The following is a 72,089-nucleotide window of genomic DNA, read 5'->3' as shown; positions in this document are numbered from 1 at the left end:
TGTTAGACTGGTGACAGGTATTAAAACCCGTTTGTTTTACTGACATCTAAGTCTTGATTAACTATGTTGGTAGAACGCTCCGCTGGAAACGTAGACGTCCCTGGTTCGATACCATGAGTAAGCGAATTGTTTCAGTCCGGCACCAGTCACCAAGCTGCATTTCGTGATTTGTGTTTATGCATAGCCGCCTTTAATCCCTTTGTCCAGGGGTTATTGTCGCGAATTACGAGGTGACGAACAAGGAATAATTGAGGAAACTGAAACGTTGAATGGGACGAACTTGTGCCCAAAACAAAAATAAAACAGAAGATAACAACATACCGTCGCGGGCGTCGAGGTCGGCGTAAAAGCAGGATCGAAGGCTGGGGCGAGACTGACTCCAGCGTGCCACGCGGAGCCCTTTTGCACACGCTTGTACTTCTAGAACAATCGGCGTAGAAGGTTCGGCGAGTAGAACATTCTAACCTCAAATCAGCAACACGGTTCTCGAATGTAGCAGAACATCACATTAGAGTCAACAAAAATGCGTACCCACGGCTAGGGATTAAACCCTGGCTTTCAGCGTGGAAGGCAAGCACGATAACCGTGATGCCACGAGTGTTGTTTTTTTTTCTTTATTCAGTGCATAAAATCAGACTACCCAGATCTTGAGGCAGATACTGAATTAAAATTCCTTCACACACAACAGGTCATGCAACAGGTCCGCCCAGTCTGGCGTATTGTCGGCTACTTCAAAAAGACCCTTCGCATGGCAAACAAGCTCCGTGAAATATTGCGGCGCTGACTTTGGTTTCGCCGCTGCGTGCCTTACATCCATACGAGATTTGCATAAAGAGAACAAACCAAGCACTCTAATCATATCAAGTGGAACACTTTCATTTTTCTCAAAAGGGAGAAAACGAATATAACATGTTGTTATTCTATGTATTTTTTATAGTACGCTTCAGGACGTCCCAGAACATAACAGCATCCTAGCAATTCATGAACACATGCTCAATTGTTTCCGGCTGTTTGCACAGTAGACAGTTAACACCCCATGGTATAAATATTCCCTCCCATCTAACCGCAATTTTACAGGCAACGTGTCACTATGCAGCCGGAAAAAGAACAATTTTGCGGCTAAGGGGATGCACAACGTTTTCAGGCGGACCAAAACATCGCCTCCAGGCGTGTCAGTGAACAAAGACCTATACAACGGAGCAGAAAAGAGGCTATAAATCAGATCCCTGTACAGCTTTTTTCTGGGGACAGTAAACAAGTACTCCTGCGAGTAACGCACCATCAATAATTCACACCCGTGCACAACTTTCTTCACAAACTTAACCATTCTAGCGGAAGGGCCACTAGCGGAAGAGACAAGAAGAGACGGTTAGTGGGGTGCGACTCTAGTCAGAAACATGACTTGTAAAAAGGGATGTTTTTAATTTCGCGGCAAAAAGAAGCCCGCAACAACTTGTCGAACCAACAGATGTGAAAGACCAAGTCCTCCTTAGAAACTTGAATAAAAAGGCTCTCTCGTCTCATTAGTTCAACAGTACTCTTCCATACAAAAACAGGAAACACTCTATGCATTTTTTGTGTACTGTTACGAGCACGATGCATTACCTCCAGTACATACCACAGCTTGGCAACAAGCAATACATTGTATGCAGTTGCTCTAGTAAAAGTAAACAAATCTCGACCGCACCATTTGGTGGCCCGTTCTCTCAGATCCTCAGCAACGCTAGCCCAATAATCTGCATTAGTTCGCATGTATTGTTGTGGGGCCCCTAGATACTTCCTGGGTGAGGTGCTCCATTTAACACCTTTAAAATACCGAGGGGTTGTATTCCAGTCGCCGTGACAGGTGCCAGTATATTTATCAATATTTACAAAGGCGCCTCTTGCATTACAAAAAAAAAGTTTTAAGACTCTAGTAACGCTTTCTTTGTTACTACTAAAACAGCAATATCATCTGCATACGCTAAAACCTTAGTTTTGACTTCCCCCATTCGAAAACCCTGAACTTCGTTCGATCAGATAATACGCAAACACAGGGGTTCTAAATAAATGGAAAACAATAGCGCCGACATGGGGCAGCCTTGCCGTACAGAAGAAAAAGCTTTAATTATAGGGGATAATGAATTATTAATAATTAATCTAGTATGTAATACTTTTAGGACATTTTAACGCCTTCGAGAATAATCTTTTCCACCTTAGCTCGTTCTGAAACCTCCCACAAAACATCATGATACACTTTATCAAATGCTTTGGCTGAATCTATTTGGAGCATTGCAACAGGGTTTCTTTCTGCAGAAGAACTTTCTAAGATTGTACTGGCTTCGTGAATATTCGTCTGAATAGATCTGCCTCTAATGCCACAGGTTTGACGTTCTCCGTCCAATCCACAAATAACACGTTGAAGGCGTTTAGCTAGGATCCTTGCAACAATTTTATGGTCAGCATTAGATAGCGAAGAGTGGTTGTTTTCGTGAGTTGGTTTGACATCTTATACAAACTTGTGCGCAGCAAGGGCGAGCACAAAAGAAGAGGACAGGACACAACTGTCCTGTTGTCTTCGTTTGTCCTCGTCCTTGCTGCCCACAAGATTGTATAAGATTAGATAGCGCTATGGTCGATACCCAGTAACTCGCTGTCGGAGACTCTCTTCATCTGATTTGGGAATAAGTACTGTGTGGGATCGAAGAAACAATGGGGGCAACTCTTTAAGGTCATACGCTTCATGTATAACTTTAAAAAGAAAATTGACAGTTCTTTTTTTTTTAATTTTTAGTAAAACTCTGCTCCAAGATTATCCGGGCCAGGCGTCTTGTATACCGCTAAACCGCCAAGATCGCTCTCTGCTTCAATCAGGGTCACTGGTTCTTCGAGCCAATCATTTTTCTCATTCGACAGCTCAGGCGCCTCCCGAAGCCACATCCGAATGTTTGTCATTGTAGTCGGCAAGCCGTGCCCTCCAAGGAGTTGCTCGTAATGTTCGACGAAAGCATGTTCGGTGGTATCTTTACTATCGGAGATAACACCCCGGTGGCACAAGGGCGGACATTTCTTTTTCTAAAGTGTATTTCCTCTAAAAGAACCATATTTTTCTTAAAAGCATATTTCCCCTAAAAGAAATTTTTCTGCTCTCGCTCTGATTATCGCACCACGATAACGGCGTAGATCGAGGTTGTCTAGTTTGGATTGTATCTTTTTTATTGCTGAATGATTAAAACCGGTGAATTCTTGTTCATTTTTTTAGAAAGTTACTCAAGTGTTGCGACATAACTTTTTCCTCATTAGTTTTTTTGCAAGTTTAGGACAGACGACCTTTCTATTGCCCGTAACTTAACATCTTCCTTGAAGCACTTTCACTTTTCTATGCAACTAGGGCCATCACCTGTGCATTCCGCTTGAAGTGCTTCCTTTACTCCCTTACAGAAAACAACGTCCATCAACAGACTGCTATTTAATTTCCATATTTCCCATTGCGACTTCGGTTCCTTTTCCTGCTGCAACCTAGCGTACCAGTGACAAGACAGTGGTCGTTAAAAAAAAGCGGTTTTACTTGATAGCCCGGTACGAGATTGCTTATCTCGGACGAAACACAAACTCTATCCGATCGCGCGTGGGACGAGTGCTGAAATTGTGTAAAACAGGTTTATTTCTCTGCGTGTTCAAGGCGGGCTACGTCCCCTAAATTATATTCGCCTATTAATTTGTTTAGTAATGCAGCACTCAGATTGTAATACCTTTCGAGAGTTACCCTATCAGTTACACTGCATATACAATTGAAGTCCCCTAGAACCACGAGTTTGCCGCACTGTAAATAGCGTTTCAAATTTTGAAAAAAAAAAAACAGAACTTTCCTGTTTATCTTATTTGGCGCATAAAGTCATACTATCGGAAATCTTGATTTTGTCGTTTTAAATCGCAAATAATAAGCCTGCCCTGAATATCTTTGATAGCTTTCGCAACACTGATGTGTCTGGACTTTTTAAGAAATAGAAAACACCAAACAGACACACTAACGGAATGGCTTACACACACCTCGCAAGAGCGAAGAAATGGTTTTAGCACTTGTTTTATATGCTGGCTATTTTTCATTTTTCTTTGTTGTAGAGCCAGGATATCTAACTATAATGTTCGTATACTAGGCGCTGCAGTTGACACTGTTTTTTACGCGTGTTTAATTCACGAACATTTAAGGTCGCAAAACGAAGGGGCTCTAGATGTACTTTCAGGGATGGACAGTATTTCAAATACAAGTATTTAAAATACGTATTTCAAATACTTTGTGTATTTTGCATTTGTATTTAATTACAAATTGGGTAATGTATTTGACGTGTGTATTTAAAAATTAAAAGGTGGGTATTTCAAATACAATTGTAATTAAATACAATTTTGTGGGCGAAAATACATCCCTCACATTTATCGTCACTGTCCAGACAGGAAGAAAGCTACGTTCTGCACCAAATACAGTCTCTCCCAATCAAGCACAAGCGTTTAGTGACTTTGTGATTACGGTGCTAGTCCAGGGCAAGATAAGACAAAAGTGACGTTCGCAGGCAGACTGGCTAGATAAGTGCCTGTCACAACTTGTCACAACCTGGAACATTCTAAATGCGCGGGTCGTCCAGATTTTCGTAACTGGTGCGAGTTGCAACAATAAAAAAATTATCTAGCTAGTGCTGCGCGTCTTGGTCGTCTCGGTTCTTTGTTTTTGCCTGGAATATTCTAAATACGCGGGTCGTCCAGATTTTCGTAACTGGTGCGAGTTGCAACAATAAAAAATTCTCTAGCTATTGCTGCGCGTCTTCGTCGTCTTGGTTCCTTGTTGGTCTATACTAAAAGGTAATCAACAAAAAAAAAAAAGCTGCTTGAAGCTCTGTAATTTTTTCACCCATTACGTGCAAGCTGATTACACTTTTTTGTGATTATATTTCTATTACGTTACTAGAGCCTCGAACACTAACTCCCGAGTGTGCGATGCAAAATTAAAATGAGATACCCAGAAAACCGTTGCAGGTGCCCTGAAGTCGCTGACGCAAATTTCGGGGAATGTATTTTGAAAAGTACTTAGAGGAGACCAAATACATTTGCTTGTATTTGTACCTTGTACTTAAATGCTTTTTTTTTGGAAATGTAATTAGATTTGTAATTAAATACATTTTTGACGAAGTATTTTTGTATTTGTATTTCGATACATATTTGCATGTATTTTGCCTATCCCTGGGTGCTTTCATAGATTTAAGCTAGTCCAAAGAAATCCTCCATTCTCATGAACAATTTGCCATTCAACACTCCCTCTGTTGAACTCGCCGGGGTTTCTTGGAGCCCTGCTGTTCCAACGGCACTGAACTTTGTTCCGTTTTATCGAGAAAGTACGGGTCGGGACGTGGGTCCAGCTTTCTTTTTCCTGCCAGGTTGCCCTCGGTCATAGGCTCGTCTTCTCCCATGGTTGCACGTGGCTGCTCCACTTAATCGCCCCCCTCCTCAGCGCGGCTTGGTGTCTCCCGCCTCCTTGTCCTTTCTGAGCCTGAGGCCTCACATCCCTCTTCGTCCTTCTTTCCGTACGCCGACATCTTTGAGAGTCCCCCCCCCCGAAACGCCGTTACTCGTCCGTCGTTGCTGGCCACCGTGCTTGACTTCGTTTTTTTTCTTTCGTTGCTCAGCGTCGACTGCGACACGGCTTCTACCACTTTCTCTGTTTGGTCGCGTCCATGAACATCTCGGACTCCTCTCGATGCTTGAGGCCTCGAGCAACAGAAGCGTACGTCGTCGCGCAGTCTTCCGTTCTGTGCCCAAAACAATGGCAGCCGGCGCATCGAGAAGTGCGACAGTCCCGCCGGATATGGCCTGTCCCCCTCCATCGCAGGCGCAAAGGGGACCTCACTGGTACAAGGACTAGAACTTTGCTGCCTTCCAGCCGCATCTCGTGGGGAATATCGTCAACCGCCGTACCCGCTTTGAGGGTCAGCTGCACAAGCGTCATGTTGGGTTCGACATTCTCGAAGCCTCGTTCGCGCAAGCATTCCCGAGTAATGCTGGATACCTTGCTGACCTTTCAAGCTCCCATTGCACCTTAAAGTTGGGAACATCATATTATCCTGACTTCATTCTTTGCTGGGTCAAACACGAGGCACCTCCCTTTTATGACAGTTAGTTTTTTTGCTGCCACCACCTTTTGCTTCGCTGCTAATGAGTGCAGTCTCAACATCCAGACATGAATCATCTGGTACGAACCTGCCGACGCCAAGTCTTTCAGAAGGTTTAACATTTCAAGTTCACTGCGGAAGCCTTCTATCTGGTAGGGTAGTTTTTTTTACATCGCAATGCAGAAACACTGCGTTCGTCGCTACGTATCCAGCAGGCAGGGGTGGAAGACGAAGAGCATATTCCAACTCAGCAGTAGATGCCTTATCACCACGGCCCGTCTGGGTCGTTATCACCGCTCCATCGGAGCTCGACATTCCGCGTCCGTAGGCTGCGGTGTCCGGAAGTGGAATGCAAGGACACGAGTGCGCTTCCTACCTGGTAAGCTGCGCGCGCGGCATTATAATCGTTATTCTTGTCCAGCGCGCTTGCAGCTATGCATTAAATGCCTTATCATCAATACCAGCAGACAACATATATTGATTTTGTTATCAACTTACAACTTTCCTTAGAAAATGAACTTTGAATATATTTGACATTACGTATTAGCAAACGAAGCCTATTGGCTCAGTTGCTAAAATCTCTATACAAGGATAATTAGCGTTCATAAAGAATTGAATAGATAAACAAAAAAAATATAACCTATAATAGGTCGAAGGTTACGAAACGCGACCCAAGTCCCTCCTGCAAAGCTGTCTGATCGCCACGATTAGTGGTGTCTTCCTTTTCCCTCGCCTCCTCTCCAACGTTTGCCCTCCCAAAGAGTGGAGGGCCTTGCGGGAGGAGCCTTCTCTGCGCTTCCTAGTTTCCAACAAACTATGGTGCTTAACATTCCTGCCACTTTGTGAAATTTAAAAGTTCTCAAAGGGCTTATTGGACCTTCGGGTGCAATAGACTAATTTATTTGTCTATTCAGTACACCTTCAAGTATTGTGAATATATTTACCTAGATCAATCTGCTACATCATCCGCCAACCTAGTTACAGTAAACCCCCCGATGCCGAAAACTTCTATAATGCGGACATTTGAGTACCGACGTGTCATTTGCCCCGTAACCACAGCTGAAACTCCACACTAAGTAGACAGGTCGATTGTATACCTTAAGTTTTTAAGGCGCATCATTCCGATGCAACGCGAAACGAAAACACAAATGGCGAATAGAAGAAAATAGGGTGAGACAAAATAAACAGGCAGCGTCATAGTTCTAACGCGCGCAGGACGGCTTGAGTCGAACTACGTGGACCTTTTCGGGTCGTGGCTGGCGGCGTCCTGAAGGTAGGGCTCCGTCGGAAAGCATCTCGCAGTTGAAGTTCTCTAGGCGCCAAAGAACAATGTAGGATCCGCAGTAGCGTTTTAATAGTTTCTCCAAAGGCCACAGCCAAACCCTTTCTCCAGGCTGCAACTCCAGGTCGTGGCGATGAAGGATGTAGAGGCCAGCGTCAACATGTTATTGATCCTTCATGCGAAGGCGGGCTAGCTGGCGTACCTCTTCTGCCCGTTGGGAGACCAGATGGACGTCCTCGGTGCCGTCGTCTGTCAGGTCGTGGGGCAGCATGGCGTCGAGCATCATTACCATTCTGCCGTGCACCAGCTGGCAAGATGTAATATCAGTGGTTTCTTGAACCGCCATGTTGTCCGCAAACGTGACATGGGGCAACACCTCATACAACGTATTGTGTTCCAGGTCCACGTATGTATGTACATAAATACCCCGTCGGCGATAGCCTTGGCCTTGTTTAGGCGCTCCGAAATCCCGTTGGTCTGCGAGTGGCATGCCGTGGTTCGGCGCCGGCCGCTGTGGCTCAGACGGAGTATTTCTTGTGTCAGTTACGCATTAACAATGAGCCTCGGTCCGTTATCAGGACTAGAGGAGCGCAGTGTCGGAGGGCGATTGACTTCCCGAAGAACTTTCTACCACCAGAGCGGTTCCAGAAGGGAGCGCTTTTGTCTTGTCGTGCGGGTTGAAATAATCAGTTAACAAGAGTATCATGCGGTTCCCCCCCGTCGACGGCGCAAAAGGTCCCAGTAGATCAATTCCAAAATGTTAGAACTGTGCATTTGGGAGGGCGATTGGCTGTAAGAGGCCTGCCGGCTTCGTCGGCGCTCTCTTTTGCGCTGGCAGTCGTGGCACGATCGTGTATAAAGGTGGACAGCCTTGGGGAGCTTGGGCCCAGTTGTACTTCTCTCGGATACTTGCGAGAGTCCTGTTGTAGCATGGTGGGCAGATGTCAGGACCTCGTTGAAGGCTTCGAAGGTCTCTTCTCGATCACCTGTATGGATTACCAGGAGCCACATCGGCTTGCTGTCCTTGAAGTGGTCTTGATAGATAACTACTTGTCGGAAGGGGAATGATGGTAGGGATGGTGTAAAGGCTCGTGTGACCGTTTCCCCTTCTCCCATCAAGTGTTCCATCAGTGTACGCAGTTCATGATTGTCCTGTTGGAGCGCTGTCATGCCATTAACGCTCACTGCGCCATCAGAGCGATCGCCGTCGTCGTCGTCTCTGGCGGATTTGATAACTCACTCGACGGTGGCTGTGGATAGGCAATCGGCGTTACTGTGTTTTTGGCCTGACTTGTAGACCACGGTGTCGTCGTACTCTTGAATTCGTAGGCTACATCGAACGAAGCGTCCCGATAAGTCTTCAGGAACGCTAACCAGCATAGAGTAGTGGTCTGTGATTACTCCAAAAGGGCTGCCGTATAATTACGCGCGGAACTCCGTGATGGCCCAGATGACGGCCAGACATTCCTTCTCGTTCGTCGAGTAATTTAGTACCACGTTCAACAACGTCCCACTAGCATATTGAATCACGCGCTCGGTACCCCCTTGCCTTTAGACCAGTAACGCGCCGAGTCGTGCAGTCCAGGCGTCCGTGTGGAATTCTATTTCGGCTGATTGTTCGAAGTGGCCAAAACACGGTGGTCACTGGAGTCGTCTTTTTAGCTCGTCGAATCCGTGTTTTTTTCCCCCATTTTAAGTTAACGGCGTCTTTATTGACCTGCGTCAGTGGCGCAGAAATATTGGCGAAATCTCGAACAAACTGCTTCTAGTTCGCCTAAAGTAAAAGGAATCTTCGGACGGCCTTCTTCTCGATAGGTGCTGAAAATGCCACTACGGCGCGAGTCTTCTCAAAGTCAGGATTAACATCTTCGTTGCTTACAACATGACCTAGAAACGTTAGTTCGCCATAGGCGAACTAATGTTTCTAGGCTACGTTGTGATCGCTCCCCCGACTGTGACGGCTCGACGGTAAGTCTGGCGTTTCTGATTGCATAAATAACGGCCCGAAGGCGTGGCAAGTGCTCGTGGAGGTTGGCCGAGAATACCGCGGCGTCGTTAAGGTAAACGAGGGAGCTCTGCCATTTTGGGCCTACAAGTGCGGTGTCCATGACACGCAGGAAACTTGCTGGCGTCGTGCACAGTCCGAAGGGCATCACCTTGAACTCGTAAGGTCCATCGGGTATGACAAAGGCAGACTTCTCTCGGTCCTGTTCGTCGACTTCAATCTGCCAGTAGCCCCTCTTAACGTCCATCGACGAGAAGTATCGGGAGTGGAGCAGCCGGTCCAGTGTGTCATAGGTGGGCGGGAGCGGGTACACGTCTGTCTTCGTCACCGCGTTAGCAACCCGTGGTCCACGCAGAGTAGAAGCCTTCCGTTCTTATTTTTGTCCAGTATGACTGTAGTGGCCCTTGGGCTACTTGAAGGCTGAATCATGTCGTCGTTGAGCGTCTCTTGTACTTGCTCATGAATAGCCTCTTTTTCTTTTGAAGAGACCCGGTATGGTGGGCGGTTCACAGGGAGCTCATCGTCGTTGGTAATGTTTCGATGTGTCGCAACTGTTTGGCGCACTTTAGGCGTCGTCGCAAGACAGTCGTTCAATTCGGTTAGTACGTCTCTGGGCTGTCGTCGTTTCGAGCACACTGAGCTGGGGGTTAACGTCAAGCTGCGGCGTCGGTGCACTGTACAGCTGAGATGGCAAGGTTTGATCGGAGATCACGACGACTTCGGTGGTGTTCCGGAGTTCCTCAACGTGGCCTACAGCGGCCCCTTTCGTCAAGTGCTCCGCATCCTTTCAGAAATTAGTCACGAGGATCACAGCGCGTCCATCCTGCAGCTTTGTTACGCTCCTTGAGACACCTTTTCCTCGTTCAAGAAGCAGTTGGACGTTGCCTTCCAGAAAAACTTCCCGCAAGCGACTGCGTCGGCTACGATGGATACAAGGACACTCGACCGCCGCGGCTGCTTTACCTGGCACGCAATGTCTCGGACGGCGCCTGGTGCAATTTTGGATTCCTCCGGAGGTAGGGCCGAATTCTACAGCCTCTACCTGGTTGCTCCCAGGTCAATCTCGGCACCGTATTCACGCAGGAACTACATGCGAAGGATGACGTATTTCGCACAATCCTCAACGAGGGCGAACTTCACTGGACAGGTCTCCGCGTGAATTTCGACGCGAGCAGTGCAGCTCCGGACCAGCGTGATAAAGTACACTCCGGCGGTGCGTGTTTGCGGGGCGTCGCAGAGCTCCTTTCAAGTTTGAAGTTTCTTTATTCCTCTTCATACATGAACAGAGGGAGGAGGGATAAAAGCAGTACAACACTGCTTGACAGTGCCCTCTCCTCCCCCAACAGCAACAAGAGAAGAGGCACTCAAAACAAAACCGCACTCAAGAAGAGTACGCAATCAGATTTCTCAAAAAAAAATTGTAAAGATTCCATGCGTTTCTTGGAACAGTTCTCAATTGTAATATTTCGCGATAAAAAATAGTTTAACATTTTGGGGTAGCTGGTATCTACCCATCTGATTTCCGTAGTTTGTTCTCCAGCGCGGGAGCGTCCAGGCGGCGGAATGGCAGGTGGCATACGAGGCGTTTTGTGAGTTAAAAGAAGAAATATAAAGAGGACTACTTCCCGGGTGCCTTATCGCTGCTTTATGTGCTAGGGGCAAGTTTATACTCATAATAATTCTGGATTGGAACGATTCCTAAATTATTGAATACAGGTGCCGTGTTGATGTCATGTGCTCCATTGCCAAAATATAAATTACTTTTTTTCTTTTTTGAAGTATATGATACGATAAATATCTGCAGAGGTTAAAACAAGAGTACAATAAAGAGTTATTAAGAAGTCGTATTATAGACTGGGGTAAGGATTACCTATGCTTACAAATTGTCGTGCTCCAACAGAAAAAAATGGAACAGAAGAGGAAAACGTCGGGGAAGCAGGCTGGAGGAAAAGGTTGCGAAAAGGGATGAAGAAGAAGGGTTCTTGTTCGGCGGTAACCCGACCAGGTGGAAGCACACCCGGCAACGTCCCGAGGGTGCTACTGTCAGGTGAAACATCAGCTTGGCGGTGTGCAACCAAAGCGTCAACATCTGGCATGAACGAGGTATTCGGCAGCGATCCGAAGTAGCCGCTGGTGGGAAAGATTACCGACTTTTGCGGTGTCCCGGAGCAGAACATCCCAGACCAGCCTCAAGGAACACCCAAGGAACATCAATGGGAACGACTTCGGCGGTGTCCCTGAGCAGAGCATCCCAGACCATCAGCAAGGAACATCACTCATCAACAACCAAGCGCTGCTGAAAACCAAACAGCACCAAGACCTTCAGCCACACAAGGACGAACTGAAATTGAGAGAATTTCTGACTTGTATATTTGTGTATAGCTAGAACGCTTCTATTTTTGTTAATTTTTTTAATATATCTATATATATGTATATATCTATATCTATATATATATATATATATATATATATACATATATATATATATATATATATATATATTGATCAAACCTCACGGTGTGACTGAATTCCTCCTTTGGCGGTTTGAAATGAAACCTATAACATCACAATTTGGCGAGCCTGCCACGATACAAACTGCAGAGTGAGGAAAATCAGTTGTAACGGTGAACAGTCCCCAACAAGTGTGAAATGGATTTTGAAAAGATAATGGCTTTAGAAAGCTCCCTCGGACTAACAAAAGAGGAAGCGTTGCATCTTCTGAAGGAGGAACGAAAGCGTGAGAGAGAGGAGAGAGTGCACGCTAGAGAAGATTTCATACTCGAACATGGGAGGGAACAGCAGAAGGCTGAGAGGGAGAGGGAGGACGCCAGACTGAAAGCGGCACATGAGATCGCTATGATAGAGCTTAAGATCAAGCTCGCGGAAACAGAACGCGTCAGTGGAGCGACACAGACGGAGGGAGCGAAGGTCAGTTAAGAGGACGAGCGTGCTTGAAGAAATTGATGCCGCCCTTTGACGAGAAACGCGATGACTTAGATGCCTACTTGCATAGATTTGAGAGGATTGCGGTAGGACAAGGATGGGCGAAGGAGGAATGGGCGACGTCCCTTAGTCTTTGTCTCGTAGGTGAAGCTTTAACTACATTCGGGAGGATGACAGCAGCTGACTTCCTAGACTATGAGAATGTTAAGATCACCTTGCTCCAACGATTCAGACTAACCGCAGACGGTTTTAGAGAAAAGTTCAGACGAAGCAAGCCGGAGGAGGCAGAAACTGGACGACAATTCTGTACCAGATTGAGTAAATATTTTGACAGGTGGCTCGAAGTGGCGCAGACAGAGAAGACGTTCGAGGCAGTGAGAAATAGGGTGATTGCCGAACAGTTCCTTAGTTGCTGTCACCCTAAGCTGGCCATTTTTCCAAAATAACGTAACGTGAACGCAGCGCAAGAAATGGCAGAGCTAGCTGACCAGTACCTGGAAGCCCAGGGAAAATGCAATTTGGGTGCTATGAAAGATGGGGGTTGTACAACAGTGAGACCAGACGGCGAGAACAGTAGGGGTACCGGACAAACCGGAGGAGCCCGAAGACCATCGTCTAGATGCTTTCTGTGCAGTAAGGTTGGGCATAAGGGCAAGTGACTGCAGAAGCGGATATAAGCAAAATCAGGCAGGAGTATAATGCTGGGAGTGCGGCAAGATGGGACACAAAGCTGGGCAGTGCGCCAATCACTCAAAAAATTGGGTTGTGTGTACGTTTATACAGCCTAGAACTTGGTCTGCCTCACAGGGGCGACGAGTCTCCCAGCTGTAGATGAGCAATTTTGCCAGTGCAGTACAACCGCTAGCCTGGGGTCTTTAACGTGCACCACGCAGTAGTGGTACACGACCGCACGCAGGTACGATGCTCATCCAGATCGAAACGGGCAGGGGTGGGGCTGGAACCCAGGACCCCTGGGTTCTGCAGCGCGAGCTTTCGCTCCACGTGCTCCGAGCTGGTGTGCGCTAGACCACTCGGCCACCACTCCCCCCACCAATCACTCACATAACAAAGCAGCGTGTGTCCTGGATAAAAGACAGAAGGCATTAAAAAGGGACAACAAAGAACAGCAGAGAGCGATAACAGATAAAATATTTGAGCATGTTACTGACGCTGACTTAGTACACAATATCGACATAATGATGCCGGTGGTCGAAGGGCGGTTACATGATATTAAGATATCAGTGCTTCGGGATAGTAAAACCAACACTGTACTAGTAAGAAAGAGACTGGTACATAGTGAGAAGTTCACAGGGACGTCCACTGGGGTTGGTTGACGGCACCATGAGGGTTATGCCTGAAGCGATAATCAACATAAATACACCTTATTACACGGGAGAAGTACGTGCCGAATGCGTAGAAGAACCGCTATATGACCTCAAACTGGGTAACATCCCAGGGCCGGTTTGCTCATCTTGCGGCTGCGGACGCGGCCGCGGCCAGGAGGGATTTTTACGTCACGTGACCAGCTCCATGGCGACAAGGAAGTACCTAGCGTCCCTGCCTAATGGCGGAGAGATCCGCATCGCTTCAAGCACAAAAGGCTAATTTCGCTCGCAGAAACTAATTGGAGGGACTTTCAACTGAATTCTAATTGACCGCCCCTTTATACTGTAGGAGCGGCAGGTAAAGTTACGGCCAGGGAGGGCAAATAGGAGCCAAAATAAAGAAAGAACCACACGAGATAAAAACGGTAGCGGTATTTTCATATACCTCCGCCGGCGCCGCGCCTCGCGCCTTCTGTTGTGGTCTAGAGGTTAAAGCGCCAGTACTTGTCGTCGCGGCGTGAAAGTTCCGGGTTCAAATCGCACTAGGAACTTTTTTCTTCTTTTTTTTTTGTATTTTGCGCGTGTCTTATTTTTGAACTGTGATCCTTTTTTGGAAATCATATACTTGCACTACTGCGCCTTACACGCTTTTGCTGTTAGTCCCACCTGTTCAATTGAAACACCGGGAAGAAGAAAAAAAAGATCAACGCAAGTTAACGCGCTAATGCAATCATTTCGTAATGTTCATTAAAAGGAAACCAAGCTAACAGCATCAGTATGGCTTTCACACAAGCGGAGCCGAAACAAGCATCCTTTCCCCAGCGTTTACAATTTTACTGTTTTCAAATAACGCTCTTGCTACGATTCCTTTCAATAACAAGAGACGCCTATTTAGGACTAATAAAAACTGCAGTTGTAGCCATTAAAAAAAAAAAACAAGCAAAAAAAAAAAAAAAAAAAAAGACTAGCAGTTGTGGATACATTGATTGAGCGAAATCCTACAGGCAAGGCAGCAGGTCAAACGTCTGAGAAAGTAGTAAAACTGAACTAAAAGAGACCATACTTTTCCTTGCATGGAATGAGATAAAAAGTATATTTATACTCTTTACATTTTGTTGTGGCAGTCGTTTTGTAATATTAACACATTACTTGTTGAATTTTAGTTAGACTAGCAGACGATCACGACCAAATGCAAAAATGAATCAGAAATCGACCATCGCAAACCCTCTCTCTAATGCAAACACCTAAAATGACTTTGGATCAAGAAATGAAATTAATTATAATTCAACAAGTAATGTGTTAATATTACAAAACGATTGCCACAACAAAATGTAAAGAGTATAAATATACTTTTTATCTCATTCCATGCAAGTAAAAGTATGATCTCTTTTAGTTCAGTTTTACTACTTTCTCAGACGTTTGACCTGCTGCCTTGCCTGTAGGATTTCGCTCAATCAATGTATCCACAGCTGCTAGTCTTTATTTTTTTTTTGCTTGTTTTTTTTTTAATTGCTACAACTGCAGTTTTTGTTAGTCTTAAATAGGCGTCTCTTGTTATTGAAAGGAATCGCAGCAAGAGCGTTATTTGAAAACAGATAAAATTGTAAACGCTGGGGAGAGGATGCTTGTTTCGGCTCCGCTTGTGTGAAAGCCATACTGATGCTGTTAGCTTGGTTTCCTTTTAATGAACATTACGAAATTATTGCATTAACGCGTTAACTTGCGTTGATCTTTTTTTTCTTCTTCCCGGTGTTTCGATTGAACAGGTGGGACTAACAGTAAAAGCGTGTAAGGCGCAGTAGTGCAAGTGGACGATTTCCAAAAAAGGATCACAGTTCAAAAGTAAGACACGCGCAAAATACAAAAAAAAAAAAAAAGTCCCAAGTGCGATTTGAACCCGGAACTTTCACGCCGCGACGACAAGTACCGGCGCTTTAACCTCTCGAGCACAACAGAAGGCGCGAGGCGCGGCGCCGGCGGAGGTATATGAAAATACCGCTACCGTTTTTATCTCGTGTGGTTTTTTCTTTATTTTGGCTCCTATTTGCCCTCCCTGGCCGTAACTTTACCTGCCGCTCCTACAGTATAAAGGGGCGGTCAATTAGAATTCAGTTGAAAGTCCCTCCAATTAGTTTCTGCGAGCGAAATTAGCCTTTTGTGCTTGAAGCGATGCGGATCTCTCCGCCATTAGGCAGGGACGCTAGGTACTTCCTTATCCCCATGGAGCTGGTCACGTGACGTAAAAATCCCTCCTGGCCGCGGCCGCGTCCGCAGCCGCAAGATGAGCAAACCGGCCCAGGGGCTAGAAAAATGGACTGCCCGGATCCAGGGTGGGGCTCAACTACGAAGAAAATACGTCACCAGGGAGATGCATTGTTTGGCGAAATGTCGTCTAATTCATTGAACAGCGTTACATCACATGCTGAGAACGACCGACTACTGCGAGAAATCGGGGAAAGAGAGGCGTTGAACGTAGAGCAGATTCATAACGAGGTGTCATTTACAGCAGGAGCAAAAAAAAAAAACGGGCAAAAGTGAAGAGAAACAATTGCCCCAGCTCAAGGCGCCAATTATAGAGCTGCTAGGAGTCACTGCTCTTCAATTTACGGGGCAGCAAAAGTCGGATGAGAGTCTGCAGAGGTGTTTTAGAAGTCTGAATAAGCGAGTGCGGAAATGGAGATCTGACGTAACCGAATACGTCGTGAAGGATGATTTGTTGTTCCGTCGAGTCGAATTCAGCGACGGGGACGTGAGACACCAACTCATTGTACCAACGGTATTTAGAAAGGCTGTAATGGAATTGGCTCACGATGGAATAATGTCGGGCCATCAGGGGGTAAACAGCACGGTCGCTAGGGTAGCGGAAGAAGTCTTTTGGCCTGGTATGCAAGGTGACCCCTATTTAAAAATCCGGCAAAAACTTCCAGTGACAAACGGTGGAAACGGGATAATTTCCACTCATTTTCACCAGAAACCAGTGTAGTTTACCAGTTTTTTTGGTGGAAATCTTGCCGGCTGCCACTTACAGTAACCAGATTTCGCTGGACCTTTTATCGGAGCCACTTACGGTTGAAATCCGGCAAAAACTGCCCGTGACATTCGGCGAAAACGGGTTAATTTCCACTCATTTCCCTTGATATTCCTTTTATATTGCACTCGTCGAAATGCACTCACTACTCCTGTATGCCCCTTGAATATGTAAACACAACAAAGTACTTAGGTATTTTCTTTGATAGCGATTTATCGTGGAATTCACACCTCAGCTACATAGCCAAAAAGTTAAGGAGTGTATCTTGTATGTTATATACTACAAAAACGTTTTTACCGATGTCTGTCCGAAAAATGATAGTCAATGCCTTAGCCTACGGCCTGTTACGTTACGGAATTACTATATATGCGAATTGTTCCATGCTCTGGTATCACAAAATAGATAGCATGTTAAAAAGTATTTTAAAAAGCGTAGCGTACACCTCTTTTGATCTGCCAAGTGAAGAGTTGTTTTCTTCGTTTTGTCTCCCGCGTTTTTCAGCACTTTATAAAAGATGTGTAATTGACAAACACTATTGGCACAGCCCTTTCAAAACGCTCCGTGTCCTGCAGCGCAACGAGTTTTCATTCCTCGTGTATACACAAAATATGGAAAACGTACGCGCTCTTTCTATGCCCCTGAACTTTTCAATACATTGTCAGAGTCATCCTTGGAACTCAGGTCAAAGCGTCAGTTGAAAAAACAACTAAAAACAATTTGCTAAATATCCTGCTTCTGAACATGTCCTTTTTGTGCATCTCCTGTTTTTTTTTTTTTTTTTTGCTTTCACATTTCCCAGTTCTTGAATAGAAGATTTTTGGTGGTCAAAGAGTGTATTCCGTGGCCATCCGTTCTTAATCCCCTTTAGTGTATTTATTGTGGTGTATGATTACATGTCAGTAATTTTTTTAAGAGTTATTATGCATAGTTCTTGGAATTGTTTTTTTTTGTGTTTTGTTTGTTTTTCTCAGCGTCAGAATTTGATTTTCTTCACGCCGCTGCTGGGTCCAGTCCTACAAGCCTCTTTTGGCTTTCGACGGACCCGCATTCCTCTATGTTGTTATGAAATGCGTGAAATAAAAAGTTATTATTATTATCATTATTATTATTATTATTATTATTATTATTATTATTTTCACCAGAAACCAGGGTAGCCACCTTCGCTGGAAGTTATACCAGAACCACTTTCGATCACCCGCCGCTGGAATCCAACCGGAAGCCACTCTCGTTTGCCGGACACCGAACATCACTGGAAGCCGACGCAAGGGTAACGGCTAAAGTCAAGGAAGCCAAGAAGAGCAGGGGGACTGTGTTTGTAAGGGCGGCCTCCAATGCAGCGGCATTCTCGTGAGTGCGTGTTTTAGCTCGAAACGACGTTGCAATTCTGCAAGAAGTGCGTGCAGTGAACTGTTTTGACGATCCAAAAAGGAGGGCACCCCTTTTCATTCGGAACCAGTTTACTAGTCTTTGGTAGATTATTGGCCGGCAAACAGATTTCACTGGAATGCCACCGGCAGCCCCTTTCGTATGCCATGCAGACGACCCGGTTTTCCTAGAAATCTTACCCGAAACGGGTGACTCGCTTCCCTGTTTACCGACCTTCACTCGAAGCCGACGCGAGGGGACGAAGAAGCCGCGACGAGCCGGCGACTGGGTGTGTACTTATGGTGCCTCGCACCAAGGACGAGTCCCCACGCACCCTCTCTCCCTCGCATTGGGTTCGTGGGGAAAATGCAAGAAGGTCGTTCTGCTGACTTATTTTATTTTTATTTTTTCTTTGAAGACAACCGGTTTCTTTGTCCGTCAACGAGCAACGGCCGGTCAGAAACGAACGCTCAGTCTCGGCTTCGCATTCCATGTCTTGTGATCTGTTTCTTACGCCTCTTTGTCCGTCCGTCTTCAGAATCATCCAGCGAGCGAAAAAGACTGTGCCCAAGACTTCTCAACGTCGGCGGATGTTCGTTTCGCGCGTTCGTGGTTTTCGCTAAGCGTGCTACTGACGCCTGGTGCACCCGCGGCGACGGCATCAGGGACGACATCGTGAGTGTGCCCGGGATTTCTCAATGGCGACTGATGTTCGCTCCGCGCGTTCTTGGTTTTCGCTAAACGTGCTGCTGACAGTATACCTGTGTGTGTCCGTGTGGTGCACCTGCGCGGTTTTATAAGTTGAACTACCGTGCGCCTACGACTTTACTCAGCGCTATTGTGAGTACCTTGAAAGATATCTTTTGCGGCAAAGAACTTGCATGGTTGTTCCTATTTGGTCTGATTGCTTTTGTCTACAGCTGTGCAAATTGTTTTACTGGTATGGACCCTGTTAAATACAATAAATACATAGAACCTTCAAGTCTATATGAACTAACCACTTTAATTGTTACCGAATCGTCCAGCATCTGGTAAACATAACCAACCACGGTTCACAGGCTTCCTCCTAAGTGCCTTCGGTTGACGTCCGAAAACAGAAAGAAAAAACACGATAAATTCCGGCCAATCTGGTGATGTTCTGGTTAATTCTGGCTTTAATGGAAGTGAAAAGAGTTCCATAATCCAGTAAAATGGACGTTTACTTAAAATAGACTCCCGGTAAAAATCCGGTGACATTCTGGTAAATTATCTGGCGACATTCCGGTAAGAATCCGGTAACATTCCTGTAAAACAACCGGTGACAATCCAGTAACGAATCCGGCGACATTCCGGTAATCTACGGCTTTACTGGAAGTGAAAACAGTCCCATAATCCAGTAAAATCGACTTTTACTGGAAATGACATTCCGGTAACAAAATAATTTTCAACAGGGACGTGAAACGCGACATACGGTCTTGTGATGTGTGCCAACGCACTATACCAAATGGCACCCTTGAAAAGGTTCCAATGATGAGCATGCCCATAATTGAAGAACCCTTCCACCGGGTAGCGATGGATATCATTGGACCAATAACCCCGAAGTCCAGCAAAGGAAACCGATATATCTTGACAATGGTTGATGTAGCCACGAGGTACCCGGACTCTGTGGCATTGAAAACCATTGATACCCCCCAGGTGGCAGACGCCCCTGTCGAGATGTTCTCCCGGTACGGAGTACCTTAGAAGATTCTGAGTGATCCAGGTACGAAGTTCACTTCCAATCTTATGAAAGAGGTAGGGCGGCTATTATTCTTTCGGCAGCTGTTAACTACGCCATATTACCCAATGTGTAATGGGCTCGCAGAGAGATTTAACGGTACATCAAGCAAATGATGAAGAGAATGAGCCAAGAACGACCCACGGACTGGGATAGGTATATCCCAGCATTCCTCTTTGCCTATAGAGGCCTACCACAAGCGTCGCTAGGATTCGCACCATTTGAGATGTTGTACGGGCGAAATGTGAGAGGTCCTTTGACCATCCTTAAGGAGCTGTGGTCCAATGAAAGCTTAAACCAGGAGTTAAAAACATCATACGGATACGTGATCGAACTCAAGCAGAAACTGCAGAAAACATGTGAAGTGGCGCATGAGATCATGGCAGAGGCGCAAACAAAACAGAAAAGGTTCTACGACCAGAAGAGCCAGGCTCGAAGGTTCGAGCCAGGCGACAGAGTGCTCATACGGCTACCCAATGACCACAACAAACAAACCATGCAGTGGAAGGGACCGTACGAAGTTGCGAGGCGAAAAGGCGATTTAAACTACGAGCTGCTGGTTGGCGACAAAAGAAAAACGTTTCACATAAACATGTTACAAAAATACGTAGGTCGCGAAACTAAGAATGAAAGTTGTGGGGTGATCGCGGCCCAGGATTAGGTTGAAGACTCAGGGGAGATCACGACACCCAGTCTAAAAAGGCAACAGGGCGCGTAGGATGTGGTCATCAATCCTAAATTAAGTCAAAAGCAAAAGAAAGATCTTGCTGACGCGATCGGAGAGTTTGAAGATATATTCTCTGACGTACCGGTCATCAATCGAAGATTGCATTGCAATGCAAACTTCTATTGATGACAGAAGAGCCGGTGTTTGTAAGGCAGTATCCGTTGACTTTTGCCATCCAGGATGAGGTGGAAGAAGAAGTGGAAGAGATGCTAAGATTAGGCATCATCGAACGATCCACGTCCGCCTACAACGCACCCATAATAATGGTAAAAAAAGTCTGATGGCTCTAATAGACTTTTTTTTTACTTTCGGCGATTAAACGCAGTCTTAGTGGCTGACGCTGAACCTATACCAAGGTCGGACGTAGTGTTTGCAAGAGTCGGACAAAAAATAGATTTTTCTAAATTGGATCCAGCGAAGGGGTATTGGCAGATACCGATGGAAAAAATCAGCCAAAGAAAAAACTGCCTTATCTACAAGAAAGGGCCTTTACCAATTCCGGTTTATGCCTTTCGGACTGAAGACGGCTGCTGGCAGTGTTTACCAAGTTGATGAGGTCCGTCCTGGAGGGGGTGCCCAATGTGTACCACTACATTGACGACATTTTGGTGGCCACTGACTCGTGGGAAGACCACTGCCAAACATTACGGAAAATTTTTTAATGTCTCAAGAGGAATCATCTCACAGTTAAACGGTTAAGCCAAACAAATGTGAGGTTGGGTTTGACGTGATAATATTTTTAGGTCACAAGCTTGGTATGGGCCAAATCGCACCGAAGAGGGAAATAATAGAAAAGATTCAACAAACGTCGGCGCCAACGACAAAAAACAGGTGCGAGCCTTTCTAGGTCTTACAGGGAGTAAGAGAGTTTATACCCCGTTATGGGCAAAGATAGCAGCCCCACTTACTAACCTCACAAGGAAGGGACAAAGTAACACAGTAGAATGGTGCCCTGAACATGACACAAGCTTCAAACACCTTAAAAGAAGACTGGCAGAACCACCCATTTTGTTAGCGCCCGATCTGTCTAAGCAATTTGCCCTGCGTACGGATGCATCAGACGAAGCTTTGGAAGCACTGCTGTTGCAAGAGCACGAGGGCATGCTGCACCCAGCGTTATATGGCAGTAGAAAACTTAGCGCGAGTGAAAAGAACTTCGCGGCTATAGAACGTGAATGCCTCGCACTCGTGTGGACAATTGGTAAATATGCTATTTACCTGTACGGAAAGGAATTCGTAGTTGAGACGGACCATCGACCGCCAGAATATTCGAATAAGACGAAACTCAACAACGCGAGGGTAATGAGGTGGAATTTATCTCTGCATGAGTTTACATTTAGAATAAAGTATATAAAAGCAAAGACAATATCGGGGCGGACTACTTGAGCAGAGTTTGATCGACACATAGGGGTACCGTGGAAATTTTTTTATATATGATAATATTTATACGCATGATAGAAGTATACTCTGATACAGTAACGGATAGATGTGCTTTAGTTGGGGCACTGAAATGCAGCTGATATGCTGGTGTACCTGAAATTGCGAACTAGGTGCGGGCCAGATATAAATCGTTCAGGGCGTGAAAGTGATGCGCAAACTGGTGAACCAACACAAGGATGTAAACAAAACAAAAAAAAAAGAAGGGATGATGCATTAACGTGGTGTAGAAATTTAGTACGACTAAATTCTGGAGGAGGGGGTAAATGTTGCGCTACAACAGAACAAATGGAGCAAAAGAGGAAAACGTCGAGGAAGCAGGCCGGAGGAAAAGGGGGTGAAAAGGGAGGAAGAAGAAGTGTTCTTGTTCGGCGGTAATCCGACCAGCTGGAAGCACACCCGGCAACGTCCCGAGGGTGCTACTGTCGGGTGAAACATCAGCTTGGCGATGTGCAACCAAAGCGTCAACATCTGGCATGAAGGAGGCATTCGGCAGCGATTCGAAGTAGCTGCTGGTGGGAAAGATTAACGACTTCGGCGGTGTCCCGGAACAGAACATCCCAGACCATCAGCAAGGAACATCGCTCATCAACAACCAAGCGTTGCTGAAAACCACACAGCACCAAGATCTTCAGCCACGAAAAGACGGACTGAAAGTGAGACAATTTCTGACTTGTGTATTTGTGTATAACTAGAACGTTTATTATTTTTGATGATCTTTTTTTTAAATATATATATATATATATATATATATATATCTTGATCAAACCTCACGGTGTGACTGAATTCCTCCTTCGGCGGTTTGACCTGAACCTATAACATCACACAAATCATACCTACCACCTTCGATAGTTCTTTCGTTATCATCTGAACTGTTTCATCCCATCGCATGTATTCATTAAACATAACACCGAGAACTTTGACCTTCTACAGAATTTCTATGCCATGTGAGTCTAAGAATAGAAGTTGATTTAGAAATATCAGACCCTGCAAAAAAATACTAGCATCATCTGCATAGATTATTGTTTTCTTCATCGTCAATGTTAGCTATGTCCTTAATATACAGGTTAAACAGAAGATGCCTGAAATACTGCCTTGTGGAACACCAGCGTTAAGTTTTCTAGACTCGGAGCGTTGGCAATTTATAACAACACTTTGAAAGCGAAACTGTAACAAACTCTCGAAAATTTTCAGGGCTATTTCCCGAATACCAGAAAGCTACAGTTTTTGAAGGAGAGTTTTATAACTAATACGATCGAATGGTTTTGAGAAATCGATAGATTCAAAATGTAAGACGGTTATTTTCAATAGAGTTTAAAGTTATCTCTTTTTGGCTAAGTAACGCTAGCTCTGTCGAGTACCCTTTCCGAAACCCGTACTGCCGGGGACTAAGAATTGAGTGTTTCTAAAAAAAGGTGTAAAGTCTTTTATGTATCATTTTTTCTATTTTTTTATATATTGGTAAATTGGAGACTGGCCTGCAATTACTTAGGTCATTCCTATCCGCTGCTTTATATATAACAGATACCTTTTTTTATCTGCATTTTACGCGGAAAAAACACCAGATTTAAAAAATACATTAAATATATGAGTTAAAAAAAAACCAATAGACTCTATAACATATTTAATGGGCTTTATTTGAATGTCCTGAGAATAATACCTTGCGCTGCTTTTTAGACTCATAAAAATTTAAATAAATTCTTCCTTGCTAGTTGGAGAGAAATATATGCACGCCATCGTCAAGAAACTTTGATGCAAACCCGTCTCTTCATCCAGGTTTTCCTGGCTGCTTCTCTGTCAGCAGCCCGCACCCGATGGCTACCGGAGCGCCACTTCACGGATGACACCCAGCAGATTCAAATCAAGCCGGCTCCCTTACCCATGCACAGAACGGTACTGATCTTCCCGCCACAAGTGGAACGAGAACGAGGAACCGCCATCGTCTGGCAACACGGAACAGCAAATGACACACCTCCCCCGAATCTACATCTACAAAAGCACGCCCCTTCTGAAGGCCAGTCGGGGCACGACATCGTCAGAGAAACTTCGATGCAAACCCGTCTCTTCATCCAGGTTAGCTACTACCTTGATCCTACCTGTTGTCGTAGCGACAATATTTGCCTTTTAGTCATGACGTGCCCCGACCGCTTTGATGTGTTTTACAAGAGATTTCGTACTGTCATCCACATTTTTCCTTTGAACTACGTCGTTTTATTGCACATGCTTCTCATTTTGTCTGGAGACGTCGAGACAAACCCAGGCCCTTTCGATGTCTCTCAATTAGATTTTACTCTAGAAGCGATTACCAGAATCGAAGTTGGCCAGGCAAGTATGCCTACCGCTATCTCAACCCTTCGGATCGAGCAGAACACTACTGACTCACGCGTCAAAGCGCTGATGGAGAGAGTTACCGCTCTCGAACAAAATCTTGCCTCGGCCAATCTTCCTCCCGCCCAGTATACTCTCGTCAATGGCCATAGCACAATCCCAGCAGAGCTCAGTGACATCAGGGCAGACTTGTACCGTACGCATTACAAGTAATCAAATTACTTGTAATCGACTACTTTATGAAGTAATTTTGTAATCAGTTGATTACTTTTATTAGGCAGTAATCACAAGAGTAATCCGATTACTTTTTGAAGTAATAAAACTACTTGTAACCGTTAAAATTTGTCCACGGGACCCCTCCCCCCCCCGGGCCCACACACACACACGCCTTTTTTTTATAAAAACACGAAAATAATTTTTTTACATTTTTTTTTTTGTTTTTGAACGGAAAAAATAAAGATTTTTGCGGAGCTGTAGGAAAGGACGTCAATCTCTTTCTGTGTACAGTTTCTGTGAAATGTCCGTTTTTTTTTGTTTTTTTTTTTTTGTTTCGAGCTGGGACTGGGAGTGGGAAGCCCCAGGGAACCCCAGTGTGTGACAAAGCACATTCAAGGCGAAGTTTGAGGGAGCAGAATGTAGCTTTGTGAATCCTTCGTTCAAAATAGCGCCCTCACGCACAGAAACACAGAAATAAAAAAAAATAAAAAATCCTGCTTGGGATACCTACTCGCAACCCGTAGGAGAACCCGAACCGAAGATGCCTAAAGCGGATGCAAAATATAACAAAGGCAGTTGAAATATTTCTCCATTCCCCCTACGTAATCTTTGTGACAAGTAATGTTTCGAGTTGAGAAGTGGTCCGGGCGATCTCTTCCGCTAATGGATACTACACATGATTCGTTTCAAATCCTGGAGCTGCTGCTCTTTTGTATAACATGCGACATCATCCACATGTGAATAATAAAATGAGCGACGCAAACTTTGAGCGACAACCCTTGCTCAAGCTTAACAAGATCTAGAGCCCCCCCGCTCCCCCGCCCCCCCCCCCCCCCCCTTCCCTCCCCCCACACACACACACTGGCGAGCGCCCAAATCATTAAACGTCTTCAAACGAATTCTATACTTGTGTCCGCATTATGAAGGTAAAACGACCACGAAGAGAGAGCCAGTTTTTGTTCTTCAATACTTGTGCAAATGTGAAATATAGGTTGGAAGTAGTTCATTGTTATGAGCGCTAAAGATGTGTCTTCACACAATAAAGTAATCGGAAAAGTAACGATTACTTCTTTAAGTAATGTCCAATTACTTTTGCCGTCGAGTAATCAAGTAATCTAATCGAATACTTTTTAGCCAAGAGTAATAGTAATTGTAATCGATTACTTTTTTTTAGTAACGTGTACAAGACTGCATCAGGGCCAGATTTGACGACGCAGAAAACATGCTTCGACGTTCTAATCTCCTGTTTTTCGGTATCCTGACTCGCTATCTGAAAATTGGTCCCAATCAGAAAAAAAAAAGTGGTTGACTTCTGCTTACAGTATCTTGAAATTGAACTCAATCCTTCGACTATTGAGCGGTCCCATAGGTTGAGGCACTTTTCCCAAAACAAGAATCGACCAATCATTGTGAAATTCTTACATTTCAAGGATAAAGAGAGAACATACTGGGCCGTGGTTCTAAGCTTGTCCGGCGCGACCTGTCCGAAGCCGTTTGTTTGGCTCGCTCTAAGCTATTTCTGTACGCCCAGCCCCAAAATGTATCTTTAAATCCGTTTTAATAAATTTTATATGGCCGGTAAGTGTTTCATTTACGATGCCGTGAGTGGTTCAGTTATGGAGGCTCGCGCCTGACTCCCTCCGAAATCAAGTCACCGCAGTTTGGCAACATCTTTAAAGTTAAACAACAAAAAAAAAAAACATTTCTGGTTACTCGGTTGTATTTACGAACATGCGCAGCCTCGTACATAAAGTGGGACGCATTAAGCACTTAATGCGAAGATAGTGACTCGGATATAGTCGTTGTTAGTGAAACTTGACTGTCGCCTGATGTTCGGCTTGACGAGTTGTTCCTCCCTCACTTGGATTTTTCGCTCTTTAGATGCGACAGAACGCAACAACGCGGTGGTGGCGTCCTCGACGCAATTAAGAAGCACATTTCATCTTTTGTTGTACATGCGTTTTATGACCTTGAACTCGTCTGTGTTTGTATTTGCTCAGCGTAGAGCAAACTTGTATTTATAGCAAGTTACAGACCACCCAGCAGTGACGGTAATTTCCCTACTAAACTGCACATTTCCTAGTAAGAGATAATAAACCGCTTTCCTCATGCCAACTTTTTAATGTCTGGTGATTTCAATTTTCCGGATATATGCTGGTCAAGCCTCTCGTCTAAGAGCCCTAGTGAATCGCGGAAATTGCTCGAGTTATGTTTAACTTTCAACCTAACACAAATGGTCGATTCCCCGACTCGGCTAAACAATATCCTGTTATTTTATTTTGTCATCGTCACCCGATCTCATTTGCTCCATTGACTATAGCAATGGTTTCAGCGACCATAAGTTCTTACAAGTCACCCTATCACAGCCCAAAACTGTGAAAACCCAAGACTCAATGATGGTTTATGATATCAATAGGCCTGACTCCGCGGAAATAAATCGAGAACTAATTGCATATTACGTACAATGTCTTGCCGAACACTCCACAAGAACGGTCGAATACAACTGGTTGTTGTTTAGGAACAAATTGCATGACCTTATTGAGCGTTTTGTGCCATTGATTCGCATTCACAATGTCGTCTGTAATCCTTGGTTCAACAATGTTATTAGGTCTTTGGGGAACAAGAAAAAGCGTCTTTTCAGAAAAGCTATACAGAACCCGTCTCCACTAGCATGGGATTTCTACTATGATTGCCTTAGAGAGTATACCCGCCAGATTAAAGCGGAAAAAAACAACGATTTCAATAGAGACCTACCCACCCTCATGCAAACCAGTCCCAAAAAATTATGGACCCTTATTTCTCCAAGTCACCACTCCTGGTCTATTTGTGTGATTAATGCCAACGGCGGTCCTGTCCCTGAAGCTTCCTGCCTTTTATTAATAAACGAATACTTTGCTTCTGTTTTTACTTGCGATAACCCTTCGATGATCCCTACTGTCCCACCACATCCTTATAATACCATGGCACCTATTATCGTCTCCCCTGACGGCGTAGCCGGACTTATAGATCGCCTCAAAAAATTCATCATCCCCCGGACCTAACAACCTTTCGTCAAAAATCCTCATAAAAACAAAAGACATATCAAGCGAGTACCTCACGCTCTTATATACCCAGTCATTGGCAGATGGACGTCTTCCTCCGGACTGGATGTTAGGAAAAGTCATACCGGTTTTCAAGGACGGTGATCGATTATTACCCTCTAACTACAGACCTATGTCGTTAACTTGTATCGCATCCAAACTTCTAGAGCATATAATTTTTTCTCATGCGGTGTCTCATCTTGATCAAAACCACTTCTTTTTCGACGACCAACATGGTTTTCGTAGAGGTTTTTCTTGCGAGACCCAATTGTAAGTTTTACATGAAATTCATGCCAACTTCGAATCTCAAAATCAGACCGACGCAATTTTTCTAGACTTTTCGAAAGCATTTGATCGTCTTCCGCATCTTCGCTTACTAACAAAGCTCTCTGCTCTCAAACATTAGCGTCATTTCATGATTACAGAATTTTCTTTCTTCACGAGTACAGTTTATGAACAGTCACGAATCCGGTTTATGGAACATTAAGTCGGAAGTACCCCAGGGGTCAATCCTCGGTCCTCTCCTCTTAAAGTGCAGCTCTTAGGCGCCCGTTTCCGGCTTGAGCGGCGTCGGCGTAACCGCGCGGTGCATTACGGGAAATGTCCCATAATGCACCGCGCGAGCCCCCCCGGGGTCACGTGACCTCCGGGGGGGGGGCACGTGACCCCCCTCCCCGAGGTCACGTGACCCCCCGCCGATGTCACGTGACCCCCGATGACGTCATTGTCACTGATGACGTTACCAGCATCCGCCTCGTCATAATCACTGATGACGTCATCAGTGACGTCAGTAATGACGTCACCGGCATTCGCATCGTCATTATCATCATCACTGATGACGTCATCAGTGACGTCACTGATGACGGCACCGGAATCCGCATCGGCATCGTCATCACCTTCATCATCATCACTGATGTCGTCACTGAAATCCGCATCGTCATCGTCATCATCATTGATGACGTCATCAGTGACGTCACTCATGACGTCACCGACGGCCGCATCGTCATCGTCATCATCACTGATGACGTCATCAGTGACGTCACTAGCGACGTCATCGGTATCAGCATCGTCATCGTCGCTGATGACGTCATCAGTGACATCACTGATGACATCATCGGCATTGTCATCGTCACGTGACCCCCCCCCCCCAGTCAGTTGACCCCCCCAGTACCCTTCCCTCCTCCTCCTGAGGAGCTGCGCTCTAATTCGGCGTTAGAGGGAGTTGTAAACGGCTTTCGCTTTTTTCTAATATTTATTAATGATCTCCCTCATTCCCCTTCCTCCAAAGTGCGTCTTTTCGCAGACAATTGTGTATTGTACCGACCAATTGCTTCTCCGGACGACCATGTGCCCCTTCAGAATGACTTGTCTACCATATTGAATTGGTGTTCCGACTGGCAGATGAGCCTGAATTATTCAAAGTGCAAACTCGTACGTTTCACTCGCAAGCGCTCTGTTTCATCGTGCATATATTCTCTTCGCACCCAACCCATTGACGACGTCCCATCACCTCCTATTTAACCTGGGCGGCCGCTCACATCGAATCCATTTTACTCGCCGCATCAAAACTTTGGCATTCATCCGACGCTGCCTACACGCTGCTCCTTCGAATCTTCATATTTTAGCCTGCCAGATATTCGTCTGACCAAAACTTGAGTACGCCACCGCTATCTGGAGACCTCAATAAATCTACGTTACCACCCAACTTGAAGCCATCCAAAATGGTGCCGCTTACTACATACTCTCTGTATGCCATCATACTGCTAGCGTTACGGCTGTAAAGTTTCAGTCAAACCTAACGTCATTGGATACCCTCCGTAAATGCTCGCGTTTCTGCCTATTTCACAAAATACTTATACCATCATCCGGACCTTTGATCGATGCTTTTACAACCTCCTCCCCGATCCTCTCGTAGATTACCGAACTCTAAACGTGTGCAGCGCATCTCTGGATCCACTAACTTATTTAATAACTCATTCTTTCCCCTAGCGATTTCAGAATGGAATGTATTATCTTAATAATATGCCCGGACGCTTTCCGTTCCTTCTTGGTTTTGAATTTTCAAGGGGAATAATAACTGCCTGTTTGGTCTCCATTTTCGGTTCCCCGTTGGGTTATTGTTGAGTGCGTGTTTGTTGGTGAAATCGTTGTTGTTTCAGTGTTTGTTGATGTTTCATTGTCTCTTTCGGTGACTGATACGTGATTGACCCCCCCCCCCCCCCCCTTTTTATGTAATGTCCCCGAAAGAGGACCTTTAAGTGTAAATAAATGAATGCTGTCAAGATTATGTTTTACGTAATTTGAAGCTTCAACAGATAGAACGCTATTAACTGAGTCGACCAAAAAAAATCATCATACGCGCAAACAAGAACTTGACCTTTTAAGACGGGTGTTTCTCCAAACTCACGTCCTTCATGTAATATCAAATTTAACTTCTTTCCAAAAAAAAAAGAAAAAGTTCTCTTTTCATCCCGAAAGAGCAAAAAGTAGTATGACTGCTTGGCTCGCCGTAGCTCACTTTTCTTATTTCTTTGCCTCTTAAAACTTGACAATACAACTGGTTCCAGTGTGCGCATTAATTTTCTATAAAGTGCATAATTTTCTTCAGCATTTTAAAACTTCTGCCGTGAACCATGTTTTTCTAAATTGTTTTATAAAGTATATGCGTTTTGTACTTAAATTCACTATTATATATATCGTAAAACGTTTAAAGAAAACTCTCGTACGCCTTGTCTGCCGACACCTTAAAGAATACCGCACTCCTGTCTGTTGTGTTAATTTGTTCTTGAAAAGATTCAAACCTTTTATGTACTAATATCACGGTAGTAAATGTTAAGCACACATAGTTTCTTGTGTTCGATATTATCTAGAGTTATAAACATAAAATAGGGAGATGATCACTTACTGTCGACCCTATAACACCTTGACCTTCATTCACAAGGCAGCGAGACAGCCTCGCAGTCAAAACAGTAATTTGCTGTGGTGTCAACGAAGGCCAATACGTTGTGGCCGCCGATGACAACGTTAAAGTTGTTGGGTACCGTAGCACACTCGTTGTTCCGTTGCATGTCGTCGCTAGGGTGGGTGCCCTTCTACGTTCTTAGAGGATGTTTCCGACAATTGTCTTTGGAACTACAACTCCAGTCGTTGCTGCGCTTAGTTTCCCTGACGAGGGGCCAAAGGCGACAGGCTTTTATCGCGGGACTTATGCATCGTCGAAGCTGGATGTCGTGGCGAGGACGACTGGAACCCACGTCGAGGCGCAAGCATTGGAGAGGGCGAATGCGGTAGGTAGTCGTCGATCTCCCGAGGTCGCTCACCGTAGCGTGGGAGCGCGTCGTCGGGGTGGGATCCACGTTGCCCCAGCTGCCAGTGACGAGCAACGGTGGTAGACGTGATCGGCTACCCCGCAGTACCCCGCAGTGGGGCGTACTCGCACTTCTGTACGCGGCACCTAAATTGAGACTGGCGATTAGCGTCGTTTAGTTTCATAAAAACTTTCGCGAACTACCAAACTTCAGGCCCCCGACGATAAACATTAATAGAGGTCACGCTAGATGGCGCGGCGTGACTCGCCAATCGACAGGAACACGCACGGGTACAAGGAGCGCAACGCCCGCCGACAACAAAAAAGCAAAAAAAGAAAAACAAAAAAAAAACTTCGGATTCAGCTTGGATGTGCATTCTCTTTCTCTTTTCCAGCTTCCTCCCACGAAAGTTCTGAGCGAAAACGCTCCAAGCTCGCTCATTGATCACATTATTAGATTTGCCGAAGTCAGTTTAGTTCGTTTCCACGCCAGCGTGTTTCCGCAGATTTCCGCCTTCCCGTGCTTGGTCGCCTGGTTGCGTCGTGTTCGCCGGCAAGGCACCTAAATTGATACTGTTTTTCGACGTGTCGGCGCATTCCTACCGGGAGCTGCCCAATTATCGAGCAAGGCATCACCAGTCGCCAAATGATTCTGCGCAATCTAACTCAGCACTTTTTTTATATATATATAACGATGCATCTAAATGCACCACCTCCGCTGCTCTCGTTCGTATCGGCGCTGCTGGTTTACCCTTCGCTCCCGTGCCAATAGGACACTCACACAAAAGTTTGCTGATAGAAGGACTAGAAAAAGATACCCGTGCGAATCAGACCGTAGTAACTTTAGTAGCTGTGAAATGGGCCAATGCCAAAGTACGAACGGGCCGCGGTCGGTTTTCAAAGCTCTAATCGGCGACGAGAAATTTCGGTGACCCTGTCTTTTTGTTCACACTTTTGACGTCTCGTCCATGATTATAAGTTGCTAACCTGTATCCCACGTTTCACTCAAAGTCCCGACCAGAGCAGACGTTACAATCCACTAAAACCAATTGATCTTCGCCTAAAGTGTATCGTCGTGGCGTTCGTCAATTTCTTGTTTTGTGTAACAGGCTTACCCGATCAGTCACAAGAAAAAGCAAAAGCCCCGCAGCACATTCTCCGTGCATGTTGATCTAGCAAACGATAACAGACGCAGAAGGGCGACGAGTACCCTGAGGAAGCACCTTGGTCCTGCTTGATCGACTCCATGGGGTATGAGCCGTTTTCTATAAGGAAAATCGTCGCCAAGAACTGTCGTGCACAAGCATAACGAACGATCAACATGGACGAACTTCATAGAAGAGCGCCATCTACGAACAAGGCGGTGGGGGAGTTACACGGATTATAGTGTCCAATCTGTTCGGACCTCCCCTCCATCTGAGGAGTTTCGCACAGCACAGTGGAAGCTGTAGTCAATTTCAGTCAATCAGCCGAGAGAGCACATCGAAAAAAATGATGTCACTACGCGCTTAAACTTTCTCTTCTACCCGTCTCTTTTTTATCGTCTGCACTTTTAGCCGAGGCTGGTGCGTGCTTTTCTAGCGAACCGTGATGCGCTCAGTCTTGCACACGTTGCCAAAAAAGTATTAGATTACAATTACGATTATTCGCGAATAAAAGCTATTTAATTAGATTACTTGATTACTTAAAAGAAAAAGTAATTCGTCATTCCTCGAAAAAAGTAAACGTTGATTCTATGATTCCTTGAGACTTTTAAAACGGCGCTTTTTCTAACGGGTTGAAAATCGACAATTTGTACTCTGTAATATTGAATTTAAATCGCCGCATTATAGGCTAATCCTCTTCGATCCATCACGTATTGTAGTCCATACCCCTCTGGGAGGCTTGACTGAAGGATTCCCTGCTAGAAAACATGTGGAAGCAAATGACGCATTAGGACGGGGAGGAAATAGGTTTCCTTGTGCGAGCTTCAGGACGAAAGATAAGGCATAATGGCCTCAAAAGCGAAGCTTTGGGAGCTCAGTCTAGGACGTTCTAGCAAAAGGGAGCCAAGAGGGCCTTGTTTTTTATCGCCTAGGTTTTCTCCTGGTAGAAAATCGCCTTTGACGACTGCCCAGCTTGCTCTAAGAGGTAAGCCGCCGACGGACGGTGTTTGATGTTTTCTGGGTGTTCTGTCGCGTACAACATAGATAATACTTCTTCGGTTGCTGCTGTATATCCCTTTTCGGGGATGGGGGTCAAATCACGAGAGATTTAGCAATGCCGGAAGTGTAGGGCCCAGGAGGGAGGGAGACTTCAATCACAGCCCAGGACGGGGACACCGGCCAGCCGTATTTAGCGGGCGTTTCAGCTCAGTTGAGTAACGTGCTCATAAAGTTGGATGACTTTCTTTCAAAGAAAACTTAAATCGACCCCGTTCTACACGTACACGTTAAGGTCGACAACCTACTGAATTTGAAAACTAGGTTTCAAGAACTGAAATCAAATGTGAGCGAGATGAAGAAATTTGTTCAATTTAACTCGGCGCTATATGACAAATTGCTAGCTGACTCTAACATTTACAAGAAGACAACCAACAAACTGATATCAGGGGTATTCAAACTTAGAAATGTGCTCTCTGAGAACACGACTCGCATCGAGCAGCTCCAGGTTAATGAAAATAAGCCAGAACAGTATAAACGCTTGTTGAATTAGGGATTTCATGGTATGGTGGTGTCACCAGAAAATCTTAAAAAAAAAAAAAAAACATTACAGGCGATTTCGCGACTAACCTGGGAATCCGCTTATTTCTGCATTAAGATATCCTTCCCATTCACAAACCGGAGGCCTAAAGTTTTAACTCCCCTCCACTTTTGCTTTTGTTTATCTCGGCATCCATCTGGGAAACATGGATCACTGAACGGGGTTCACTTCGCTAACTTGCACAAAACAAAACCCTGCCGTAGGTGTAATTTGATGAAAATATATCTCAGTCCAATCGCAATTTCTTCTGGAAGGTTCGAACCAGAAATAAGGAAAATAACTTCAAGCATCTTTGGCTGCGTAACTGGGAAATCCTCACAAGACGGAATGATGAAAACCGTTCTTTAAAAAGAACAAGTAAACTCGACCTGAGATGAAAACCGAAAGTTATAATCATGCAGTTTTTGTGAGTCCCGATCTTATTTTGCATAGAATAAAATTAAAAGCAAGCTGTGATATTAAATGCATTGTTGTTCACGTGAGCAGGGGCGAATTGTTAACTTAAGTGAAAGATATTGTTAATAGAGTCGACGCTCATGTATGAACAAAAACGAATATTCCTTACGTGGCTTTGTGACTTTTAAGATTTGTGGTTTCAAGTAGGGATGCCGCAAACTTTTTTCGACTGAAGGTTCGAAAAGAGTTTGTGGCATCCCTAGTTGAGTTTTCGAATTTCCATTTGGAGAAATTCGACGGCAGTCGAAATTGCGAGCTTGGTAAACTTGGAAGTTCGACACTTTTCGAACTTTTGAACTTCACACATTCAGAAAAGCAATGTTTTTCGAACCTTCAAACTTATAACGCTAGAAAGTTCGATCCTTTTTGAACTTCTAAACTTATAACGCTGCAAAGATTGATGCGCGTCAAACTTTAGACCTTGATAAACTAGAAAATCGATGATTTTCGAATTTCCGAATTTTTTCCGCTAAAAAGTTCGAAGCTTTTTCATCTTGCGACCTTTCTACGCTAAGAAATTCGATAATGTTCAAACTTTCGAACTTATTTATCTAACGATTTATAACATGTTCGAACTTTCAAATCCTGCAAAGTCAAAGGTTCGACAAACTTCGACCTTTTAGGGTAAAAGTTCGAAGTTCGTCGAACTTCGAAAGACCGGAGGGCTGTTTCATTTAGATTCAAGCTGTAAGGTACATTCGTAATTTTTTTTTCGCATTTTTATATATGGTTCCCCGTTCCTTGCAGAAGACAGTGCCATTTATTTCAATGTTCTGGCATGCTTAGTTTTGAAATAAATAAATTCCCGAGGGAGCAAGGTAGAAGACGACGTGTTTTTTTCACAATTGTCGTTTATGCCTTATTTGAGGAGCGTTATAGCCGGAGCTATTTATGGTAGAGATGTTAAACCTTTTAAGAATGTTCTATGTATAGCCTAGGTAGGTGCCGTCTTAAGATATAATTATTGTTCTTCAAGACGAGTCTCGAAGAAATGTCCAAACATGTATCTTCGGGCAATTCTGCCCTAAAATTGGTAATTTTGTTTTTGGCTAAATAGTTTGAGGTGTCGCATTGAAATTAACACCACAGACAGTACATATCATTACCATCTGTACATTACAAAATAATGTATTTATTGTTGTTTTCCCGTTGAGGAATAAATTAACTCGTGGGGGAAGATTTCTAATGGCCTATTCGTCTGAGGCACACCGCGCCCGTCCAGTGCAGTACACTCTTTCCAGTTTAGTACAGGAAAGTCTTGTGGGGAGAGAGGGAAGCTTCGCTCTCCCCTCTAGTCTTCCGCGTACCACGAACCGCACTGCACCGGTGCGATGAGGGCCCAGACAAATTGGCCACAATATTGTTCAAATTCGGCACATCACAAAAAAAAAATAATAATGATTTATTGTTTTTAGTTTACGTTTTTGGGACGTGTTTATTTTAGCCTGTGCACATTTTGGTATGCAAAACTTGTCTCGAAATACTGAGCCTCTGAATATGCAAAAATACAACACTTCCGGCGGTTTCTTGATAGTTACTTTTTTCTCTCCAGCCTTTCATCCGCACATTTATTGCTATGTTTATTTATTGTTGTTTTTTTCTTTACCAATGGCACAGTTGTTTGAGTTGGAAAGACATAGTTTCGAACTTCGGAACCTCTAAGCATGTGACGAGTAGTGCCTTTTTACAACGAGCTTCTAACAATGACCATCTACGCGATATTTTACGGAGTGAAGAGCGACAGTAGCTTTACATATGTACAAAAAAATTTTAGATTAAAATAAGCTCCACCACGCCCCCTTTCCCCGTATTGTTTCCTTTAGCAGTTCGAAATATCTGCGGAGGGGGAAGGGAACTGGAACCCCCCCCCCCCCCCCTTCCCCTCCGTTTTTCCTTTTCAGGTGCCACTGGTATAGTAGAACGCTCCTCGGCTTCGAGTTGAGTCGGCTTCTCCGCTTTTAACTCCACGTTTCTTCCGTCCCGAAAAATAAACCTCCACAGCAATCACAAACTAAAAAATTGTCAAGGTGCAGGCGAGCTGGTGCATGTTGATCATGATGCAAAATCCTGAGACTGGGAATGAAATTCGATAGAAAAAATGTAAAAAGATAGAAAAAAGAGGACAGGAAACGTCTCAGACTCAGGTGAGTTGAGTTTGAGATGTTGTCCTGAGCTGAGTTTGAGACGTTGTCCTGCCCCTCTTTTTTTCTGTCTTCTTACACTTTTTCTTTCAAATTTCATTTCCAGAAGTGACATTCAGGCTTTGTCCTGTCCCCTTTTTTTTCTGTATCCTTATACTTTTTCTTTCTATTATCACTCCCAGCCTCAAGATTTTGCATCATGTACAAATTAAACTTACTATATGCCCGCGTCACTCGGGCGCCGTTCGATCGGATTACTACCAGCGTGCAAGGGGGTAGGAAGGCAGTTTGCCAGATCGCTTCAGGGTTTTTCTAGGCCTCAACCGCCTGCCTGCCCCTGGCCGTTACGAACTGGATGAGTATCGTTAAACCGTACGTTCGTGTGATCACTACTGCGTGATCCACGTGAAAGACCTCCCCCCCCCCCCCCCCCCCCCCCCGCCCCCGGGCTGGCGCTCACAATTACTGATCTAAGGCCACAGGCAGAGATGGGCAAAATACATGCAAATATGTATCGAAATACAAATACAAAATACTTCTTCAAAAATGTATTTATTACAAATCTAATTACATTTCCAAAAAAAAAAAAACACTTACGTACAAGATACAAATACTACTAAACGTATTTGGTCTCCTCCAAATACTTTTCCAAATACATACGTCAAAATTTGCGTCAGCGACTTCAGGGCACCTGCAACGGGTTTCTGGGTATCTCATCTTAATTTCGCATCGCACACTCGGGAGTTAGTGTGCGTTAGTAACGTAATAGAAATATAATCCCAAAAATGTAATCAGCTCGGACGTAATAGGTGAAAAAAGTACAGAACTCCAAGCAGCTTTTTTTTGTAGATTACATTTTGGTATAAACCAACAAAGAACCGAGACGACCAAGACGCGCAGCACTTGCTAGAAAATGTTTTATTGTTGCAACTCGCACCAGTAACAGAAATCTGGACGACCCGCGCACTTAGAATGTTCCAGGCAAAATTTTGAATGGAAATCAGGCTGGAAAGCATCACAAGTTGTCACAGGCACTTATTTAGCCAGTGTGCCTGTGAACGCCGATTTCGTCACTATTCTTGTCCTGGACTAGCACCGTAATCACAATGTCACTAAACGCTTGTGCTTGATTGATAGAGACTGCATTCGGTGCAGAACGTAGTTTTCTTCCTGCTCTGGACAGTGACAATAAATTTGGGGGATGTATTTTCGCCCACAAAATTTATTTTATTACAATTGTATTTGAAATACACACGTTTTAGTATTTAAATACACACGTCAAATATATTACCGAATTTGTAATAAATACAAATGCTAAATAGACAAAGTAGTTAAAATACGTATTTCAAATAGTTGTATTTGAAATACTGCCCATCCCTGGCCACAGGTCAATCTGCACTGGCAAATATTCCAGGACATTCGGACATCCGGGACACTCCTCGTCACATATAATTGCCTGACCAACTTCGCGCGGTGTAAATATCACACCCGAACTTTTCTAGACCTGATTTTGTAAAAACCAATGAGGCGTGAAAATGTTATTTGAAACTGAAACTGTGGAGGAACATGAAAACCGAACTTCGAAATTTGCGCACTTGGACTTAAAAGAAATTCAAAACCTTCAAAAAAAATTTTTTTTTAAAGATTATTTTCAAAATAGAATTGAAACCTTCAAAGTTTATGGAGAAAAAAATTTGAAATTTTCGAATTCATCGAACTTTATGTCTATGAAAATTCGAAACGTTCCTATCTTTTTTTTTTTTTTAATTTGAGACTTAAAGAAATTTCAAGTCTTCGAATTCGTGGAACTTCAGATTCAAGGAAATTTGAAATCTTCAAATTTTTCATACTTTAAATTCAATTAAATTTAAAACGTTCGATTCTCTCGAATATCAAGTTAGGAACATTCGAAATCTTCGTATTTCTCGAACCTTAAGTAAAATAACATTTGGAATGATCGACCCCGAACTTTGAGAATCCGTAAAATCTTTGAACTTTTCGATTTTGAAACTCCACGGCGTTTGGAAGTTGCGAACTTTCTGAATTCGAACTTCGGTACGGTCGAAAATATCGAATTTGTTAGAATTCGAACCCCGGATTGTTCGAATATATCGATGCCTTTCGAATTTGAACCTAGGGTGGTTCGTGGCATCCCTAGTTTCAACGAAATTTTTTTAATTTTTCTTAGCCTCCCTCAGGAAAGGGCGGTGGTATTGGTGTTTTCATAAAGGGAAACTTAAGAAAGGGTACTTAGTAGACTCGAACCTATTTCTTGAATGTGCTCGACGTTTCAAAGCCAGCTCGGCTCCTTGCTCACGGCAGACTGTATGTTCGTCCATATGTAGTAATTTGTCGTTCTTTTCTTCTCCTTTCCCTTAATATTGTTTTCTTTTCTTTTTGTGTGTAGCGCATCGTAGCCCTTGTATTTGTTTGTAGAAGCGACCAGCTAAAAAAAGTATAAAAGGAAAACTGAGATGGGGGTTGGAGATTTTCACGTATAATTGAAACTTTGATGGCTGCAAATGTTCTCGTATCGTTTAACCTGGATGAGGTCGTTATTAGTTGGGCTTGGGAAAAGAGAGTATGTGGTATCTTTACGGGCAATTTATCTGCTTCCATCCTAAAATGTTACTGCCTTCCTAGACAAAACTGATGGCAACTTAAATTTCAAAATTTCTCTAGAAAGTGTCTGCATGGCTGGCTAACCAAATATTAAAAGTAATTCTCCACTGGTTTGCGTTTATTTAAATCCGCTTGCAATCTATGAAGTTGAAGCACACTCTACTTGCGCAAACGAAGAATTCCCCAAGGATAAATTAATCATTTCGTGTATCGATCATATGAGATCCGGATAATCCGGTTAAGTCTTTTGTAATCAACCGTAAATCAGCAGATCAGTAATCGCTTCTACTTGGTGTTTATGAAATGCTCGGCAGTCACTCAAGGCACGATCGATGTTTATATATGTTATTCAACGGGCTACACTTCACCAAATAATTTCATTCTTATGATTCGATGTCCCGTCTGGGTGAAGCAGAGCTGTCAGACTTATATATTGATCTTGTAATAATTTTGAATTAATTGAAATATTCCCTTAATATAACGCATCCCGTATTATAACTATAACTATAAGTAATCTTGTGCTATAACTTAACAAAAGTCGCTTAATAACGTGCATGTCATCGTCCGTCGCAGTGTAAATTCGGCTTTCTCAGAGCATGTTGGAGTGTGTGACAAAGTAGGCGTAGCGTTCGGAAAACAAAACACTTGGAACGCGGCAGCGCCGCGCTAAACACTAATGCCCGCTCGCGAAAAAAAAAACAGTTGCAAAATTTGAGTTTTTGCTTTCTTTTCTCTTCTTTTCAGTCGCTTTCTTTTGCGCTCTTTCTCTGGGGAAGCCTGGAGTGCCCCTTGTATCATGGGGCAATGCACCGCTGTCGCTCTGAATACGTGATGTTTCTCTCCAGTCAGGACTTACACGGAGGCGCTCGAGGTAGTGGTTCGACAGGCGCTGGTGTCAAATCAGTGAGGTGTCATTACTTACAATCTGTAAATAAAGCAACAGTACTAATATGGAAAGTAATAAAGAATGGAAGAAATGAGCGCTGCGTGCGCAGTCGGCTGGGAGTCGGTTCGTCGACTTCCTTTGCTTACACTTAACCTGATATGGTTGAGTGACTGTCATATAACCCGCTCTGTGTTTAAAAGCTACCATTGTATGTTTTTCCTTCATGTATGGTTATACTGTGGTCAACTGTATGCATTTAATGCAAATCGTTTTTCTAAGGCTTCGTGCTGTTTGAGTTCCGTGCTTATCTGCGGGTCAAATCCTCACATCCCTGTCATGCAATCGCCTTACAACGTATGTATTGCAGTACAATCCCGTTAGCGGCGCCTTCAGAGAAGAACAGTTGACATGCCATTCAGTAAGGTTATGCCCTTCATTGACAACAAAGTCAGCAATGAATGTCATAAAGTTTCTTTATTCGCATTAACCTTAAAGTAGTCTGTTTTCCAATAGTTTCATTTTAGCGCTGTGCAAGGATATAATCGTCTTTAAGCCATTACAGCAGCTTTGAGTGATACATGTCGCCGCGTTTGAATTTGACAAAAGTGGATCTTAATTAATATTTAAGATAGAAATAGAAATTAAAACTCGATTCTATGCAGGTTTACAAAATGAGTAATAGTGTTTTGAAGTATTGTAACAGCCGTGGTTCCCTAACATTGCTGTTTTATACAAATTGTGAAAAAAAATGCTCTTTTTATTTCACCCCGATTTGCTCCCGCAGTGTAGAAGATTTTCTGCCCTACCAATTTATAAACTTTTTTTGAAAAAGAAAAAAAGTAGCATAACCAAAAACAATATGCACTTTACCTATATTTAAATGACGTTGTCCGTGCTTTTTTTTCGTTTTTTCTCTTGTCTTGGGGTGTTTACGCCTAAACATGGTGTTTGCACTTTCTTTTTTATCTGGTATTTTGTTTACTCAAATAGGCCCATGCTTTAGCAGAACAACAAGCATGATAATGTTAACCCCAGAGAGGGGTAGAAAGAAATGTTGTTTTAGTGGTGGAAGAAAGCCTTTTTAATATGGTAAACTTCCACCAGCTTGCCTGCCCACGATCCGTAATTGAGAAAAACGAAATTGTTCTAAGGTATATTCATACCGCCAATAAAAAAAAAAAGAAGCTACACGGCATAAACGAAGGCGTTTAGAGCCTTCTTTCGTACATGTAACCTAAAGTGAAACTCCAGGAATGCAGAGGACGTTTGTAGGACCCCAGAGTAACCTCGTTTGCGAGACGTGCCTTGTGTTCGGATCGGGAAGCCAACTCCCCGTGAAGCTCAAAGCCTCCGGAGAATCTCAAGCTTGAGAGAGAAGAAATAAAAACAAATAGAGAGACAGAGAGAGAGAGAGAGATAAGCTCCTTCAAGAAGAAAAAGAAAGCTGCGTGCCGAATATATCATTGTTACAGCGCCAATGGGTTACGCACGATGCGATTTATTTCGCGTATAATCCATAAAATTATACTTTTTCCACGTTTGCGAACCCCATATATTCTTTTAGAGTGAGATAGTGATTTGTACGCAGTTCAAAGATGGTGAAAGTTTTCGCTGGGGGCGCCGCTGTCTCCATTTGTGTTCATGCTATGCAACACAATACGTTTCAAATGAATGCGCTGTGAGTATTACAAAGCGCCAATAAAAAGCTACAAACCAATTTTTATTTACGATTTCTTTTTGTAGATTAGTGCAACGTTTATATCAAGAAAAACGTGTTTTGTTTGGCAACGTAAGTAAACCATGCCTATACTCCCACTCACCGTAACTTGGCAAACGGCGAAGATCTTAGTAATGCAATCGCGCGTCAGGGGAAACACTTGATAATACTAGATCTCCTTAGTTGCGCTCAGTGCTATTGAAACTACAATCGAGTTGAAGCGGAACGCCAATTTTATGCGAATTTTGAGTGACAGTCATCCTTCGAAGGGGTCAAGAGCCTCGTCTGTTACGCAGAAAACAATCCCGGTAAGAGGGGAATTCCTTCTTCTCTTCCCGAACTACTTCCGAAGTTCTTGCCTTTCGTAAGGACTGTCTCGTGCTTCGCCTCCGTGTCTCAGGTTAACTCTTGGGGGTCGTAGCATTCGCTTTTTAGCAATTGAAAGCTGGTTCACCCAGCTCCGTTATCTACTGTTAAGTTAAAGGGGCCAGGGAATGATTTTCCAATCTTTTCCTGATGAAAACCCCAATTCATGTTTAGTGCCCATAAAACCCGAAGCATGAATTCGCGTCTGTTTTATTGCCTCCCGATTTGAGCAAAACAAAATGAAAACTCACGACTGTTTTTCTTCTTGACTCGACCGGACATGGTCACCAACATATGAAATCACCTGGCTGCGACGTAAAGTATGCCTTCATTCCGAAAACGGAAGTTCTCGTTTGCCGGTTCGTGCGTCCGAAGAGGGATTCTGTCAAAGTGGCTAACTTCAGCGCCTCTTATGTCAACGACCAGGGCGATTCCTGCGAAGTTCCCGGACAAACATGTAGGACACCTATTTAGGTACGCACTTCAATTATCGTAGCCCGATACGTCGAATCCTCCAGAGCCCTAACGGAGACGCACTTCCTTCTAAAACTTTTATTTTTGCTCGTTTTGAACGTGACTCTTTCGAAGTAGCCGCAGTCAGAGCTGCTTATCTAAACAATTTTAAGCCATATAGAATGAACACTGCAGGTTTCTGGCGGAAACTCACCCCCACACTTTTCCCCCTCCAAAAAAACACGAACAAATCTCGTCGGTTCGCTTTTCCAGAACGTGATTCTTTTAAAGCACCTGCGTTCACCGTCTTTCCTCTCAACAACCAGGGTGAGTGTCGCAAAGCTCTCCGGAGAATCATGTAGTACAGCTTTTCGTGAAGATATAATAACTGCTTTATATAAACGTTTTTTTCCCGGGAGAGTAAACGACTAGAATTGCCATAATAACACTATTGTCACACAGCCAGTCATTATTCGCCGTCCAACTAAATTAGTTTCATCATGGTGTAACTATTATTTTTAATGTTAAGAATTTTTTCTGCATTGTTTCTCTGTTTGTGTTTTGCCAGCCTGTTTTCCTACCTACCAAAAAACAGCTAGGGATTGCAGCAATAATAAATAAAATAATGAGCTCACGAAAACGTCGTTTAGATAAATGTAATTTCGCAAACCTAAAGTGTTTTTTCCTGTGGTATTTGTCATGTAACACTAAAACACATTAGCAGGGCAAAGAATGAATATTTAATTGAATATATCTTAGTAAACCTATCAGAATTCAGTTATAGACTAGTTGCATATAAAATTTGATATCGTACAGTCCGTGCTCTATATCCCTCGAGTAACTTTGTGAAATACTTAATCCTTGTTTCATAAATTGGAGATAACTAAAATAGAACGAAGATTTCTATAAGAGTCAATGAAGGAAATCAACGTCTTGCTCCAGGAACCTGCAGAAACAGTACTATGTCAATGGAATTCTTTTTATTTATACATCTAACACATCTTATACATTATCTTAATTTTTTTAGGAGAACCTTCCCTCTCTCGACTTTTATCGGTAGATTGTATAGTTAGTTAGTTCTTTGCACATCTCTGCAAAAAGATGGCGCAAGTGGTTTATGTTCCGAGTTCTTGGGGATGTGAAATAGTTATACTACAGCCCGACAGCCTCAGTTCGCAGCATCTCGTGACAACAATCCCTAAAAGCCGCCGCGTCCACCGGCGCGCCAGTCGACGCGACAGTCCGCGAGGTCCTCGAACTCGCTAGAATCCAGTCCACGATGTAAGATGCATATATGTGACGACAGAAAGCATGGAGAACGCTGTGATGCGATCGACCAGATAAAACACTATTCTCGTGCGCCCCAGTAGCCTCAACCGACAGCATCTCCGCCGTCCAGGCGGTGCAATACAGAAAAAAAAAAGTGTACAGTGGTGCGCGCTCTTTTCCTTCGGAGTTGGTTCGGAGCGCCTGTTCTGATCTTGGCAGACGATGGCTTGAACACCACACCAAAAATATTGTTGTTTGCAACGCGTTTATAAATCTGTTAATGCCGTCGTTTAGACACAAAGTAGGGTTTCTGACGAAGCAGTGTGTAAGTAATACGCGTAGTGCAAGTTCCAAGTGCCACGTGACGTGGGGCAGTAATATGATGAATTTAAAAACAAGCATGATAGGGACAGATGCGAAACTTGTCTCGAGGCAGGCTTCCACTAGCCGCTTAACAAAGGATCATCTGGTTGTAAAAGCTTGGTCTGCTGGGCAAGTTGGTAATCGACATTCATATTAAAAATAGCGCAAAAGAGACGGGATAAAAAGACGAAGAAGCACACAGGACAAACGCTAGCGTTTGTCCTGTGTGCTTCTTCGTCTTTTTTTTCCCGTCTCTTTTGCGCTATTTTTAATATGATCATCTAGTAGCGCCGCTTGCAATTCAGGTGAGGAAAGGACTCTATCTGGCAGTTACAGTTTTCGCGGTGTCCACACTTATATGTTTATATTACACCATGCTCCCGCCTTACAACACCGGCAAAAAGATGACGAGACGAAAACGGTGGCAGCAGTCCCAGTCTCCAGGTCGACCTCGAACCTTAAGGTCGACCGCTGGCACACAGAGCCTCTCGTGTCTCCTCTCGTGTCGTCTCGATCATCTGTTCCTCCCGGAGCAGGTTGAACTGCTGGCTCCCCCCTTCTCGGGGATAGCGAAGAGGCTTCTTCTAGCTCCAGCAATTTATCTCGTAGAACCTGGTTTGCATTGGTTGCACGCTTCAGTCCCAACTTTACCGGAAAGAAAACTAACATTAGAGCTTCGAATTCGGGCCCTCTAGATATTTTTAATTTTGTCTTATCTCCTTTTTTATTCTTCATCACTATTTTTTTTCTACCCTTCAGTTCTTCATCTGTGCTTGTGTTTCTCTGAGTTCCTCTTTTTCTATTTTTTGCTCTACTCCGACTGCTGTCCTTGTGCTTCAAGTTTAGGTACTTTGTAGCAAAGAGAAGGCAAGAAAGACGACGAGTCGGGAGCCCGAATGGGGTTATTTTCGGGTGAGGAATTCCCGCCCAAAAGTGCACCGCATACGCGCGCCATGAAATATTGTAAAATAGGCCAAAGTACGCAGAAACAAAGACACCGCGCTTTGTGCGAAGACGGGTTATTAATTAGCGGTTTCGTGTTCTTTTTTGGCCCCGCGACTCAATTAGTCGAGCTGGTATTGTTTACAGTGCCCGACAACAATGTTAAAAGGCTGGCCGCCTCGGATTTGTGTGGCGAAAACAGCATCTGTCCGTGCGCGCGTTTAATTAAGAGTGTGTTTGAGAGCTACGAAACAGCAAAACGTTTTAACGGTGTTTAGTTCACATATGCAGTTTGCCCGACTCGCTTGTCCGTACATCACAGAAGCTTTCGTTATCTGGGCGGGCATACAAGATTGTTTATTTTACTTGAATGCATTAAAATGTCATATAGCTCAGTTAACACAAATGACGTTATGGCTCCGATGTTGTTTTTGAATTGAGTGAATGTTCTTTGCACACTTAATTGATTTCAAACCGGGAATTCGAATGCGCCCTCTTTGAGTGTTTTCCCATAGTGTTTGCATAAAAAAAACTTAGACGAACATGTTGACAGACATTTTTTGCTATTGACAATTCGCCCTCAATGTGTTCGTTGAGTGCAAATTAAAGGGCATGGTTCATTATCATTTCCCTTCCAATAAATCATTCCAGGAGTTAATCTTTGCTATCTTCACTCAACTCCAAGCGACTGACAAAGCCTACATATAGTTCTGGCTTAAAGGTATACTGAACCAAAACGTTGGATTTCGCAAAATAAGGCCGCAGAAGCGTTGAATGGGAAGCGACCGTCTCCAAAACATTAGTCATATATCGGAATCTCAAACAAAGGACCTTATTTTCAGAAACGAAGGGCGTCATGAAGCGAGGGCTATCACGTCATTGTCCTCCTGGAACATTTGAGAATCACGGAAGCGACCTTGCTTCTTTCCTCCTCTCTTCTGTTCATCAGCCTGACGGAACGTAGCGAGGACGAGAGGGAACGAGAATTGTGATATGACTTGTCTTGTCGGCCGCGTCGGCTCTGTTCAGTCGAGCACTTCTTATCCAAAACAAGGGCGATTCGTTAGAGATACCGCTGCAGGAGTGGTGTTTGCAGGTTTTGCAGAGTTCCGCCTTTCCGTCTAGCCCTGTTTTCTGAGCTCGGAATTTTTGTTCAGTGTCCCTTTATCTACATATTTTACACTTTTGCAATCGTCTAATTCGACGTTGTGCTGGGTGTCCGACAACAAATTGTATTACTCGCACCAGACGTTAACCTGTCTGCACAATTACCGATGCTTGTAACAGGCACATTTCAGCCGTGATGTTCGCACTTTTCAAAGCGTATGGATGTTAACCATGGTTCTTTTCTTTAAGTTTAACTCGCCCACGTGGAAGAAAGGCTAATAATCTAAAACAATTGCGGATGATCTGATGTCAGCCATCCATTCAACTTTCATTGAGGATTTGTAAACGCATTTAATATCAGTGTTCCTTCAGTAGAAAGCGTTCGGTACTGACCCAGCCTTCGTGCGGTAGTCGCTTGCGACTTATTTGGCCCATTACCGCCCTAGGGGAAACCAATTTTTCTCGGTGACCGGTTACTATTTCTCGGACGGGCTGAAGTCGTACCCGCTGAGGAAGTTGATATCGGAGCGGATCTGGGAAACGTTGGTTTGTTTCGTGCCATTCAGTACGCCTAATTGTCTCGTTGGTGACATTGCCAGTTTTATTAGTAAAGTAATCACTAACTCTTTTTTTGAACTATTTGAATTTTGAACTTTGAACTAACTTCTTTGAAAGAAAAAAAAAGGATGCCGCTGTACTATCCTCTGGCTAAGATCACCGAAATGATGAATTGGAACCTGCAGAGCACTCCCATAGCGTTAGCAGAGAGACAAAAAACTGGGGTGAGCACATCGCTGAGTTCAGTTTCGCCATTTGGACAACCGTAAACAGATCAACTGGGGTTACATCAGCAGTCCTAAACCCGTGTAAAGAGCTGCCGTCTTCATTGGAAAACTGGTTGTACGGCAGCGACGGAATACCCGGTTGCCGCTCTCTGAAACGCCTATCAGCTTCTTCAGAGAGGGGGGTCAGGTGCCGGAAGCGCGTTTCAGATGCCTTTCAATACTATAAAGAGAAGCTCGCTGCCGTGAGGATAGAGCAGGCGGCACAGTACGATTGGAGCCATTGTCACCTAGAGTAAAGCGTCAGAGATTTGATCCTGAAGAGAAGTCATCCGCTGAGCAAGCTAGCGGTTTTGCAGAATCGCCAGCACTGAAGTGGGAAGGACCAGACGAGGTTTGAAAGCGAGTGCCGCATCTTTCTTACAGACACGCTCGGTTTAGTATAAATACCAGTAGTTCAAATCTGTTTACGTTGCAGACATAAATGGGTACTCTTTTTGCGATCAAAACTATAAAAACGAGAGCTGGCGGAGAGAAACAGGGGAAACGTTGCTTCCTCCTAGTCGCGCACGAACTCCGGAGAGCAGACTTGGCGTGAACGCCGAATCGAGCACGACATCGTCGGCGAGCGTATTTCGGGCTCGGTTGCTTGTTCCCTATGAAGCCTGTGGCCGAAAAAGTAAGGTTCCTCTGTGCCCCCAACGATGTTTGTGTTGCAACAGAATTCCTTTCTGGAAGGCTTGCCCTCGAGGAGGGCGGGATGGAGCCGGCCGTGGACGGTGTCCAGGACGTGGAGGGCGGCCACACCGTGAAGGCGACGGGGCAATAGCTAGAGCGGCCGTCGAGCCGGCAAACGCTGGCTGAGCATTGCGAGCCCGACTGCTGCTTTCAACCCCACACCAACTGCGTTGTCTTCCCCGGAACGCGGCAGGACCGTTCCCGTCTGGGAGACTCGCGCGCAGTGGACCCCTCTGTCAAACCGTGGCTACATGGACAGCGTCTAGGGAACCGGGTGCGGTCCACTTCATATCTCGGCTGCGGTGGAAGCACCAACCGAGACCGGCCCCCGTCCAGCCCGACCCCCATTTGCCGACGCTTTTTTGTGGGTACACGTTGTTTCGTCTGTGCACCCGGGTGATCCGCCGGACTCCTGCTAGATGTGCAGGTTGCGATTGGTTCACCGCGAGGGGTATGAAGCCGGCAGCCACTTGGACCTGCTCAAGACCTCGACTCTCCCTCTATGGTGGAGGCAGCAAAGTCATATTTGGGGGTTTTAGGTGCCGTACCAACAACGGGCATCTGGCACGCCCCAGCGGAAGACTGAGGAGTCATTTGGACCGCCTGGGGACTTTAGACGTGCAACCAAAATCTCGGTTACACGGAAGGTGGAGGCAGCGTTACAGCTTTTGTGGAAAGACCGGACCGACCTTCTGGCGCCGGCAGCTATCCCCCCCCTCCCCCCCGCCCTTTTAGCCACCTATACACGCCGCCGCTGTCGAGGCCACCGCTTTCAACGCTGCATTCCACGTCGCCGACCGCGGCCTGGGAACCTGTGGGAACTAGCGGACGCCTGCTCCACATCCTGGCGTCGCTGCTCCGCCACCTCCTCGACCCAACAAGAAGTGGTCATGACTCAGCTGGACTAGTTCTTGACCGGAGGACCTGTTGCCCACGTCCCCTCGGGCCCCCTGGAGACCGAGCCTTAAAAGAAGATACGGAGAACACTTGGTCATCCTCCGCCCCGTGCTTTGCCTCTGGGTGTCCGGGGCGGCGAAATCAACCATTCGCGCCTCGGCGCGGGCATCCCTTCCGGATGTGGCCAACGTTGCCCGGTCGGTGTAGTGGTTTTGTAAGCCGGGGAAGTCAGTCCCGAGTGTGTATATTTGCACCCTCACGAAGAAAAACCATGGGGCGAATCCCGTTCCCGCGACTGGCCCTTTTTGATGCTAGTCACCGATGCGCGCCACGCCTGCAGCTAGAGAGCTCGACAGCGTCGGCTCCGGCTTCTTTGTAACACACGTTCTCCCTGGTTTTCGTGGTAGGGGACAGTAGTAGCGCGGCTCGGAGACATGAGTAAACGCTTGAGTTTTTCACGCGTACCCAAATTACGCCTGGGATAATGGGCCGCCGCAAACTGTCGTCGCGAAATGGACAGGGTAGGCGATGTGTAAGGAAGTAGGTTAAGACGCGCCCCAAGTGATGCTGCCTCCGATTAATGTGCTGCCGCAGAAGGTCGCCGCGAAGATGCGTTAACGAGGGGGAGGGGGAGATGGGGGGAGGGGGCAACGGATGAGGGTGTTCCACAGTTCTTCACCGAACCACGGAGAATCGCGACCTTGTTGCCGTCCTTCCCAGCCAGCACGCCAACATTGTGCCAGCGTCAGGGAAATATTGCTCACAATATTGGTCCAGTTACATGATTGCATCAGGGCCCAGTATTGGGCCAATATCGGTTAAAATGGCCGCGGCCGTGTCAGCGGACTTGGGCGAAGCCAACGTTACTGGAACCGATCACTTTGAAAACTGCCATACAGCCTGCTCTGAGAAAGTCGCACCGATACTCGAGAACCGAGCTAATAGCGATAGCAACACCACCATTTCTCCCGAACCGGCCACCCGAGGAATCGCACGCGACTTCTACTTTGGCTTTAATCGGCCATTTGGGCTCCGAAACAGATACGGTGGAAGCGGCTTCAACGGGTGCCACCACCGACTCCCAAGCAGATGCGCCGCGAATTACTGCCGAAGTTAGGATGCCCCTATGTCGGGAGGCGCTACCTCAATCACCGGTGAAGCATGGTTGTACAAAAACAACATTAATTGTGCCTCAAACCTTGTAAACTAAATATTTTAGACAACATCACGCCCCCCCCCCCCCCTCCGGCCTGTTTTGTAGTGATCTCCAAGAAAAGTTACTACAACAAGAGGTTTTTCCGTTTATTTGTAAGGAAAAACCCAGTTCCAGCCTTTGATTTTCGGCGCGCCCTGGGCGCGGAACGGGGCAACTGCGGCGGCCGCCGCGATTGGCTGGCGTGATTTGACCGAATCAGTATCTTTTTAGAAACGGTCGAGAATGCCGAATATTGGCCAATATAGCCGGTCAGACCCGACAAATTACCGGAAAACGGCGCTGGATATTCAATATCAGCGTGGCGTCGGCCAACCCAAGTGATGTTCCGCCGACATCGACCACATCAAAGTAATACTGGCCCGACTTTTACGACCCAGAGCCAATATCGGCAGTATCAAAACGACGTTGGCTCGATTTCTCGGTTCCGACGCCAATATTGGCTCAATACTGCGTGCTGCCTGGGGTAGTGAGAGCCGCCATTTATCTCAAACTTAAAAAAAAAGAAAAGAAAGCGTGAAAGCGTCACCGGCGTTTCCTGCTTGCGAAGAGCGGAACATTCAATGACGCCAGTCAGAGCCCTGGATTCGCACCATGGTTTTACCCGGTGAGCAAGTTGCAATACACTCCCGAGGGCCGGTGTGATGCCGTACAATAAAGGAGGGCGTGGACAACAAAAAGAGAAGCCGAACGAGGCGCGGGACTCTTTCGGACGCCAGCGACCGGGGGGAACCGATGAGCTACCATCCCAATCCGGCTGAAGCCTCAATTTAGCTATTTTCTCGATTGGGCCAGATGTTTCGATTGGGCTGCACGATCCAGTTTGCTACATCCTCAGTTTGACTAGAAATATCAATTCGGCTGCATGCTTAACTTTGTCTAGATCCTCGTTTGAATTAGATGGACCTTCCGAGTTCATCAGGTTGAACTTCCAAGCATAAGGCGCCCCTAATTTTGTAGAGAAAATGATGACAATATCCGTATCTCGTCTTAACATTGCAACCTGTGAGATCAAATCAATAAGTTCAAGCAGCTAAGAAGGTTTTAAGACCAAAGTCACTTTTGAGTGTGTTATGTGTGTGCCATGACCTGTTTAGTCTCTTGTTGATGCTAAGCGGCGACGTAGAAACCAACCCGGGCCCCACCCTTGAGGATTTAATGCAGCATCTTACGGCCATTGCAAGTGACGTGAAGGATATAAAGGAGGGAAAAACTGCTACAGATGCACTGATTGCGGAAACTAACGCTAGACTTGCAACAATCGAACACAGAGTAGATGGACTGTCCAATATGGCGGTTTCTGTCGCAGCCTTCGAGACAAGGATTGTGTCTCTTGAAAAGAACGTTAATTTCCTTCTCGGAAAAGTAGACGACCTGGAGAACAGAAGCAGACGCAATAATCTACTTGTTTATGGTATTAAAGAGACAGCAGATGAAAGCAATGAAGGGTTGGAAAACTGTGTTAAGAAATAAATTTTTGAGGATATTCTCGGTGTACACGCCTCTGGAATTGAAAAGATACACAGGCTTGGTCGTAAGGTCGCTAACAAAACGCGACCAGTTATCCTAAGGTTTCTCGAAGAGAGGGACAAGAGTGCAGTTCTGAGCAGCTGCAGGCGTTTAAAGGGCTCAAGGTTCAGTATTTCTGAGGACTTCTCACCACGTGTCCAGCAGATTAGGAAAAAACTCTGGGACAGTGCTAAGGAATTAAAAAAGAATGGAGACAAAGCCGTTCTCTCTTTCGATAAAATTAAAATAAATGGACAAGTGTTCATCTGGGATGATACTGCAAATACGAGAGTTCCTGTCTATCCTGCCACGCGTCAGAATCTTGTCTGACGGTTAGCGCATGGAAATACAAACTCCCCCCCTCCTCCCGAAGTTGCAGTGCAAGGGGCAGTTTGTACAACTAGCACGAAACTTCGACTAATAAACCTGAATGCAAGGAGCATTGTCAATAAAACGACCGACTTGGAAAGCATTATTCTTAGTTTCGACCCAGACATATTGTTGATAACCGAAACCTATCTAAGTGATAGTATTTCTGATTGCGATATCGTTCCCCCAACGCACAAAATTATACGGAAAGATCGCTCTTCGAAAGGGGGAGGGGTGGCTATAGTTCTGAAAGAAGGAATGGAATTTTCTGTGCTGCGTAATACCACACCCATTGAAGCGGTGTGGGTGACAGTGTCGCTTTTATCTTCCTGTATTTTGGTGGATGTGGTATACAGGCCACCTTGTGCTGACATTGAGGTATTGAACGACTTACACGATTTTGTGCATAAAGAGTCAAAACACAACAGAAATATAATTTTGGGAGGTGACTTTAATCTTCCAAATATAGACTGGGAAACAATGACCTCAATGTCAGCGTGTCGCCACTCCGAACTCTTGATCGATTTAGCATTCTCAAACAACTTTGTTCAGATGGTAACGAGTCCCACGAGGGTTACTGAAACCACCAGTTCTCTCCTTGATTTAGTATTTGTTTCAAATACACTGTGTGTTGCAGATAACCATTGTGCAGTTGTAGATGGGATATCAGATCATCGCATGATAGTGTTAGACTGTACAGGTTTAGTCCCCAACCGTCTACCTAATACGGTAAGGAAAATTAAGGACTTTAACACAGCAGTAGACGAAAGTATCTTAGATTTTCTTGAGTTGTCCTTCGACAGGTTTTCCGATTTATCTACCTGCACTAGCTGTGATATAAACAAATTATGGCATTTCTTCCAAGAAAGTGTAAACACGTGTATAGAACGCTTTGTGCCAACCAGGAAAACAAATACTAGACAGCGTAGTCCTTGGGTAACGAGGGAGATTCTACAAGTAAAGCGCCAGGCAAAAAGACTTAACAAAACATGTAAAGGCAAAGCAAAGGTAGCTGTGCTGCATATAAAACTTAAATCACTAATAAAAAAATCCAAGTATGAATACTACAACGTTAAAATGACCAACTTCCTGCTTAATGATCCAGTTAAATTTTGGAGGCATTTACAGGGCACGCGACAGCACGTAACCAAGATTGAGGAACGTGGAAGAGAAGTTGTTGACAAATCGGCTATCGCTAAAACGTTTAATAACTATTTTTCTTCGGTATTCACGATTAACGACGGCGAGTCACCCGAATACAGGGAAAGAGCAATAGGAGTAGCGGACGTCCAGGTGACGCAGGAAGGCATTTTCGAAGCACTTCTAAATCTAAACATAAAAAAATCAAGTGGTCCAGACAATGTCCCTAACGCTTTTCTGAAAAGATACGCCGAATGGTGCTCTAAATTTCTTTTTGTTATATTCAACAATGTGCTTGAACAGGCTATTGTACCGGATCAGTGGAAAACTGCAAAGGTAATACCAATTCATAAAGCCGGTGACAGGCTTCAAGTGTGTAACTATAGACCGATTTCTTTGCTTTGTTCTTGCAGCAAGGTTCTCGAACATTTTTTATTCAAGCATCTCGTGACTCACTTTGAGGCAAATAACTTCATATCGGATCAACAGCATGGTTTTAGGCGCGGCTTCTCGACGGTTACGCAGCTTCTTCATACTGTAAATGAGTTTGCAAAGGTTCTTGATAAAGGGGGCCAGGTGGATGCTATTTTCTTGGATTTTGCCAAAGCCTTCGATCGAGTACCACACCGGAAGCTGTTGATAAAACTTAATACTCTCGTAGGCAATGAAAGACTCGTGCGGTGGTTGGATTCTTACTTAAGCAATCGTCATCAATTTGTTGAGGTCGGAGGAGTAATTTCCCCGACTATCCCGGTTATTTCTGGTGTGCCCCAGGGGTCCGTGCTCGGGCCTTTGCTTTTTCTAGTTTACATAAATGATCTTACTGTTGATGACAGCGTACAATGCCGGTTTTATGCGGACGACTGCGTATTGTTTTCAGAGGTGGGTTCGAGAAGTAATCAGGTAAAGCTCAGTAACTGTCTAAACAGTATAACGCAATGGTGCACGAATTGGCAGATGTCGCTTAACAGTTCTAAGTGTGTGTACATGTGCGTCACACGCAAGAAAACGCCCCTTGCTTTTAGCTACACCATCAACAACCATCCCTTAGAAACTGTCAACGAATACAAGTATCTCGGTGTTATACTCACGTCAAAACTCAATTGGAACAGTAATTAGCATGGATTGTGCAGAAAGCGATGGTGAAACTCTGGATCTTAAAAAGAAAACTAAGACACTGTACACCAAAAACAAAACTAGCAGCGTACAGCACCACCGTACGCCCTGTTCTGGAGTATGCTGACGTGGTATGGGATCCCACTTCCAAAATCAACGTAGACCGAATTGAGGGAGTTCAGAAGAAAGCACTTAGATTTGCGTACAACGAATACAGAAGAAAAAGTTCAATTACAAAATTATACGACATATCAAAAATGCCTCGTCTTGAAACCCGTCGCAAGATAAACCGTCTCAAGCATCTTTATACTATCGTGCACAACTCTTCGCGCATGTCATTCGAAAAGTACATGGACTACAACTCAAGCAGGCACACGCGCAATAAGCACTCGAAAACTATTGTGGTCCCTTTCTGTAGAACTGACTGCCTAAAAAATAGCTTTTTCACGCGAACAATCAATGATTGGAATAGTTCGCCTGAAAGTGTTACAAATGCAGCCACAGCGTCATCATTTGCAGCAATGATAGAACAACTTTTTTCGCGGTGACTTCAGACGGTATATTAGGTTATTATTGTTGCATGCTATTTTTTTTTTCTTCTTTTGTGTGTGTACACAATTGGTACCGTTTGCTCGAGAGTTGATTGTGTCAAGTGAATCGATGCCACTTTGTTTATTCATTTTTTTTACCATGATTAAACACTTTTTTTTCTTTTTTTTTTCTTTTTTTTTTTTTGATCGCCGATGATTTGTTACGTATGCTTGCTCTGTGCTAGGTTATCGTGCTATTTTTGTTTGTGTCTGTCTATGCCCACCCCTGCCCTGGCTGCCAACAGGCGGCTGGCAGTATGTTGAAATAAATAAATAATAAAAGCAGTTGTGTTTGTGTCGTTTGTCTGTGGAGTGGTGGTAAAAAAAAGACCCCCAGGTCTCTGCTTAAAACTAAAATAATTTACTCGCTTGCCAAAAGAAATTGCTAGCAGTCCAAAGATTTCTTCTTCTTTCATTGCTGGCCACTGTTTGCGTGAAAGGTACAGGACGTTTTGGCAGCTCCTACGTCGAACTGAGACGAAAAAAAAAAAAAGTTACCTGCATTAGTTTTGAGACAAAACATGGTGGCGGTGTTCAACCCAACGATTTGTATTTTTAGGAGTTTAAGAGGAATAGAGCAGTACACGTGTAATTTTTCTTCAAGCTGACGAATTTGCCTCAAATTTTTCCAAACACACCACTAGATATCATAGACCTCGTAACCAAAAAGTTATGTCCGAAATTTTTTTTTTTAGTGACGTGAACTTTTGAATTTTTTCCTCATTAATTTTTTTAAGTGAAACGTTATACTGGCAACACTAAAAATATGTTAAAATGAATGTTTTTCCGAGTTTGTGTTGCATACTCGACGCCACATCGCGAAAAATGGACAATCAGGCACAGGCACAAACAAAAGGAAGAGGCATTCACGCTGCGCTTACTTTCGACTCAGACTTGTATTTCTTTTTCTTAATCTGTGCCTGTCTTTTCAGACAATAATACGTTTTTTTTTGTTTTTTTTTATTTTTAGTTATATTTGGATGCCAAATAATCTACTTGTTTTTCTGACAGGTTAAAAAGGGTTTAATCTTGCCATTTCCTTCTAGCCTCTATATCATTTCGGTTTCAATAATTTCTCAAGTTATTTGAATATTAATTTTACTTATTAGAGTGCAGTTTTTTTTTTATTTTTGTTTGACATTCGCAATCTCGGCATTGTATGCCTAAGAGTTCGGAAATGACACTTTGTACGTTGTAGTTAAGTTCTCCTAGTCTATGTGATGTCAATATATTTTACGCTAGTATATGCGACATCGGGGGTGAGAAGGGGTTGTGATTTGGCAGTAGAACTGGTTTGCTATTGATTTGAAAAATTTCGATGGTGAGAAAGGAAACTTGTTTATCCCCAACGTTTGCTAAGCAGCAGGAAAGATATATCTTCCATATTGTTTTCTAGAACCTCCATTTCTTCCCGCCCTTTGCTTCACGCCATTGGTGTACCATTTAGTTTTTCAAAATTCATACGAGCCATTGAGAAAGCAACTGACAAAGGGGAGGGGGGGGAGTGAAAATTAGCGATAACCTTCTTCCGCGCTATACCCTGTTTTCAAGCGGTGTGTGTAACTGGCAGGAAGGCCTTTTGGGTCAAGAAAACAGAATCAAACATAACTTCCAAGCTGCTAAGCGAACGTTGGGGTTCCGCAGGTTTCATTTCTCATCATGGAAATTATTTGAATTAGTTGGAAACAAGTACTACTTCGAAAACACGACTCCCTCCCGCCCCCTGCGTTACATATACGGACGTCGCATGGACCAGGCGAACACAACTACAACACAAACAGGGTCCTTTCTGGACACTCAGGCGTACATTGTCGAGATTGCGGGTGTCAGAGAGAAGTAAAAAAAAAAAAAACTGCACCGCAATAAGTAAAAATAATAATTAACTAACTAGGGAAATTATTGAAGCCGAAAAAATATCTAGATTAGAAAAAAAATGTATGTATAAATTCTCCGTAAATTTATAAAAAAAAATATTGTCTTGCATTGAGATGAAAATAAAAATAAAAAAGTCTTATTGTTTAAAAAGACAGGCGAAGATAACGAAGAAAAATACAAGTCTGAGTTGCAAGTCAGCGTTCCATGAATGTCTCTTCCTTTTTTGTGTGCCTGCGCCTGGTTGTGAAATTTTCGCGCTGTGGCGTCAAGTATTCAACACCAAGTCGCCGAAACCTTTATTTTAACATTTTTTTGGTGTTACCAGTAGTAACTATCACATTGAAAAAGCGATTAGGACAGAATCTAAATATTAACGTCGACAACACATTTTATGCGGTCGTAAAATTGTAGTTACGAGGTCAGTCATATCTGCTGGTGTGTTTAGCCAATTTCGAGGCAAATCCATGATCTTAAAGAAAAAATTCAAGCGTACGGCTATCTTCCCCTTAGCCCCATAAAAATATAAATTTATCGTTAGATTGAACCCTTACCACATTGTTTTGTTTCAAAACTTACGCGGGTATCTTCTTCAACTCAGTTCGCCGTAGGAGCTGCCAAGGCGTCCTGTCGCTTCCACGTGAACAGTGGCCAACACTGGAAGAGCGAATATTGGGACTGCTGTTATTAATTCTATGGGCAAGTGAATAAATAATGTCATTTTGAAGCAGAGACTTGTTGTTGGCAGAGCAGCTCCACGGAAAAACACCACAGACATAAATGGGCATCTTCTGAAAGCCTACTTAAGTGCTTGAACATATTGATTTGAACTCACAGGCTGCACTGTTAAGGCGAGATGCGGATTTATTTTAAGTCCGTTTACGTAATTGGGAAAACGTTAGGCTTGAATGTAAAACTTTATCAACTTAGAACATCCAGCCGCATTAGTACGAGGATCTAGCCAAACTGAAGCATGGAGACGAATTTAAACTTATACTTGAACTGAAGATCTAGCCAAACTGAGTGTCCAGCCGAATAGAAACTTTTAGCCAAACTGAGTATGAAGCCGAAACGAACCGTCCAGCCAAATTGAAACTTGTAGCCGAATTGAAGATGTAGCCGAATGAAGAACGTAGCCGAATTGAAGCCTGCAGCCGAATCGAAAATTCTAGACTAACTGAGGCTTCAGCCGTATTGAAATGCAGGCAACGAAGCAGCCAGACGTGGGAGGGACGAGCTGCTTCCGAACGTGAGTGGGCGTAATCCGTTTGCTAGAATGTCTTGCGTTGTATTACATCTCCGGAACAAAACGATAGAGACAGTCGGCAACCTCACCTCTCAGAAAAGTTTCTTTAAACTTTAAACACCATGTCGTTTTCCTAAAAATACCGAAAAAGCGAGCCTAATTTGCAGCCTTGCATGTTACGTCAGATTAAAATTAAATCAGCCCTTAAAGCTGCTTAAAAAGTCCCTTAACAGAAAATTAATTTTTTTAAGTATGGGTGCGACATTTGTGTCAGAAAAAAGCTAAAAGCGAGAAAATGAAATTAGCAATATTGACGGCGCCAGAGTCGTTTATTGAGAGAGTTTGGCCATACATTGGTCTGAATAGGCGAGCATCTCCGGGCCAACCACAGGCTGCAAAACAGCCCCTAGCGGTGGTCGTGATCTCTAAAGATACGACACGAAAAATGTAAGCCGTTTTAGCGTCGCTAGAGTGAAAAGGTGTAACTCTTGGTGAGTGAAAACTTAGGCGCATGCGAGGTTTTCGTGACGTCGGTAGAATAAATGAACGTGCGTTCCAAAACAGAGCAAACTGCATGGTTGCGGTGCGGAGCCCAACTAGAGCCTGACTCTTTATGTGGCTCTTTTTCTGGTACCACTCATCAGTCAGTCGACAAGTTCCGTAATAGACTCTCCTCGTGCGCAACACACACAAGCTAAACAGTTCGCAAGGTTCCTAGCTCACTCTTTCTTCGCTTGTCGCTTCGGCAAGCAAGAAAATCACGAACTCGTAGAAGCGGTATTCACACTTCGACCAAACATGGGCTAACCGCAGAGCCTACAAGCGCGAGCTCGGCTTCAAAACATTTCTCCTCTGTACAAACACTTACAAGGCGGAGCAGGGAGTAAAAACGGGGTGCTCGGATTTGCAGGAGAGCATGACACCTGTGATTTGTAGATTCAAAAAGTTGCATATTTCTTTTCACTGCCCTCTGCGAAACCGGATGTCAGCGCAGAGCCGTTCTGTATCAGCGTAGATCCCGACGTTTCGTCTCTTCGATCAGATTGGCGCTCACACACCAGCCATATTTCTGTCCCGAAGGAAGCGCGGAAATGTACTTCTGTTTTGATTATTAGCTCGATTTGAATAATTCCTTGGTAGCCGCATTCAACGAGTCGACGCCTTGGTCACCCAACGATGATTGCTGCTGATTCGCTGTTGACGCCATTGTCAACGAGACGCCGAGATTAAACAGTGTTAGTTCGCGATTGAAATGTCATTCCTAATATTGTGACGTCGCGGTTTGCTGATTGGCCGGCGCGTTGACACATATCTAGTTTACGCTCTAGCCGCGGGGAGAATATTCGGCGCTGGCGGTGGTCTTTGCTCCGCCTATTTGCCAAACTCCCAATATACTGCTCTGAACGGCGCGAGACAGAATTTTATCGGCACTCACCTCCTCTCCACTTGTTTCGCCTTCACGTTGAGCTGAAAAGAGCGAATGCGCGAGATGGTCATCCCGGAATGACCCGCAAGGTCATGGACTTTGCACGAAGAATTTCAAATAAATTTCTCGCCGTCAATATTGCTCCAAAAAGTTTTTTTGCACAAAAAAAAAAAATATATATATATATATATATATATATATTTTTTTTTTACACGCGCGTCCCACCCAGACTGTTTATTTTTTTTTTTTTTTTGCAGGGCCCTTTAAGAGTATAAAGACAAAAAACTTCCACTGATGAAACTGGCTGGTGGCTTCGGCACAATGATGGTTAGAAGGCGTGGAATACTAAAATAATACGGCTCTCGCCTCTTGTTGCCACTTTATTGGTCTATATTTACTAGATCGATTCCGGCACAAATATAACCGGTCACTGAAAAAAGGAATGGAAATTGAAAATCCGCCACACGTTCTTCCATGTGGACGCTCAGCATCACCATGCCTTCAATACTAAACGACGAATGCTTCAAAAAGAAATTCTACCTAAGGCCGTGTAGCCTCACGTAGAGCCACATTAGGGACGTGATCGAGGATTTATATTACGTCGAAAGGATTTATAAACCAGACACAACACCGCGAGTGCAGTGTCCATGATATTTTAGTGCACTTTCGGAGAGCCCCAAAAAAGCATGTCTAATGGCGATTGTTCATAACGAAATGTCTAAATAGCATACCGAAACACGCTGAACGCAACGCCGTCGGGAATGCAATATTATTAAGAATTGTTCTTTCCAATCCATTTGACGTCGCATGGTCGCGTAAGAACCCAGTAACGTAGGTCCTTCGAACATTCCCGCGCTCTGTTGAATGTACCATTGAAAAGCGGAAGCAACCACTTAACCGATGCACGTGTGACCACGACATGGCACGCCAATGAAAAAGCGCGAATTGAAAGAGCACCAGACTTCCGCGCACGCCTAATATTGTTTGCAAAAGGGGAACGTGGACGCCGTGTTGGACGTTGCACAACACGAGTGCACGTTTCCGTATCCCTGAGGGAGTGCCCAATGACATGCATCTGTCTCATCAAACAGAGATGACCCCCTCGTCTCTGTTTAAAAGCTGTGTAGGTAGATTGAAGGATTCCGAGTCAAGAGGTCCAACGAGTCAAAAGATCCAACGCGTCAAAAGATCCATTATTGGACCTTCTGACTCGTTGGACCTTTTGACTCGTTGGACCTCTTGACTCGCCGTGGATCTTTTGACTCGATGGATCTCTTGACTCGTTGGACCTCTTGACCCATATTGGATCTCTTGACTCGTGTTTGGCGAGTCAAAAGATCCAACGAGTCCAAAGATCCATTATTGGACCTTTTTACTCGTTGAACCTCTTGAATCCCTGCCCGATCACCGGGAAAGGGGAGGAAGGACTTTGAAGAAAAACAGGAAAGAAAGAAAAGCAAAAATACGATGAATGACGACTTTCGAATGGCAAAGAGGGGCGTGACGGTCACTGCACTGCAGCGGGGTCGGATCCCGCGACTAATAACAAAGCAACAAAAAAGAGGGAGATAAGAGAAGAGGATACCTCGGGGATGAAAAGTTTCGGGATCCTGAATGGCTGGCTGTGTCACGGCGTTGTGCATTTTCCATATCAATCGGCTGGTGGCCAACGCCATTTATTCGTGCGGTATGCTTGCCTAACTCAGGAATTTCCCGAGAGTTATGCACGCTACACGGTCGTAGGGACGCAGATTGTTTCTCGAATTTAGACATCAACGAACTGTTAATCGGTTACTGAATTACGAGGCACGTATAGACCAACACGCGGTGCTGACGTCCTATCCCTGCGGTGGTGCTGCTATCGGTATACTGCGCACACACAAACGGTCCACTTGACGCGCTTCCTGTGCACGTGCAGTACCCATATCTCGTGCAGAAACTGCGCATTTCCCCACAGCTCATGAGAGCTTGTATGGAAACAGTGCATTGGTCTTATACGCAGCATGAGCTCAACTGGGAGGAACAGTTATGTGTATCATTTGGACAGCATAATGTTTGGCAGCCATCCAGAGGGTCAACATGTGTAGCAGTATCTTGCTGGTCAGTGCAGCATGACTGCTGACTGGCACCACGCTGTACGGAGAACCAGCATCGGCGTGCGATCGTATAACCACTACGGCGTGGTGCACCTAAAGACCCCAGGCTATACTCCGTTTCACCTAAGGATTCACCGCAGCCTTGCAAGAAGCCGAGAGCGTCATGGGACATCTCGCTCCGCGCGACGCCTTGAACACCTTTGTGTTCGAGGCATTTTAGAGTAGAAGAGAAACCCTAGCACCCCTTGTCTTGTGCATGCACACGCTTCACTGGCTCGTGTCCAGATTGAGCAGCATTGATCGAAATAAATGCACACTTTTATTCGTCTTTCGATGTATCGCAACAGTACGTGTTGTATATTATTTTATTTTTTGGTTTGCATAAACACGTAAATCATATATTACTTCTCCTTTTCATATACGGCACCTAGATAATTTTGTCCTTGCGAACTGAATTATTTTATTCGCACGTAATAAAGCCGAGGAAAAAACAACATTGCACCTTCCGTATTTTCGCGACATATGTATTTGGAACTTTGCATCCCATGATTCATTACTGCAACCGCTTATCAAATGCTAATTTAAATTTTGATATATCTTATATCGAACCTGAAAGTTCATTAGAAGGGAAAAGTTTACCATATTATCATCCCGCCTTAAAAAAATACAAATATATATATTTTTCAATATTTTTTTAAATTATTTTTTTGCCATATTGCCTTCCCATTGGCCAAGTTCGATATCTTACTTGCACGAAAAGAACCGGTGAATTATCGGGAGTTACTTTCTTTGAAGTGGCCATCTAAGGTCACTTTGAAGAGATGTTTCTCTTCGAAGTAGAAAAATCTGACAATTTTTCTACTTTTGCTTAATACTACTTAGAATCGCTCCCTAAGGTTAATAACTGAATAAACTTGCCTTAGTAGTTTTTCCTAGGCAATGGCAGTCGCCAATAAAATTCGAGAAATATGAGCATCGTTTATCCACTCAACTCGAAGCCACAACAAGCGGCCAGGTGGCATGGTGCCTATATCCTATTAGCGGCGAGATGTTTTGGTGGCGCCCTCCTATGGTTCCCCCTTGTGACGTCATTACCTTGCGAACAACAAGTTCGATGGTGTTTGTAAATAGCATGGTGGAAGCCTGAAATCATTGCGCTCTCAAAGGAACACTGCCAACACCGTCGAAATTAAAGTTCCTTCATTCTTCTTATTTCCGTCGATGGTATACCCTTTCCGACGTCATAGTCAGCTTTTGGGCCAATCGTGAAAGGCCGACCACAGCGACGCTTTCGGTCGCGCACGTCGCCAATACCTTCAACGTTAATCATGCCCACGTGCTGGGGTTGACAAAGTAGAATACGCGTGCTGAGCTCCGGGCATTGTTAGAGTTCAGCTATCCTCATCACCGCAGTGGTTGGACACGAGCCACTATCCGAATGTCCGCCGAGGCATTCATTGTTACGAGCTGAAGTCGAGTGCTCACGCAGTTCTCGTGCCCAATCCATGCATGAGCAGCGCACGAGTGTCGTCAGTCAAGTGGTTTCGATTCCACAATCACGTCATCCAGCTTTGCAAAGGCAAGACTGAAAGAAGTAGTGCCCTTTTATCTTCCCAATATTACAATTTCCCCACGACAAAGAAGTTTCTGAATCAGTGGCGGTCTGTGCGAGCATACTTGTGCCAGACTGGGACCAGTATAAACCGGCAAGGTCAGGAACGTTCCAACCCGACAACGTTTCGTGGCCCATTCAAAGGGGCCGTGGGATGATTTTAATGTTCAAAGAATCTGGTGCGTGTCAGTTTCGCTTAACTTTCGGTTAGTAAAACAAAAAAAAAAAAAAAGGAAAGAAAGAAAGCACGTTTTGAGTTTTCTAAATGTCGCGAGTGTGCGGAGAAATCGCGAAGAGGAAAGGGGACTATTTTTCATACTGCAGCCGCTTGTGCCGGCCGAGAAAACTACGCGCGTGGCGTGAACTGGTTGAAAGTGTATTGAGTTAGCAAGCTCAGTAAGTGTCTGCTCGATTTGAGGCTGATTTTTTCAAATGTTAATTGTCGTGAAAACGTGAAGAGATGCGTCAAAAGCCTGATAGTCTTGATTTTTTTACGCAAAGTTTTATGGCGTCATCTACCCGAAGCCAACAAAAGCGCTCCCTCCCTAGTTCCCATAGCCAGCGACACGAAACTGGATGTGTCCGTGGGTGCCCCCTTGAGTCGGTTTTTCGGCCGCAAACCGGAAAACGGTGCGTATTTAAGCGGCACATCAAACTTACATCTGTTTCGCTTTTTTTAAGGCGCCAAGTCAAAAATCGTTTACGGATCTTTATTGGGCAACGCCTCCCCGCTACTAGGGATGAGTGGTGAGGGGCCTTTTGTGACCCCTTTGCAATATTAAGCGGCAGTTCTCGAGTTCTTGTAGCTCTCGACATACAATGGATCTCTTGACTCGTGTCTGCCGCGTTAAGTGATCCAACGCGTAAAGATTCATTATTGGACATTCTGACTCGTTTGACCTTTTGACTCGTTGGACCTCTTGACTCGCCGTGGATCTTTTGACTCGTTGGATCTCTTGGCTCGTTGGATCTCTTGACCCACATTGGACCTTTTGACTCGGGTCTGGCGAGTCAAAAGATCCAACGAGTCAAGAGATCCATTATTGGACCTTTTGACTCGTTGGATCTTTTGACTCGTTATATCTCTTGACCAGAAGCGTTTCGATTGAAGCACCCCTTTCTTCTCGCTTTTTTATATTTACTTTATAGTGCTGTATTTTGATCGTCTTCATATCTTTGTCTATTTGTTCGTTTTTCTTTTGATCACAACTGCCTTGTCTGAATGACGGAGAAGGACGAAAGTTGAATGTAAAACGGCCTTCAAAGCGGCAGATTCGTCGAGATAAATATTTTCTGGGGGCTTAGTTGCTAGCGCGTGTTTTATTCGGAAAAAGCGCTATTATTTTAGCCGAAAGTATCGGGCTTAATTTTTTTAAATAATTCCAGGGTCCCCTATTTTCCGCATTTTTATTGTGGTATTTTTTACCTACAAGTTAAAAAAAAAACAAGTTGGTGGCCTACCCTGCCCTTCCCCTTGTCTGCATTTCTATCTATACATATTTTTATCTTGCGATGGACCACAGCGGACGCTAGGGGCCATTCCAGCCAATCCTGCGCATAGAGCATATCACGTGAGGTGGTTCCCCGCTATTCGCGGCAGCACTCTGGAAGGTGACCTGACACTCGCATGGCAATGAATTGGCTCCAATGACTCGTGGCCTCTCGTCTGGTTCATGGTAGATGCGAAACTAACTATAGTCACGTCTGGCCCCAACAGTGAATCATTAAAGTAGCAGAGTCCTTTCGAAAACCGCTGCCAGCAAGCCTCGGCAAGCGAACTTTATTAATCATTAATCGGCTGCGGTTTAGCGCCGTGCTTCAATCGTTCTGATGGAGGCGGAAACGAATTTCGGGGATCTGAGGGCAACGTGGCAAGTAGGCTGAGATGGGGAGAGAAGGGAACGGGAGTTGGATCGGAAAACATCGGGAATCGGGGAAGCCGTCTTTCCTGCTGCTCCGGCACACATTGATATTTGTTTGAATTTCTGCGTGTGTCACAGTATTTGACTTTGAACAACGTGGGGGAAAGATGGAATTGATCGAGTCGTAACTCAAAAAAATTTCTTTTCGCGAGTTTTTTTTAAGGTACTTTTTGTAACTCTAATACATCCTTGCTTCCTTTTCTAAATCTAAAATTTTCATTTTTACGCAAGATATGTGCAAGTACCAGAAGGTCTATAATTCCGCAATAAAAGTTTGAAGACTATATTCACTTTAATGAGACAAACACTAACCGTTACCTCAGCTGGTAATATTAATAGTTTTATAAGGAGCAATATCATATAAATATTTGTAGTTACTATTCATACAACAAATGTCAGGCTATTCGGTCCGAAACAAAATGTGCTTCCACTTTATGTAAGGGAACATATCAAGCAGCTGGCTTAATGGCGCATTCACACTGGATGCGGTAGCGGATTCGCGAAGCGGTTGCGGATGCGGTTGGTCCACGGCTCCTTTTACATACACTAGAACGCAATCGGCGGTTTCTCGATGGCTATTGATTGCTTCGCCATAGTTCGAGACTTTCCTGTGGCAACCATGTTTTACAATCCAAAATCCACTCCGCTCTACACTCCAAACACAAGCCGAATCCTCTCGGCTTGGAAAGAAACATGGACGACTCCACGACCGACAGCAGTGATGAAGAAGCTGTTGCTGTTGCTTTGGGACCGCTGGTTTTGGCGTCCGCTGCAAGAAGCTAGCGGTGGTGTTCTCGTAGATGGTAGGTCCGTCCTTGCTTCCGTGACCCTGACGAGAATTGACAGGGGGCGAACCTCGTTTCCCTTTTTCGCGAGCGGGACGTTGAGTACTACCGCGAGTAAGTAATCAATCCGCACGTGCATTGCCTACTCGCTAAAAGACAAAATCCCAGATCGATCAAGCATATGACGTTACAAGCAAAAAGCGCCGAAAAAATACAGGGACACAGACGAAGGGAAACAGGACAAGGCGCCTTGACCTGTTTGCCTTCATCTGTTTCCCTGTATTTTTTCGGCACTTTTTGCTTGCAATGAACCAAATGGCCCCAATCTCCACCATATGACGTTATTTTACAAGCTTCCTGAGGATGCCCCCCCCCCCCCCCCCCCCCATTGCCTTCGATACAATCCTCGGCTTGATCGGCGATAGAATAACGAAAGAGGACACAAAATTCCTCACGGCCATTCCTCCAGACGTGCGCCTCGCCCTCGCCATCTGGTAATTGCGAGCGAAGGGCAGAGCATGAGATCGATTGCGGGATATGCAAAGAATGTAGTCGCATGTACACTCCCGAAATTTTTTAACGATGTCGGGCGAACGCCGACCGCCCGGTAGATCCACATGAAACAGAAAGTCAGCGAGGCTAGGCGTTTGTCTGCGTCTCGCAGACCTGCTGTTTAACTCCGCGATAACGTGCTGATCTACCGGCCGGTCGGCGTTCGCGTTAGATTGTCAAAAAATCTGAAGGCTTTACTTTCGTAATTACTGGCTTGTACCTAAGTGCGTGTCATTACTGGCCGTCGTGTGTTTTCTCTATCCCGTTGATGATGGGATACCTAATAACACAGATGCAGGCGAGTACACATCGTTGACGCTAAAAGTTTGGAAATGAAAAAAGCAGCGAAAAGTGCACCAAAAAATCCCCAAAACACAGTCTGCGCCTGTTTACAGACGCATTATTTTGCCTCTGTGACGACGCATTCCCAGTAGTCAGGGCATATTCTAATTTATGGTGATCTTAGCAGTACTTCTGCTTTCAATATGAATGTAATAATTAAATTCTGCCCATGTATAGTTGCCACAAATGTCCTTTATTATTACTGTTTTTTTTTCTATTAATATTTTTTTTTTGAGCTGGGGAGACGTCGAGAAACGTCTCCTACAACTTGTTGAAGCAAGGTCAACATGCTGCGAGATAATACCCGAGGTATTCAGCGCCCTCTAAGAGGTGCTTGGCCTGTCTATGTGGCATGCCCAAAACAACCCAAAAAATGGAAAAAGATAATTTTTGTCATATCCACTGTTTACTTGCTCCCTTCTTTTTGCACGGCTAATATTAATAGGGATCACGCAAAGCTCTAGAAAAATGTTCACATGCCCTATTTGAAAAACGTACAAGAAACAAACCTGCTGCTTGTACAGTTCTGCAATGGCACCAACATAATTTCATGTTATTATGTATGCAGCTAGTTTGGTTTGTCGTTTTGCATAACTGGAGATACCGGCGCCGCTCTGGCTCCGGGTCGGTCTATACTGGCAGCCAGTTTGCTTGCCGATATGATTCGGTGTGGCTGGTATGAAATTGCGTCCGATGACGTGGGCGACCGCCATCTTTCCAACAAAAATGCTTATACCACAGAACAACCGGTATAACTAGAGATGTCGCTAACCAGCCTAGGTTCGATATCAGGGATGGGCAAAATACATGCAAATATGTATCGAAATACAAATACAAAATACTTCGTCAAAAATGTATTTAATTACAAATCTAATTACATTTTGGAAAAGCATTTAAATACAAGATACAAATACAACCAAATGTATTTGGTCTCCTCCAAATACTTTTCCAAATACATTCCTCCAAATTTGCGTCAGCGACTTCAGGGCACCTGCAACGGGTTTCTGGGTATCTCATTTTAATTTTACATCGCACACTTGGGAGTTAGTGTGCGAGGCTCTATAGTCGGTTACAAGACAAGAACGTAGGAGAAGCTCCTCCCAGAAGCGTCATGACTTGTTTCAAATCTCTCCGCACCCGAAAGAAGAGTTCACTGAAAACGCTCCTTGTTCCGCTTCAATGGATTCCAACTTGTCTCCGATCCCCCTTTTTAAGAAAGCGAACTTTGTATTCATCGGAGGGGGAACCGAGCCCCTGACAGCAGCCTTTGTATCCATAGGAGGGGGAAGCTAATCCACGAAAGTCGTATTTGTTTTCATCGGAGGGGGTAAACTCTAATCACCCTCTCGTGGTATCCACAATGCTAAGTCAAAGTCTAAAGATAAAGCAAATATGTACAAAAGGCAAGACCCTCCTCGCGCGTCGGCCGCAACGTCACGGAAACAAAGGGACGCTATTAGATGCGCAGATGGCGGAGGGATATATGAGTCCCTTTGAGTGGCATTTGCCGCTACCTTCTTTACCTGTAACCGACTATACTAACATAATAGAAATATAATCACAAAAAAATGTAATCAGCTTGGACGTAATAGGTGAAAAAAGTACAGAGCTGCGAGCAGCTTTTTTTGCCGATTACACATTTTGGTATAGAGTCAGACCAACAAAGAATCGAGACGATCAAGACGCGCAGCACTAGCTAGAGAATTCTTTTTGTTGTTGCAACTCACACCAGTTACGAAAATCTGGACGACCCGTGCATTTAGTATGTTACAGGCAAAAATATGGATGGAAATCAGGCTGGAAAGCATCACAAGTTGTTACAGGCACTTATTTAGCGAGTCTGCCTCTGAACGCCCTTAGAGAAAACTAAGACGTTTGAAATATACCATATTCGATTTTGAGTGTATTTCAAGTACACTTCATATCTATAAGTAAACTCAAAATATGCCTAAAATACAAGTGCCTTTTTTTTAACTTCATATTAAAATATATTTCTGAAAATCATTTCAAAATACCCTTATTTGAACTACATTTGAAGTACTCGTCATGCGTTCTGAAATACGTAAATACTAAATTAGTAAACACAAAATTCCTTTCAAATAGATTTCTGAAAATATGAATTTAGTTCATGCAAATTATACTTCAACCTTATTAAAAATGCAGCGATCAAAATTATGTGCAGAATGCACCTAAAACATACTGGAAATCGTAAATACTGTTGTGTTACAATCAAAGTATCTTTGGACTACAATTACATACAAAATGAACTCAGTTAAGCTAACAAAGTATTGAAAACTCGCCGATCACTTCAAGCAGATGTGTAGTTCACTGAAGTGCTTAAATAAAATGTTTGATTAGCTTGTCAGCTGAGTTATGAAGCATCGCACTGATAAATCAGCCCAGTTTATGTCATTGTTTTCTTTTTTCTATCAAGAACGCCCCTGATGAGTTTCTTGCACACCAATCACAAACAGGATTCGGGAACTACAACCACAACACTTGCTAGTGCTGCAAAGCTTCAGCAAGTGCTGTATGCAGATGTTTGGCGTGGTTGTGTTAGCAACATGTTAGTTCACTGAATGTGTATACTAACCATTGTACATGCTCTTGATAAGTAGAGTGCGAATTGGCAATATTAATTTAATGTATTACATTTGGGATTAAATCTTTGCAAAACTCTAAATGCTTGAACCTGATGTCTGTGGGCCATTTAGTTTAAATCGAAAGCAGGCAAAAACAGCTTCTCATTGAACCCTCTTGAAATGGAAATACATTATGTTTAAAGCAGGAATAGGAATATGTGCCCTGTAGTACTGTCGAGTAAGCACAAGCACACATTCCAATAATCAAAGAATCTTTATTTTGTTTCCTAAGCAGAAGACAACCAAAAAACAATCATGTTTATTAAAACATGTACACAGAAAAACATAAAATAGCAAGCACTTAGCACACAAGAAGATAGCTCTCCCCATTTATGTACAAATGAAAGTTCGAGCCACTAGCAACCCAGCTGCCTTCCTCAGCCAACTTTGCAGAAGCACGGACCATCGCTAGGAGCTAACAAACAAGTCTATACTTGATTAAGAATTTAATTATCTAGCATGTATATCATCACAAGGCACAAAGTGCTAGCCAAGCTGAGTGATAAGGGAGATCGACCATCACGTGATAATAGCCATTATACAAAATTTTCATATTTTCAATCTTACACTGTATGGTTATACACAACTAGAGAGGCAGAAAGTCTTCTAAAAACTGGGTACTTAATAATAACATTGCAAGCTTTCATGACCGGTTCTAATTTCGCTACACACAACAAAAACAAGGACATAGACTTTGTTATACAGGTGATCTTGTTTGAGAAAACTGTGAACTGGATATTGACAAGAGCTCTTGCTCTTTCCTGTGATGTTTTTGAAGAAGGAAATAGAAAAGATGCCTACACAGTAAACCCCAAAGTGTAACCCACTAAAGCTCTAAGTGTTCCTGGAGGACAACATTCATGGGGCTTGTTGAATTTATCTCTGGCAGGATTTCTTTTAATTAGTCTATTGGGTTGGGTTTTGTTTATACAGCCTATAACATGGTCTGCCTCGACGGGCGAAGAGTCTCCCAGCTGTAGATGAGCAATTTAGCCTGTGCAGTACAGTACTGCTAGCCTGAGGTCTTAAACGTGCACCATGCAGTAGTGATACATGACCGCACGCCGGTGCGATGCTCATCCAGATCAAAACGCACAGGGGTGGATTAAACCCAGGATTTATGATTTCAACTAACCAGTTCAGCTAACCAAACTGCATTCCTCTGCGCTTAACAGTGGAAGTGCAAAAACATGGAGTGGTCACACGCACGATGAGATTCCTCCTTCGCAGATGTACCCCGTTGCTAGTCAACAAAAACAATGTACAGTACGTAGGCAGCAATATGAGCTGGAACAGTAACGTTCTGGCCGGAGAGAGAAAAATGTCATGCAGAGGAATGTGTTAAGCGCGAAACACATGTACGACGAAACCGTCCGATCCGACGTGCGGACTGCCGGAATGACCTTGGGGGGCGAGGGTTTTCGTAGCACCGGAGAGCGTTAAAAACCCTCACCTCCGACTGTCGTATTGCCTGATCGGACGTCGGATCGGACGGTTTCGTCGTACATGTGTTTCGCGCTTAAGACTGTAAAAAGGAAAAGTGCAATGGACTGCCATATTGCTTCTTGTTCCATTGTGCCACTAGGTTACGTGGCTTGGCACGCGGGGGACTCCCACTCCTGTATTTTGTTCACTTTGATTAACCCCAACTGTGTCAGCTCATATTGCTGCCATCTGGACCATTTGAATCGTCCAATTACTATCGCTTTTCTTGAAGGTCAACTCCTTGTTCGTGAAGAAATGGTGGCTTTCCGAAAGCAGCGGGAAAGAAAAAAGAAAAGGCAAGGCAACCAACATTGCCAGTAGAAGTCACCAGGCAGTCTGAGAGCCTAGTCAGTCTGGTCTGCGATGCAGCTTCATAGAATTCGGTCAAGTGAGACGATCTTCTGGTAATACTTACTACGAGCATCATAAAATTTTTTTATTTTTTGTTTAATACATTTTAGGTTTAAAGAGCGTTAAAGGGGCCCTGCAATCCTATTTAAGCGTCTACCTTTTTTGCCGTTTCCACATCTCTTGCGGTTTGGGCAACCCAGAGGGCACGGAGAGAGCAACTAAATATCAGTGCGTCATATTTTAACCGGACGACGTGGAAGCCTTCTCCACCTATAGAGGCGCCCCATGGTACCGAACGCACATGGTGACATTGTGACGTTGTCGGTCCTGGCCAGCTCCTGCCTTACGAATGGTCAGGGTCACTAAAAGCTTTGTTTTAGTGGAAATACAAAATATAAGTGGCATAAACTGTTTCAATTATTTATGAAAGTATTTTTTGTTCAGTATTTTAAATCAGAAAAGAAACAAATGCAGTTTATAAAGTACAGAAACAAGAAATGACCCGTTGACATACCCGCCACCAAGCAGTGGAACAGGCGGCACATACTAGAAAGGGGTAGCGGAATCAGGGGCCAACGCCCGCGCCAAGCATTGCTGTGAAGCGGCGAGCATAGAACGGGCAGATCCAGAACTCTGTTTTGGGGGGAGAGGGGGGGGGTCGAAAATTTGTAAGGATGCTATTCTCAAATTCTTTCATGTGCACCGGGGGGTCCGGCCATGTCAAATTTCCCTCCGAGAAGGGGGAGGGGGGGTCGACTTTGTTTGCGGAGGGGTGGCCGCCACCCATCCCCCCGCCCCCCCCGCCCGCCCCCCCCCCCCCCCCCCCCTTTGGATCCGCCACTGGCATAGAAAGGTGCCGGATGAATACGGCGGCGCTGCGGTCGTATGGGCAGGGGGATCGACCAGTTCCGAGTGTCCTGAAGGCCTTCGGCAAGCAGGTTTGGCTTGCAATTTGGCCGTTTGGTGGTTCGGCAGCATGAAGCGGCTCCCGTTCTCAACTGATCTTTACCCCCCCTACTGAAAAAAACCATTTGGCGCCCATATGAAAATAAACGGGTCCATACCGGTAACCGTTTAACCATACTGGTCGCCAGTTTGTCAAAGGGGTCGCCCGTATGGCTCAAAGGGGTCCCCCGTATGAGCCATAACGGTCACCTATTTGGCAAACGGGTCGCTCGTCTGGGCAAATGGGCGACTCGTTTGGGCAAAGTTGTCGCACGTTTGCTCAAACCGGCGACCATGTTGCAAACTGCACCGGTTTAATCAAACGGCTCTCCGGAGCCCGTTTGATATTGAACGTACAGATCGGCGGCGTGGGCGCGCCTAGCGTTTCAGCCGTGGCAGCCAATGTTTTCCGGAAGGCTGGGAGCGCCGGTTCATCGATTTCAGATCGTCCGCGTAATG

The 72,089-nt window shown here is 44.5% G+C and overlaps 1 pseudogene; it reads left to right on the top strand.

Moving 5' to 3' along the window:
- Window positions 1-20,067: 20,067 nt before the first annotated feature.
- Window positions 20,068-51,469, top strand: LOC115325757 (annotated as a pseudogene).
- The last annotated feature ends 20,620 nt before the right edge of the window (window positions 51,470-72,089 follow it).

Source organism: Ixodes scapularis, unplaced genomic scaffold, assembly GCF_016920785.2.
Source record: "Ixodes scapularis isolate PalLabHiFi unplaced genomic scaffold, ASM1692078v2 PGA_scaffold0__279_contigs__length_252992795, whole genome shotgun sequence".
NCBI lineage: Eukaryota > Metazoa > Arthropoda > Arachnida > Ixodida > Ixodidae > Ixodes > Ixodes scapularis.
Note: the sequence above shows the minus strand (reverse complement) of the source record. Positions and strands in the feature narration are given on the sequence as shown.